The sequence below is a fragment of the Arachis stenosperma genome, chromosome 2, assembly GCF_014773155.1.
Source record: "Arachis stenosperma cultivar V10309 chromosome 2, arast.V10309.gnm1.PFL2, whole genome shotgun sequence".
Classification (NCBI taxonomy): domain Eukaryota; kingdom Viridiplantae; phylum Streptophyta; class Magnoliopsida; order Fabales; family Fabaceae; genus Arachis; species Arachis stenosperma.
In genome coordinates this window covers 96,971,977-97,044,065 of record NC_080378.1, presented here as the reverse complement: position 1 = coordinate 97,044,065, position 72,089 = coordinate 96,971,977, and the positions used below count along the sequence as shown (strand labels likewise).

General features: G+C 33.7%; 4 protein-coding genes and 1 non-coding gene across 6 annotated transcripts; 4 read left to right on the top strand and 1 right to left on the bottom strand.

The window, feature by feature from the left end:
* The first annotated feature begins 5,268 nt into the window (after window positions 1–5,268).
* Window positions 5,269–9,621, top strand: LOC130961231 (pentatricopeptide repeat-containing protein At3g18970). 2 transcript variants are annotated; one of them, XM_057886987.1, is made up of 4 exons: window positions 5,270–5,916; window positions 6,628–6,749; window positions 7,668–7,798; window positions 7,904–9,621. In XM_057886987.1, the coding sequence occupies exon 4, from the start codon at window positions 7,964–7,966 to the stop codon at window positions 9,410–9,412; it is 1,449 nt and encodes a 482-aa protein (XP_057742970.1). In that variant the 5' UTR covers window positions 5,270–5,916; window positions 6,628–6,749; window positions 7,668–7,798; window positions 7,904–7,963; the 3' UTR covers window positions 9,413–9,621. The 2 variants fall into 2 exon arrangements, with proteins under 2 accessions (XP_057742971.1, XP_057742970.1); XM_057886988.1 differs by lacking the exon at window positions 7,668–7,798 and having other exon boundaries at window positions 5,269–5,916.
* Window positions 9,622–19,640: 10,019 nt separating this feature from the next.
* Window positions 19,641–23,575, top strand: LOC130962003 (rop guanine nucleotide exchange factor 7-like). Its single transcript, XM_057888077.1, has 7 exons — window positions 19,641–20,178; window positions 20,442–20,564; window positions 20,667–20,821; window positions 21,030–21,104; window positions 21,198–21,491; window positions 21,777–22,133; window positions 22,998–23,575. The coding sequence occupies exons 1-7, from the start codon at window positions 19,782–19,784 to the stop codon at window positions 23,484–23,486; spliced, it is 1,890 nt and encodes a 629-aa protein (XP_057744060.1). The 5' UTR covers window positions 19,641–19,781; the 3' UTR covers window positions 23,487–23,575.
* A 7,562-nt stretch (window positions 23,576–31,137) lies between these two features.
* On the top strand, window positions 31,138–32,465 carry LOC130961605 (putative lipid-transfer protein DIR1). The gene is made up of 2 exons (XM_057887568.1): window positions 31,138–31,570; window positions 32,270–32,465. The coding sequence occupies exons 1-2, from the start codon at window positions 31,228–31,230 to the stop codon at window positions 32,284–32,286; spliced, it is 360 nt and encodes a 119-aa protein (XP_057743551.1). The 5' UTR covers window positions 31,138–31,227; the 3' UTR covers window positions 32,287–32,465.
* Window positions 32,466–33,472: 1,007 nt separating this feature from the next.
* LOC130960247 (uncharacterized) lies at window positions 33,473–36,622 on the bottom strand. Its single transcript, XM_057885604.1, has 6 exons — window positions 36,095–36,622; window positions 35,683–35,758; window positions 34,990–35,168; window positions 34,794–34,854; window positions 34,577–34,642; window positions 33,473–33,813 (listed from the first exon to the last, which is right to left on the bottom strand). The coding sequence occupies exons 1-5, from the start codon at window positions 36,218–36,220 to the stop codon at window positions 34,626–34,628; spliced, it is 459 nt and encodes a 152-aa protein (XP_057741587.1). The 5' UTR covers window positions 36,221–36,622; the 3' UTR covers window positions 33,473–33,813; window positions 34,577–34,625.
* A 31,391-nt stretch (window positions 36,623–68,013) lies between these two features.
* On the top strand, window positions 68,014–68,121 carry LOC130964379 (small nucleolar RNA R71). The gene has a single exon (XR_009080476.1). It is a non-coding gene; the product is annotated as a small nucleolar RNA R71 (small nucleolar RNA).
* The last annotated feature ends 3,968 nt before the right edge of the window (window positions 68,122–72,089 follow it).

The following is a 72,089-nucleotide window of genomic DNA, read 5'->3' as shown; positions in this document are numbered from 1 at the left end:
TCTTAACTAATAAAATTCAAAATTTTGTAATTTTATATAATAACTTGTTCATATTTTATCATTAAAAATTCACAAAATAATTTTTTTAAATAACTTCTAAATTCTAATAAAGTAATCACTAATCAAGTAATCAATAACAATACTCATCACACCAGCAACAAAAATTTAGAATAAAAATTTTTAACAATAATTTCTAATAATCAGCAATAATGAAAAACACAAACTTATATAGAAATTCAAACTATCAGCAATAGAATTCAGAATCACAACAAATTTAACAGACTTCTAATAAAGTATTTAACATCAAAAGTTCAAAATCCAAAATAAAAAAAAAAACTCAACATCCAAATCCAAGAGAATTCAAAAACAGAATAACTAAACAAAATAAAATCCAAACTAAATTTAGAATTATTTCAAGAACAAATCCTGCCTCAGAATACAAAATTAACAACAACATTCAAATCAATCATAAACCTCAACTCAGAACTCCATCAACAAAATTAACTCAAACAAATTAACTCAGAAAAAAATCAATAAAATCATTTAAATTAACTATCAACTATTATTTTAGAAAAATCACTTGTAATCTATAATGTGTTTATGGGTGTGGAACATTTGAAGCATCTTCTTCAGTTTCAAAGTTACAAGTTCCTATCTTCCTAAAATAATGGCTACACTTTCTCTCAGAAAATCAGCAACAACACAAATTGAAGCAATAGTGCTTACCGACAACCAGGGAGGAAGGAAAGTGACAGCGAGGGGGGAAGGATGTGACCCCGACAAAGAGAGATGGGACTCGAAGACAAAGGCTTTAGCGCATGTATATCGAACATGTTGTGGCATTAGCCGTGCATGTATGTCAAACATTACCTCATATGCTGATCCCCATTAATCCAAAACAACCTGTTGATAAATCTACCGTTCAGAAGCGCGTGTAGAAATCTATATACAATCCGCCCAACTTTCTTAGTACCTATTTCCCCCATATTACTCAGCATGACCGTCTTTAACGCATGTAGGGTATCAACCCGATTGGTGCGTAACATTATAGTCTTATCAGACTCAAAAATCACTCCTTCATCACTGTGTTTGACTATCCCATTGGAATAAATCACAACAACAAAAATTTATTATTCTCTATCAGAACAAAATGAAAAGAAGAGGAAGAAAAGATTGATTTGTGAATTGTGATGGATGGTTGTGAGATGGGCTCTATAAATAGAGTTATTCTCCAACATATCTTGGTTGCAGAAACACCTAAACCATAATACACATATCCCAGGTGTTGAGACCCAAATTACACCATTGGCTATATCTTGGATGCTGAGGTGAAAACTAGGGAATTATGTTTATCTCGGATGCTGAGACCCCTTTCTGAATTTTTACATATCTCAGGTGCTCAGTTCTCAATCTCTCCTGTAACACATATCCCGGGTGCACCGAAGATATGTCTCGACATCATCCGGTCACAACACGGAGTCTCAGACGCCGAGATATACTCAATTTTGATTATACTCTTCAACATCCGTGATGTGTACGCATACACATTTTTATAAATACCTTACAATTTATGTATTTCTGTAATTTATATATTTATTTAATTTAAATAAAAAATCTCTTAGCTACATTCCTTAGTGGAGCTCTTAAAAAAAGGAAAGCCCTAGTCTGAACTCCAAAGCCCACCCCATCCCACCTCTCTCAATCACTCTCTTCTCTCCGTTCCTAATGGCACACACACACCACAGAGCTGGTCGCTGGGAGCTCACCTCGACATCACCGCCACCGCATGTTGGCTGCCGTCGACGCGCCTCTCTCCTCTGTATGAGCTCGGCTACTCCCGCATCTCTTGCCTCCGTGTTTGCTCGAGTTGTGCTTCACTGCTTCTTGCTTGTTAGCCCGTGTCGTTGCCAGTCCTCGCTATCACTGCACCCACCACCCCCGCCTTTCTCCTCTGTCTCTGCTCGGCTTCTTGCGTCTCGCCGTGCGCCTCCCTCGCCTCTTTCCCTCGTCGCGTCTCTGCTCGAGCTGTGCTTCTGTAAGGGAAAAAAATTTAGGAATAAAGAAGAATTAATCAATTAAAGGAAAATTAAGAAGAATTAAGAGGGAGAGAATAATTCCATTGATGGAATTTCAAAGAAGAAAGACTACACATTACTCAATTCCTAGTTTTTCTCTATTACATTTCAACTATATCTATTTATAGTAAACCAATTACTAATGAAGCTATCCTAATTGAGGCTTGACCTATAATTTACTCATTATATTACATTCTCCTTAACGACAATTTTGTCTTCAAGGTTGTGAAAAAAATTATAAACCCTAATTACAATTAATAAGAGTAACAATTAATCCTAAAGTAATATTTTTTACCTATTTCTATTCTACTATCTAAAATAAAAAATTACCTCTAGAATTCTGGCTTTTTTATTGAAATAAATAAAGAAAAAAGATTATTTCTCTAAATACGCACGGTTGCAGATAATCTCCAAAATGCGCAGCTCCATCTCAAGTCCATCACGCACGAAATGGATATACACTCTAACTCAGCTTTAATGTCCACGAAATGGACTAGATTTCCATTTCCTAAATAGTGCCCACGAAATGGGTATTTCATGCCAGCATCCACAAATTGGCCATGACAATGGTAATACACGCGAAATGGAAGCAGAGAAATATTGACACCTAGTTTTTATTTTATAACAATAAAGATGTATCTGCGCATTAATTTCAATGATAATACAAAATTAAACAACATAATATAAAACATTACATAATAATTAATTAAGGTTAATAATTAATTTAATTGATTAAGTTGTTTGAACAGTAATTTTGACTAATTGATTAAGGTTAATAATAAACATAAGATTATTAAGAATACTTAAGAAGAGTATTAAAAATAAGAGTATTAAAAATACATAAAAAGTGTACTATGTTATTTTATATATTATTTTTAATTTAATAAATAAATATTAATTTTTACTACAAAAAAATACTTAAAAAATTGTTAATTTTATATGTTATTTTTAATTTCATAAATAAATATTAATTTTTATTATAATAATAAAAAATTATAATATACTAAAATAAAATACTATAAAAATATTAAAAAATAAATATACTTAAAAAAATAATATTATAATTTAATATTATATTTTTTAGTAATTAATTATTTATCTATAAGTGATTTTAACTAATATTATTCAAACAATATTTATTTTATCAAAATTAATTTTAATAAAAATTGCCAAAATTGTCTTATCTTTTTTATCTTTGTTCTTACGATGTTATAATTTATTTATCTTCTGAAACACAAAAACACAAGCTTTGACCTTAAATATTGATTGTATGAGTATATAAAATTATAAAAATTGTATAATATAATTTTTTTATTGTTAAAATAAATAAAAAATAAAATACATCTCTTTTTGCTGATGCCATTACTGAGACATTGTAAGGCCTGTTCCATTTATTGAGTTTAGAAAAAATATTAGTATTTAACAATATTTCATTTAAATTAGATTTTTACTTAAATGCGAATAGTAATTATTGAAAGTAAATTAGTATGTGTTAAATTTAAAATACCAATAATGTCCCATTTATTGAGTTTAGGAAAAATATTAGTATTTAACAATATTTCATTTAAATTGGATTTTTACTTAAATGCGAATAGTAATTATTGAAAGTAAATTAGTATGTGTTAAATTTAAAATACCAATAATGAAGTAGCGCTCATCAAATGATATTATATGCTTCTTTTTTAAATAGATGAAAAATGTGTTTCCTTCGTTAGATCCAACTTTACATGTCTTAAACTTTATATATATATATATATATATTATATATATATATATATATATATTCTAAAGTTTCATAGTTTATATATAATTTATATATAATTAGATTTTGTCATAAAATAAAATCTAGGTGCCAATATTTTTCTAGTTTTATTTCGTATGTATCACCATTGTCATAGTCCAATTCGTGGACGCCGGTCTTGAAAAGTCTATTTTGTGGGCGCTATTTAAGAAATGGAAATTTGACCCATTTTGTGGACATTAAAACTGAGTTGAAGTGTATATCCACTTTAGGGATGTCAATAGGGCGGGGCGGGGGCGGGGGATGCTTCCCTACTCCCCGTTTCTGCCCCCAGAATTAATCCCCGTCCCCGCCCCATTCCCCGTCATGGGGGGATAATTGTCCCCATCTCCGTTCCCCGCATTCCCCGCGTTCCCCGCGGGGCCCCATTCCCCATCTCCCTATGTTTAACATTCATATGAAAATTATAGTAAAAAATATCAAAAAAACAAAAAAACAAACTAAAAAAATTATTACAACACACAAACGTATCTTATCTAAGATTATAAGTCCAGAAATACAACATAGCAAATCATAGTCCATAAAATAAAATCTTAAAATGCAACTTCCATTATAAAGAAAGCAATAAAACAAAATCTTTAACATCAAATATTCTTTCATTGTCGGCATAAAACTTCCAACAAACATCTCCATGTTCTCTGTTAAACAATAGAGACAAATATGTTAACATACAGTGACGAGAATGGAAGCAAACACAGATGCAGAAGTGGAGAGGAGAAGGACGCCGTGCCTGAGAGAGAGAACGACGCGGTGAAGTGCTAGGGTGATGGCGCAAGAGTGGCCGGTGGCTAGCTGTGGGGGTTTTGAAGTTTGAACAAAGTAGAGAGTGAGTGAGTGACTGGAGTCTGGAGAGTTGGGGTTTGGATGGGAATAGAGAGTTAGAGAGGACGCATCAACAAAGGTGAGAAGGGAATATAGGGTTAAGGTTTTTTAATGGGTGAAATTACTAAAATACCCCCTATGTTAGAAATAAAGTAAGAGTATTTAAGTAAGTTTAACAATTCGGGGAATTATCAGGGATGGGGTGGAGATCCCCGCTCGGGTCCCCGCGCCTGTCTCGGGGGAATTTTGCTCCCCATCCCCATCCCCACGGGAAAAATTCCCCACCATCGGGGCCCCATTTGGGGCGGTCCCCGCGGGGATCCCCGCCTGCTGGGAATTTTTGACACCCCTAATCCACTTCGTGGGTAATGGATCTAAGATGGAGCTGCGCATTTTAAAAATTTTTTAGAGCCGTGCGTATTTAGAAAAATAATTTTTTTTATTTTTTTCAATAAAAAAGCCTTAGGATTCTAATGTTTAAAAAAATTTAGGCCTTCCATCTGTTTAAAATATTTTTTTGTAGGGCTAAATCTATTTGTTGATGTGATTTGACTCTTGTTGAGGTAAATTGGGCTTGGCAAATTGGAGAAAGGCCCAACCCTTGAGGAAGGAACAGGTCCTCATGCTCTGCTTTCTCAGTCTCGTGCTGCACTTGAGAAGAGAGGGCACCATCCCAAAACAGCCACCACTCATCTCCGCCGTCTGCTTTGCCTGGGTAGGCTCCTGTGCTGCTGCTTGGTCCATCGCCACCCACGGAGACAACACCTCGTCCCGCTTCTTCTCTGTGCCGCATCTACGCTCCCGGTCCCATGGAAAAACCGCCACCGTGAGTGGTGGTGGCTTGGCCACGATTGAGAGAGAACAACGGAACAGAACGCCTCTTCTAACCTTCGCCGCTTCGTCAACTCGGGTCGGCGCGAGCTTTCCCTTCGCGGAGGCGCCGCTTGCTACCACCGCGTCGTTCGTCTTCCGCGGTCTTGGTTCTGGTGCGGGCTTTCTTGTAGCTGCTCCGCCTCTGACCACCGCGTCCGTAAACCTGCAAGGCGGCTTTGGTGTCGGTTCCCGATCCAATAGATCTGTGTCATCCACCTTCCCCGGCGCCACTGTTGGCCTTGCTGAGCCTGCCGCCACTGCTCCGAGTGGTTCTGCCGTCGTGGATGTTGTCGTCCTCCTCAACTGGTTCTGTTCTCCACCCCGTACGACCGCCAGCGTTCAGAGGTTCTGTCGCTTGACCTTGATTTCTGCTTCTAATTTTGTGTTCTGTTGAAGGCTTTTCTGTTGTTCTACGATGGAGCCCTGGATTTGGATTTTTGCTGGAAATTCTGAATCTGAAATTTGAAATTGTGATTGATATGGAATTTCTGTTGAGAAACGTTTTTGGATCTGAATCTGGTGGTTGTGAGAGGGTAATTTTGGCTTTGAATTTTCTGCAAACGGATTTTTCCATCTTTCTTCATAAAATTTTGCTAAATAAAATGCATCCCAAAGGGTTTTAGGATCATCAAAGATAATTTCTCTATGGATGTAAGTTTCCAATCCATTAAGAAATGTCTTCAATGTTGCAGCATAATTCCAATTCACTCTTTGAGTATAAGACAAAAAAGTAGTAAAATACGCATCTACACTTCCAATTTGTACCCTTGGAGGTGAGATCGCTAAACCACTATAAAAAAAAAAGGAAAAATGGTGCCCAATGAAAGCACCATTGTAAGGGGAAGGATTTAGGAATAAGGAAGTCAATCAGAGGGAAATTAGGAAGAATTAAGAGGGAGAGAATAATTCCATTGATGGAATTTCAAAGAAGAAAGACTACACATTACTCAATTCCTGGTTTTTTTCTATTACATTTCTACTATATCTATTTATAGTAAATCAATCACTAATGAAACTATCCTAATTGGGCCTTGGCCTATATTTTACTCATTACAGCTTCCTCCTCGCCGCGCCTCCCTCCGTCTCTTGGGTGGTTGTTGCTGCTCGTTCCTCGTCATCGGTGGTTGTTGCTGCCTGCGCGCTGCCTTGCGTCTCTGCTTGTTGGAAGACCACCGAAGGTTACTTAATTTTTCTTGCTTACTTTTTTCGTTTTTAATCTGTTGTTCATAAAAAAAATTGTGATTTGGTTAATTTAGTTTTTAACGTGATCAAAATGATTTAGTTAGAAACAGTTAGTTAATTTTGTGTGTTTAGTCACCAAAAATTTTGTGTTTGTTTACTCTAATATTATATGGTGCTATGCATGTAATGTAATGGACTGATTGTTTGGTTATGAATTTATGATGAGACTTGAATTTGTTGAATGGGAAGTTTGCTAATTACTAATTTAGTTATCCTGCCGATTGCGGATGTGTTGGTTTGCTAATTTTGAATTTGGAAAGAAAATGTTTGGAGATTGATATTTAGTTATTTAGTTTTACTTTGTGGTTATGATATTATGATTCTGCTATTAAAAATAATAGGAATGCACCTTATTTTCAATTTTAGTTTTGAGGGCCCTGAAATTCCATTGTTAGAGTTGATTGTTGATTGCCTTTAATTTATTGTTAATTATTAATAGGCTTTGTTGCTACAATGTGATTGTTAATTGCCTAATTGGAATTGATTGCTAATTGCCTAATTGATTGTCAATGTGATAGTGTAATTAGAATTAGATAATAGGCTCTGTTAGAATTGATTGTTAGTTGATAATAGACTGTTAAAATTGATTGTTAATTGCCTAATTGATTAATTGTTAATTGTTAATAGGCTCCATTGCTGCAATGTGATTGTTAATTGCTTAGTTGGAATTGATTACTAATTGCCTAATTGATTGTCATTATTATTGTGTCAAATTAAGATATTATTGTAGTATTGACCAATAATATGTCTATTTTCGTAGTAGAAATTGAGACTTGATTGTTGTTAATGTTGGTGAAGATATATATTTCAAAATTTAATTTTAAGTTTTTGACTATTTTATATTTTTATTTAAGTACGACCGGATTAGCCAGTTCAACTAGTAACCCACCGGTTGAACTAGTGACCAGTAGTGTGACTGGTTCGGTTCTGACAACTATGATCACATCCTTGGAAATAACTTACCTATAAGCTTACTCCGCTCTAGGTATGAAATTGGTATATTTTGTTGATTGTTGGCATGAAATCAATAAATTAAAGTATAAATGCCAGCTTTAATAAAACTGAACAACTCAACCTGAATTTTTGGCAGATTGCATGGGTTTTAAGGTGAAAAACAATTTCTTCATCCAAGGACTCATAATCCTCCTTTATGGGTTGCAATTCCCTCATGTTGACTTTCCTTCCAAGGCATAGCTGTGTTCCTTTGTTGTATTCTTTACCCAAATTCACCAACCATGTGAAGGAACTTCATGCCCAGTTAATCACCAATGGCATCAAATCTCCTTCCTTATTGGCCAAGTTAATTGAACATTATTGCGAATCGCCATTCAAACATGTTGCTAATAATGCACATTTAGTGTTCCGGCATTTTGACAAGCCAGACTTGTTTCTCTTCAATACTTTGATTAGATGTGTTCAACCCGAGGAGTCCATTACTACTTTCCAAAATGAGTTTTCAAGGGGAGCCATGGTTTTCAATGATTATACTTACAATTTTGTTCTTGGAGCCTGCGCTCGCTCTCCCTTGGTTTCATCATTATGGTTAGGTAGACAATTACATGCCCTTATAGTAAAACATGGGATTGAATCAGATATTTTGGTTCAGACTACAAAGATACATTTTTATGCTAGCCACAAAGATATTAAATCTGCCAGAAGGATGTTCGATGAAATGCCAGAAAGAAGTGTTGTCACTTGGAATGCTATGATAACAGGTTATTGTTCCATGAAAGAAGGAAATGAGGATCATGCTGCTGCTGCGTTGTCTTTATTTTGCAACATGGTGGTGGATCCTAGTGGTGTTAAGCCAACAGATACTACCATAGTTTGTGTTCTTTCAGCAGCTTCTCAAATGGGAATTATAGACATTGGGGCCTGCATACATGGCTTTGTAGGAAAAACAGGGTATAGTCCTGAATATGATGTGTTTATAGGAACTGGTATGGTGGATATGTATGCGAAATGCGGATGTCTGAACAGTGCCTTATCCGTCTTCTGGCAAATGAATGTGAAGAATGTATTGACTTGGACAGCGATGACTACTGGCCTAGCCATACATGGGAAAGGAAGACAAGCCTTGGAGATTTTCTATAAAATGGGAGCTTATGGTGTTAAGCCGAATGAAGCAACTTTTGCAAGTTTGTTTTCAGCTTGTTGTCATGCTAGGCTTGTAGAAGAAGGCCTTCAATTGTTCCACGATATGAAGAGAGTGTTCGGAGTGACACCTCGGATACAACACTATGGTTGCATTGTTGACCTTCTTGGACGAGCCGGACAGTTAACAGAAGCTTATGATTTTGCCTTGGGGATGCCAATTAGTCCTGATTCTGTTATTTGGAGGAGTTTGCTTGCAGCTTGCAAGATTCATGGGGACATTGTGATGGGAGAGAAGGTGGGTAAGTTTCTTCTGCAGTTAAAAGAGGAGACTTGTCCAAATGTGACTTCGACAAGCGAGGATTATGTCGCTCTTTCAAACGTTTATGCTTCAGCCGAAAGGTGGAATGATGTTGAGACCATAAGGAAAGGCATGAAAGCCAGGAGTGTTTGGAACAGAAGTGGTTCTAGCTCTGTTCAAACCGTTAACATGGCTACCTTGTAATATAACATTGATACAACAACGTTGTTAGTAACAATGAGAACTTTTTGGTCAACCAATATGGAGTAGTTGGCATTAACCTAGAATGAAGATAAAGAAAAGAGGAACTCTTTCAATGTCTTTAACGATTAGTTTTGGTTCATGGTTCTACTTGTAAAGAGTACGATCATTAGTAACATTTTCTTACGTTTTATTGGTTAAGTATTACTATCTCCTATCAATGTAGCAGTGATAGTGCCAAATAAAAGCATAATTAGTTAATTATATGGTTATTTACATTTTTCAGAGGGGGATAGAATGAAAATGATAATATTGACAGGATCATCATAATTTTGAGATATTAGATAGTTAGGATAATAATGTGATCAACACATTTCAACACTTCTGATAGTGAAATTGTATTGAGCTCAAGATGAAACCATATAGCAAATAAAAAAAAAGGAGAAAACAAAATGAAAAAAAATATTAAAGTACAACTCAAATCTTAATTCATAAATATTGATAATCTTTAGCCACTTTTTAATTGTTCTGATAGCTGTTGTACATTGTCAACACTTATTAGTTATTACAACTTATTATTAATTCTGTTCTTTGCATATAACACAAAAAGTTCTCCACTTCTGTAATTTAAGTGGTCATTCTTTATTTGAAAATTTGGATTTCATGTATAACATTTATTTTCAATTTTTTGTGGTAGGTCTATTCTTTGTTCCGGTATATTAGTTTAACGTGACTACGTGAGTAATATTTCGAATTAGTCTCTAAATTTTTATATTGGATATATTAATTCTTAACAAAAATTTGACAACTTGGATTTTGATTTTTTAGAATACTAAATAAATAAAAAAATATTTTAAAAAACGATTAGGAAGATTTAATTATTAAAAAGGACTTCTAATACCAAAATTATTAAAAAAGATTAATGTTTATAATATTTAAAAAGAAGAATCAAACTTTTTTATAAAGAACTAAATATATCTTTATTTCTGAATTTTGGATCATCTTCATAATTATTTATTATTTTATTTTTTTTCATTTATGCGATTTTGAAGAACAAAAGAAGGTGGTTGTGATTCCACACTCTTGGCAACCTTGGAGAAGAAGAGCATTTAAGAAGGCACCATTCAACACAAGGTTGAGTTTAGAGTGACCTTGGAAGAACGCTACACGAATTCAAACGCTATACGAATTCAAATGCACTAAGTTCTTCTGCTTATATAGCCTTCAATTGTTGTTATTATTATTTATTTTTTCCAGTTAAATAATTAAGAGTGATACACACATTATGATTTTATCTATGTATGAAAGATTTATTTTTGTCCTGTCTGTACTATTGTGTATTTTCTTTTTCGATTAATAATGGTTATGACCATGGATTTAAATTAACAGGTTAACGCAAAAATTAATACAGAATTGGTTAAGTTTATTATCTTACAATTTGAGATTCGTGATACGTATTTTAAATTTAAAATTTAAGATAGTATCAGAGCTTTTTTAAGGTGATTTTAATTATCAATAAAGTTTTATATCTAACCAAAATATTTAATCAAGTCTAATCTTATAACATTTTTTTTAATCACGTGCTTCCTTCTCTTTTTCCTTCTCTTTCTGTGTTTTTTTTTCTTTCTTCTCCTCTTCTTTTTCTTTTCTAAATTCGCACACACAAGTTCTTCTTCTTCCAAATTTGCGCACACGAGTTCTTCTTCCATTCTTCTCCTCTTTTTTTTTCTTCCAAATTCACGTACGTAGGTTCTTCTCCAATGTTGCGGCTTCTTCTTCTTCTTTTTCTTTTTTGTTATCATCATCACCAATATTACCAACATTTTACAAATATTTTTATTAATTTTGATTTTTTCGGATGCCATCATTAAATAATTTTGGTTTATTTTTTAATTTATTTTGGTTCATTTGTGTGTTGATTGAGGTTCATTTAATGCTGTTGATAAGTATTGACCAAATTTTTTATTCCTTAACTAATTTCGGTTCATTTAAATCCAGAAATAAATTCGATATGTTTTTGTTGGTGATTGAGTCTTTTTGACTATTTGTTCAAATCTCTGAACTAATTTCGGTTCATTTGTGTGCTAATTGAGGTTCACTTGATGCTACTAATAAGTATTAACCAAATTTTTTATTCCTTTAATAATATTAGTTCATTTCTTAGTTTAATTGAAGTTCATTTGATTCCATAAATGAATTTGATGTATTTTTTTATAATTGAGTTTTTTTTACTACTTGTTTAAATTTGAACTAATTGAATGGAATAGAGTAGAATTTAATGCAATTGAATAAAGTGATAATAAATAATTTTTATTCTTCTTTGCTAAAATATTTGGTCAATACTTATCAGCAGTATCAAGTGAACTTCAATTAACACAAACACATCGAATTCATTTCTGAATCAAAATGAATCTCAAATAAACTAAGAAATGAACCAAAATTACTTAAGAAATAAAAAATTTGATCAATAGTTATCAGCAGCATTAGGTGAACTTCAATTAACACACAAGTAAACTGAAATTAATTCACAAATGAACCAAAATAAACTAAAAAATGAACCGAAGTTATTTAATGACGGCACCAGAAAAAGTTATAACTAATAAAGATGTTAGCAACATGTTGGTGTTGTTGGTGATGACGATAACGAAAGAGGAGAAGAAGAAGAATCTACGTGCGCAAATTTGAAAGAAGGAGGAGGAGGAGAAAGAGAAGGAGAAAGAGAAGACGAAGACAAAAAATGATATATTTTGCGTTATTGAAGCGCACATGTGTATACGCTGGTATGATAAAAATGACTTTTGTTGAATTTAGACTAATTTGATTAGATTTAGTTGCAAAAAATATTTAAATATGTGGTTAGTTATATACATCTATAATAAATTTAAAAAGTATTATTTTTGACGAGATAATACATTTAAAATTATTATTAAAATTTAAAATATTACAAAATTATATGTTATATATTTGATTGAAAATCTAAGTATCACATTTAATTAGTAATTCAGTATACCCTCGTGAGAAGAAGAAATGATGGAAGACTGTATAAATAAAAAATAAAAAATAAAAATAAATAAATCATTATAAAGATAGTCAAAATTTTAGGAGAAATAAAATTTATTACTATAAAAATTACGAAAAATAAATAAAAAATAATTAAGAATATATATATATATCTTTATAAAAAAATTTAATTTTTTTAAATATTATAAACATTGATTTTTTTAATAATTTTAATATTAAAAATTTTTTTAATAATTAATTCTTTCTAATGGTTGTTCAGAGTAATTTTTTTCATAAATACGAATCCCTAACCATTTAATCCAACCGTATTCTTTTTAAAAGATTGAGGATTAATTTTTTTAAAATGTTAGAAACTAGTTTATTGTTTTTATTTTTATTAGAGATTAATTTATCTAATATTTTAAAAAATAAAAATTAATTTATTAGAGTAATTTACCTAAAAATATAAAATGAAATCCATTATTACTTCAATGTTCAAGATCAAATAAGATTATTAAACATGAGTTATTTTATGTAAATCAAATTGAGCACATTCGACTTACATAAATATCTAGTAAATCGAATGAACAAACATCAAATTAGAACAAAATCTAAAAAATCTAAGTGACTAATTCAATTTACTAGTGGAACTAGTCACATTGGCCAGGAAAGTTTCAGCTCTTGATAAATCGAATGAAACTGCTTTAATTTACTTCGAATTACTAAGACCAAGTGAATTGAGTCTAATAGATTCTATTTACTAAATAAAATGAGTCAATGTATAAGTCTAAGGTATATAATATTAGACAGTTTGAGATATTAATATTATATTTTTATTTTTTTATTTTTTGAGTTCAATTAAAAAATTAATAATTTTTAATAAATACTAATTAATTTTTTTAATTATATTGTTATTGTAAAGTTTAAATATTAAACTTTAAATTCTAACTTCTTAGCATTTTAATTTAAATTCTAAATTCAATCTCCAAAATTAGAGGATGAAAAAGTAATTTTATCATCCAGTTCTTTATTGGTTTAATCGATATTTTTATTTATTAGTCCAATTCTTTTAGTTTAATAATTTAATAATATATTTTAAATCTACACTTTTAAATATTGTTAACTAATTAATAATAAAAAATAATAAATTTTATCTATCTTCTAGTATTCTCAATGTATGTAAACTACTAAAAATATAAAAATTCATTAAATCTTTTTAATTAACGAATACTCATTAGAAGATTTAATTAATGAGTATTCATTAAATCTTTTTAATTAATGAATACTCAATAAATCTTTTTAATTAATGAGTGTTTATATATAATCTGCCTGCTTAAAAAATGTAAGAATAAAAATTTTGAATTGATTTCTATTTTTTTATCATTTAGTAGTTCACATATATTGAGTAAAATTTATTATTTTTTATTATTAATTAACTAGTAATATTTAAAAGTATAAATTTAAAATATATTATTGAATTATTAAACTAAAAAAATTAAACTAATAGATAAAAGTACCGATTAAAAATAATAAAAAGTTATATTATAAAATTACTTTTTAATCCTCTAATTTTAGAGATTGAATTTAGAGTTTGAATTAAAATTCATAATTTAAATTAGAAATTAGAATTTAAAGTTTAATATTTAAACTTTATAATAACAATATAATTAAAAAATTGATTGATAATTACTAAAAATTATTAATTTTATAATTGAACTCAAAAAATAAAAATAAAAAATAATATTAATACCCCAAACGGTTAATATTATAACTTTAGACTCGTATTCTAAATCGAATTAAGAGAATTCGATTTAGGATGTTAACGGGGCAAGACGGGATTCTCCATTCTCGCCCCTAAATTTGCTTCCATTTCTGTTTTCTGCCATGGGAAAATATTGCTTCCCATCCCCATTTTCTACAGGATTCTATTTCTCGTAGGGACTCGTTTCCCTATTTTTCTGTTAGTTTTGACTAATTATTAATTTTCATAGAAATAAAGTTAAAAATATTCATCCTATACAAAAATAGCAAGATTTTATATAAAAAATTTAAACGGTGACTTCTTTCAAATGACGCAATGGGGGACGCCACGGCGAGCCACAATACAAAGCACTGGACGAGGTGAGGAAAGCGGTAGCAGAGAGGAGAATAAATACGACAACAGAGTTATGGAAAGAAACACCACGAATATAGAGAACTACGCAGTGAGGGTGATTGAACGGTGAGGGGTGACAATGCGGTGACACGGGAGAGTGGCGAGGGGATGCCGTAGAGAGGTTGGATGAAGTATGAACGAACGCTAGGGATCTATGAATTGAAGAAGAGTTATGAAAGTGAGGATTAGAAATTTTGGGTTTCTTTCTCTCTTTCTCTATATATGATATGTGAAATGACTAAAAAACATATATGAGAAAAACTATTAAGAACAATTAAGTAAATTTATGAATTTCGAAAATTAACGAAGACGGGGTGAGGATCTTTGCTTAGGTTTTTGTGCCTGTCTCAAGAAAATTTTGTCCCCGTCCCCATCCATGTGAAAAAATTTTTACAATTGGATCTTTATTCGAGGTAGTCTCCACAGGAATCTCCACGTCTCGAAAAATTTTGCCATTCTTAATTCGATTCGCATTGCTCGTCCTGCTTGGTAAATCGAATCTTTTAAACTCGATTTACTTGGTCTTAATAATTCGAAGTAAATCAAAAGCAGTTTCATTCGATTTATCATGGGTTGAAACTTTCCAATGTGACTCCACTAGTAAATCGAATATAGTTATTTTGATTTACTAGGTTTTATTCTAATTCAATACTCATTCATTCGATTTACTAAAAGTTTACGTCAATTCAATTTATATGGAATAATTTAAATCGAGTTTAATAACTTCGATTAATATAGAATAAGTACATCTATGTAATCTTATTTGATTTAAGACATTCAAATAATATTAGATTTCATTTTATTTCTTTAGGTGAATTACTCAATTTATCATTAAAGGCTATTTTGGAGTATCATTTGTTTTAATTAAAGTTCCTAATTGTGCGGTGAATATTTCTAGTATTTCACAAGCTTCCAACTTCCAAGAGCAGCTAATTTGGTAACAAGTAATTTTTTAATTTATTTTGTTTATTTCAATTAAATCTTCCACTAATTCTGTCAGACCTGAAAATGTTACATTTTTTGGTTTTTCAACCTTGGCGCATTCACTATCTTGTAATAAAGTTGTACTTGTTTTTTATAAGAACCTCTAGGTAGCGTTTGTTTTCAGGTATTGAGACAGAGACTGAGAGATTGAGATTCAGTATTATGTTTGTTAGTTCAGAGACTTGTACTAAAATTTCTGTCTCTGTCTCCAAAATTTCAGTATTTCAGTACCTCCAAAAAGTAGGGACACAAGAGACTGAAATTTTTAGAGATGGAGACTGAAACTTTAATAACATTTTATACCTAAAATACTTTCATTTCAATTAATTAATTCCAATTTTGCCCTTTATGCAAATTAAATTAGAGTTTCATTCTTATTTCAATTCCTGTCTCTCATTTTGCACCAAACAAAATACTGAGATTTGTTTCAATCCCTGTCTCTTAGTCTCTATCTCTCAGTCTCAGTCTTTCTGTCTCTGTCTCTCCACCAAACGCTACCCTAGTGTTGTGTGTAAATGTATAGTACAGATGAATGTTATAAGATTGTAATATTTAGAATTAGAGACTGTCCTTTCATAATTGTAATATTTGAATTATTCAAGCATCATATTTAGAGACTATTTAGATTAATTAAAATTTAAAGAATTAGATTGAGTTATTCCTGAAATTCGAGGGACCAAATTAAATCATTAGTCGAAAAATCATCTCTGCTAAGATAGGTGCATTACGAGTTATCATACTTTTATTTATTTATTTTTTAAATAAACGAAAAAAATATGAGTGCCTTGATCGTTCGAAAATTACATTTCCATACATAAAAATTAAAGTGAATATTCACATGTGTAAAGATAATAATTATAAACTATTAGGTGGTTCGATATTTAACTAAATTATTTAATATAATACGTGTTAATATTTTAATTATCACCTTCACGTAGAGATATTTTTAGGATCTTGTTAGGAAAACAATGGACTATTGAGTTAGCCATATTATCTAGAATAACCATTCGAGTATTAGGGATAATAAACATCTTCCAAAAGATTAAACTGACTTTGGGATTTACCAAAGATTAAACTTTTGAACTTTCGAATCTAGAGTTTTAATACTATGTGATGATACCATTCATTCCAAAAATTTCAGCTAATAACACTAATAGTTATATCTCTAATACTCTCTAAACCTCCATTGTATACATTGTACAAATATTTCATTGTCTCCTCATTTTTTTTCATATTTTTATGCAAGCTAAATAATCACTAAAATTAGTAATTACTTCAAATTTGAGTTGAGAGAACCCTCTATTTATTCCTTCCAGTTTGATATTCAAATTTCAGCAAAAAAAAAAAAAAAGTACAAGTTGGTCTCTCATTTATCAGCTTCACAGCCTTGTTGCAATTCGCGATATGTTGCTGTTCTTCGTGACCAAGATGCACATTTAATAGAAGCGAGAACAATCATCCATGTTCAATTCATTCAATAAATTAATGACCATAAACCACTAACTCTCTACATTCGAAACTTTTGAAATGGAGCCTTTTCTAATTAAAATGACTATGCTGAACTTGTGATGGTCACAAACGCAACATATAGAGAACCAAAGACATTAATACAATTCTTGAGGTTGAAGTTATCTTTTCTTTTCTTTGTTTTAGTCCTAACCGAACTAGTTGTTATGTTAGCCTTTGATAGGATCTCTTGTCTTTTTCACTACTCATCAATTTGTTGGAACAACCAGCATTGAGCTTTTTATAACAATAAAAAAGCTTTAATATTAGGGAAAACCTTGCAAGGAAAGTTACAAATTATGTTATTACTTACAAATTAAACAGGCTTCAATTGCAACTAACTCAAACTAACTATAATATCATTTTTTCATTATGATTTAATTTGCATAGTGATTTATCTCCATTATAAATTTATAACCGTGCACTTAATAATAAATTCTGATAGTTTTTTAGTATTTTTCTAAAATATTAGGTAAACTTCAAATTTTTCAAAAACAGAGCGCGCAAGATTTTATAGTTTTAACATGCCAAATTACATCATCTGTCATAGGTACAGGTCTTTGATACTGAATGTGTGATTACAAGAATTTACAAGGAAATAAGATTGTTCTCTTGTCAAGATAAACGACAAATACATTAGAAACACATTAAATATTTATTTCTTCATTATACGAAAATTAACCAATTTAATAATGTATTCTCTTAACAAATTCTTTTAAAATAATCAGTAAATAAGAAATCCTTGCATACTCCGACCTTAATAATAAATTACATATCACAACCACAAATTTTATAAGATTTGTAAGTGATAAACAAAAAAGAAATGAAAATAAATAGTTATAATTTCTCTTGAAAAAGCACACATGTTAAATAAGAGAGGGAAAAAAAATTGAGAACTAAGACATCTTTCTCTTCCTTTAAATACTTCTTTCTTTCTCTTTAATCTTTACTTATTTAGAACTTGTTGATTGGTAGTTAAAGAAAAGTTAATCTCCAGTAAAACCGATTAAATATACTTCAATTACGTGCAAGTAATTTCATTAATAAAGCACTAAATGTTAGTGAATAACATTAATAATTTCTTAAATTCTCCAACGAACAACTACATTATTCCACTGAAATGATTTTGGGACTTTTAAGTTTCTCCTTCAAACACATGTTATAGTAGTAAATGTGAGCATTACAAAGAATGAACCTATAAAAAAACGGAACCAAAGAAAATCAGTCAAAAACAGCCATAATTTTTTTTATTTAGCATTCATTAATTGTTACGATAATTAATGAATGCTAAATAAGACAAGCTCTGACTACTTTTTTTATCTCCTTAGTATTACCAAAAAAATGAGAGATCCATTAATCATGTGATATATTCTTATTTTATATTCTCTTATTTATTCTTTTTCAAAATCTCTCCCGTTTCTAAGGGTGATCCAACAACACAAAAAGCCTTTTATGTGGTTATTAAATGATAAAATATAAAATGTATATTAAAAATGAGTTAAACATGTAAAAATTTATATGTAATTGTTTTTATGTATGTGAAGTTGTTAATTAAAAACTGTTAGATAATTTGACAATTGTTATCTAACATATTTTAATTAACACCTTTACATAAAAACAAATATATATGTAAACAGTTTACAGTGAATTTTTATATATAATATACATAAATATATAATTACTAATTTGGTGATTATTTTTTATGTGTATGTATGATTTTTGTTACGACAATTAAGATAGATAATATATGGGAGCTACTCAGATAAAAACATTTAAAAAGTCTTTTTTTCAAAGATGTTTAATAATAATTAAAATTTAGAATATATAATCGATTAAACTGTGTTATTTTTGTTAAAATTAGGCTAGACAAATTAATTTGATCGAAAAGATGGTGAATCAAATCTTGAACCAGTTTAAATTTATTTTTTTATAAAAAATGATTATAATACCCTTATTATAGAAAATAACTAAAATAAATACATACATATATATATATATATATATATATATATATATATATATATATATATATATATATATATTGAAAACTCTAAATCCTAATCTTATGACGACAAGTAAATTACTAAAATTTAAGATTTTCAAAATTAATATATATAATAGTTTTCTATAATAAAGGTATTGTAATAATTTTTTATAAAAAAAATAATATTTAGACTAGTCAAAATTTGATTCACTATTTTTTTGGTCAAATTAATTTGTCTAACCTAATTTTGACAAAAATAACACGATTTAATCGATTATATGGATTAAATTTTAATTACTAAAAATATCTTTAGAAAAAAGATATTTTAGATCTCAAATATATAATTGTTTACAATATAATCTACCACTAATTTAAACACTTACTAGGATTAACCCAATATATATGTCCCTCCAAAACGGCATAAGAATTTCTGGTATGGAAATGAGTTGAAGAATGGAAGTTTCTGCGCCTCATCAGATCATATGTTATGAGAGCAATCCTTGAGTAATCATAATGAATCATGAAATTTGAGTTTCACTTCAATGATCCTTGACATATAAGTAATAATAAGCACTCACACAAAAAAATGGTCCACCAATCTTTCTTTCTATCTACCCTTCACTTTCAAAAACACCGCTAACGACTTATGGAAGGTGATAGTGCCTTCACCCAACAAAAAACAAAACCCATTTTCAGTTTTGAGGTTTTGTTTGTTGTCTCATTTTCTTGAGAGTTTGCATTTCATGAAGGGGAGGCCTACTATGTACTACAATGGCATGCTGATAAACAACAACGCCGTCTTCGATTCCGATCCGGGTTTTCTTGAAGAAGGGAAAGCTACAATGGAGATCAATAATAGTGAAGTTGTTGAAGGGAATGGAGAAGATAAGAAGAATGGAGTTACTGAAGTGAATGAAGAATGTGATGAGAATGGTTGCAAAAATGAGACTACTTTTGCTGCTGAATCCAGTTCTGGCTCTGAATTTGTGTCATCTGAGAAAGAACATAATGGTCAAAGTAGTGCTGAGGAGCATTCATGTTCACCACCTTCAATGGGGTCTCCGGTTCAAGAAATGGATGACTCAAATTGCACACAAAGTCCAAATGGAAGTAGTGAAGATGAAGAGAAAAAGGATTTTGGTAATGAGAAATTTTGTATTTATTTGCATAAACTAATCAAGTTTAACTTTTATGTATAGTGAGACATTCAGGTAACCCAAAAAATAAAGCGGCTATTTCGTTAAATATATCAAATTATCTAACTGTTATCAGCTATAATCCATTAACTATTTTTGTTTGTGTTTATGTATGTAATGGCAGATGAAGTAACGTCCTTGATAATTTATATTAAAATAGAATTTGTTGGATTATATTTCTTAAAAGAATTCAATTTTCATTGTCAGTGTTGGAAGTTGAGATGATGAAGGAGAGGTTTGCAAAATTATTACTCGGAGAAGACATGTCAGGTTGTGGAAATGGTGTCCCTACAGCCTTGGCTATATCCAATGCCATAACTAATCTTTGTGGTATGTATGAATTCGAAACAAGTTTTTTCCATGTTCCTGCTTCTAATTGTTATTTAACTTGCTAATTATTAAGGTATGAATTTCCTGAATAATCTGCTGCAGCCACCCTGTTTGGACAACTCTGGAGATTGGAACCCCTGACTTCTGAGAAGAAAGCAATGTGGAGAAGAGAGATAGAGTGGCTACTTTCCGTCGCCGATCATGTCGTAGAATTGAAACCTACATGGCAAACTTTTCCGGACGGAACCAAGCTTGAGGTCTACCACAACTTCACAAAAAATAATCATAATATGCTTTTCTTTTAGTTTACTCAGGATAAACTCTTAAATGAAGTTCTAATTCGCTTTGTTTTGGAAGATACCTAAAAAACCAAAAAAAAATGTTTTCCTTTTAGTATTCATTCTCTTAAAAATACTCTGCTTCGAAAAGTAAATTCCGTTTGATTAACTCTCAAATGTGAAACAGGTCATGACTTGCAGACCACGTTCAGATCTTTATGTCAATCTTCCTGCTCTGCGAAAATTAGATAACATGCTTCTTGTAAGATTTCTTTATTGCATTTCAATGAACACCAATCAATTTTATTTCAAAATAATCCATTCTAGTTTTCTTCTTCTTTTTGCATTTTCATAGGAAATACTAGATGGTTTCATCAATGCTGAGTTCAGGTATGTAGAGCAAGGTGTTCTTGCACCGGACACGGATGACGGTTCGGCTTCTTTTCGAAAAGTGGTGCAGCGACAAGAGGAGAAATGGTGGCTTCCTGTTCCTCAAGTTCCACCCTATGGCTTACACGAGAATTCAAGAAAGCAGTTGCAGCACAAGCGCGATTGCGCAAACCAAATACTCAAAGCTGCCATGGCTATTAACAGCACCACTCTTGCTGAAATGGAGGTTCCTCATGCATATTTGGACTCTCTTCCAAAGGTGTGATATGAATCATCCATCATAGTATCATCCACAAATACTAATTCTATACCTTAAACTTTATATCTTTGTGATTGATTTTTTCATATAAAATTGATAGTTGAAGATCGTGAGATGATTTGACAGATTTAATTAAATTGTCATCTAACAGTTTTCAACTTATGTTCTGTATTGTATTTGTATTCAACTTTCGTACTGTGTTTATACACTATCCTTCTATATTAACTCACACTTTGTGATTCAATGAGATTATTGTTCCAACCCACCCATATTTTTTGTTTTCAGACAGCAAGAGGCAGCTTGGGAGATGTAATTTATAGGTACATTACATCAGAGAACTTTTCTCCAGAGTGTTTGTTAGAGTGCCTTGATGTATGTTCTGAGCATCAAGCAATAGAGGTTGCCAACAGAGTTGAGGCTTCAGTTTATATCTGGCACAAGAAGACCAACTCGAAGCTTCCGAATCGCGCCACCAGATACAGTTCAAGATCTTCATGGGAGATGTTCAAGGATCTAATCCTTGAAGGTGACAAGAGAGAATTGCTTATAGAGAGAGCAGAAACTCTTATGCTCTCCTTGAAGCACCGTTTTCCTGCTCTCCCTCAAACTGCATTAGATACATGCAAAATCCAATGCAACAAGGTTCGTATTATCTATTAATAAAATCTTGATATAAATAGTTTTGTATTGAAGGTACTTTCTCTCTTTCAAATTCGGAATGATATTATAAATTTTAGAATAGTAATATTCACTCCTTTTTCATATAAAAATACTCTATGCTTATTAAAATTACACATCAAATTAGTCATTATGTTTTTTTTTTATATTTACACATTGATTTATATATTTTTTTAACTAAATAATTAAATTTATCATAGTAGAATAATCAAATCTTACACGAATAATAAAACTTGTTTATAGTAGTAAAATAAAAAAATTAAAAGATGCCAAATACATATTTCTATATACGATGTATGATGTATGATCGATGACTAATCTTTAATATACACACATAAGATTGATTGTTTTTAGTATTGTTCTAATCAATCTTATACATACAAAGCTACATGTTAACAATTGATTTTTGCAATAGTTTTATATTTATATATTTTAAATTAGAACAAAGTTTGGCAAAGTTTAATCTACCTCCTCTCTCTTCATAAAATCATAGTTTGCTTTTTTCTGAGATTTAAAAAATTATACACTTTCTACTTATATGATTTATAAACAATCCTATATGTCCAACAAATATTATTATATTTAGCTAATACTTGGTTAATAATAATTTGCTTCCATATTTATAGGAATTTTACACATATGAATTAATAAAATTTATTTGTTAAAAATAATTTAGTATTTATAATAGTCAAATAATGACAAAAAATACTAAAAATTGTTGTCGCCAAGAGTTTCTTATAATTTATTTTGTGGATTATACTTTTTAAATAGTGGATATGCTATATGTATTAAAATTTTGACCACACTTCAAATTGTTTTGTATTATAGGATGTTGGGAAATCAATTCTAGAGAGCTACTCTAGAGTACTAGAGAGTTTGGCTTCAAATATTGTTGCAAGAATTGATGATGTGCTCTACGTGGATGACTTGACCAAACATTCTTCAGATCAGTTCTCAATGCTCCCAAAACTTGGTTTGATCACTCACAACAATCATATTTCTTCAGTTCCATATGTCCCAACAACATCATATAATAATAAATCAGGTCTTGGAACACCAAAAGCAGGGGTTATTTGCCCTGCAAAGGGAGGAAACTCATCAATGACCAATAATAATAATAGTAACATTAATAGAGTAATTTTGACAGATTTTCTTAGCATTGATAGAAAAGGGAAGGACTATGGATGTGAAATTGAGAACTTAGTTCCAACATTAACAGAATTTGATGATGAGGTTCCACCTTGTGAAACAGAGGCAAGTGATTGCACAGATGACGATGTCAAGCATAAAGCATTGGAACAGGCTTGGATAGAGTGAAATGCTTTTGGTCTTATTGAACTTTGATGGTGCATTTCCACATTTTTTTTAATTTTAATTTTGGTGTTTCATATTTCCTCCATCATTGTAAGTAGATGAAATGAAAAACATGTCTTTGAATATAATCATTGTATGGTTATATATTGACATGTTATTTATCCATTGTTAAATATAGTATATAAGGAACTTATTTGTCCTGTCTAATTTTAATAAAAATAATACAATTTAATCAGTTATATGTGTTAAAATTTTAATTATTTAAAAATATTTAAAAAAAAAGACATTTTTGATATTTTTATCTAAATGATTCCCTCTTACATATCATTTTAATAGGGAATAAATAATATTTTGACATACAATATAACAATGATTATATTCAAAAAATATTATTTCTCATGAGAAGTGCGAAAAATTCACATATTTAGATTGAAAAAAGTCTTGATATTATTTACTCTTTATTAATCACTCTAAACATTTTTATATGCTTCTATTATAACTTTTTTTTAACAAAATAAGATGGAGCAAAAAATAAATAGATACATTAAAAAATATAAAATTTTAGTTATTTTTGTCATTATCATCATCAAATTAAAAGATCAACATCACTTCATTTTTTATAATATATAAATGATCTATCAATAATTTTTGTTATGGAAAATCGTTTCATTCTTTCTCGATTAAGTATTTTAAATGACAAAAAAATTAAATTAGCCATGTTTTCTAATTTTTTATAGAAACCGTTATTTAATTTTTAATTGCCCTACATTTATCAGATAAACTCAGCTAAAACACAAATGTTTCACATTTTTAATATATTTTTTATATAATACACAAATATTATTATTCTGATCAATAACACCTAATTTATTTAATCTGTTTTTCGTATTGATTCTGTCAACTAAAATAAATTAAGTAAACACTTCAACTTTTAATGGAACTAAGTCTTTCCATACAGCTTTAATAATGTTATAACTAGATATAGTCTCCAAAAGAATATCTGCTAGCAAGACCTGCATAAATAAGCTAATAACAAAAATATCTTTTTTGTCGAACTTCTACATAATTCTATCTTCTTTTTCTATTGTTAGTTTAGCTAATTACACGGTTTCTTTTCGCACTAGTACAGTTTTTTTTTCTATTGAAAATTTTATGTCTACTTTAATCTATTCTAAAATCCACACTTTTTTATTAGTGGAACACCCTAATATCCAAATCTTTATACTCGAGTCATAAGTCAATGATACTACGGTGGTATAACTCTCAGGTGAATTTTTAATATATAAATATAAGTAATTTTGAAAGGAGTATTAATCGAGAAGCCTGAAAAGAGTAGAAATAAAATCGCGAAAACGTATCACTCACGTTTCGACAACAAAAAGATAAATCGTAAAGCCGAAAGCGATATACGAACAAGGCATAAAGGAGATTAAGAGATAGATAACAGATAGATATATATAACATAAGTAAATAGCCATTAGTCGTGACCCGCGAAGTTTAGGCCAGCTAGGGTACAGTATGAAAGTAGTTGGCAACAGTATATCCTAATCTCTCCCAAAAGAAACATGAGAGCCTCTATAGGCAAGTTCAAAAGAGTTCAATACATAATATAATCTTTTCAAAACAAAAGTGGAGAGATTCTAAGCAAAACACAAAGTAGAGAAAATAAGGATCTTCGCCGTCTCTCAGACGACCCACAACTCACTCCTGAGCACTTGGACCTGTATCTGAAAAACAAGAGATATATACGGAATGAGAACCCCAGGCCCATGGGTTTCCAGTACGGTAAAAGTGCCAAATAAATACAATGCGCTGCAATAAAAACTCACTAAGCATCCTAAACTTCTTCACCAATTAGTCAATTACCCATCCTAGGTTCTCGCTAATCCATGAATAGGCAACTGTCATAAGGGAGTGCTAAATCTAATTCATGTTTCACATGTTTCCCAACTCACTGACTCTTCCACGAATCAGACTCAGAATCATAAGCAAAACCATCACCCGTTGTTCTACCTCAGTAATTCTATATCAGTACATCATACCCTCACCTGGAGCTAGTGAAACCACATCACTGCGTCTACCCAGGGAGCTCAAATTATCTCATTCAATTATCATCATCATCATGCAATCACATCATCAATTCATCTCATCAAGAACAACTTTCAACATCCACCGACACCAGCATGAGGGGCCTCTCAATTGTACAAACACAAGCAATACAGGCAAGTAATACACAAATAAGGTACAAGTAGAACAAGTAGCACATAATCAAGTAACATAGCATATATGATGTAGAAATCCAAAACAAATAGCCAAACCCAAACAATTCAAACATAAACAAATGATGTATGCATACCCTATGGCTGATGATATCATCTGTCGGTTATATAGCTAACCCGACATGTCCTGGTAGCTAACCATTGGACAGAAACACCCCTTGCGGAGCAAGTAGGTTTGAGTTACAACCCCCTTGCTACTACCCGCTTAACACAGAGCTAGTGAAATAACCACTATTGCAGCTACTACCCAGGCGGGTGTTTAAGAGCTCAACCTGGAGCGAGTGGATTCACCACTACTGCCGCTACTACTCAGGCGTCACAATCTCTGACCTGGAGCAAGTGGGACGAACCACAACCCTTGCTACTGTCCAGGATCTCAAAACATACATTCGTTCAGTTTAAAAGCAATCATCATTGTTATCAAATCTCAAACATTAACCTAGAGCAAGCGGGATGAACCACCACCCTTACTACTACCCAAGTATCACAAATACATTCATTCAAAACTCCATAATTAACTCATTTATCATAAACATCATTTCCCGTCTCATACCCGGAGCAAGTGGACAACGCCACTGCCTACTACCCGAGGTCACACATCACATTTCAACATTTTTCATTATTATCCATTTAACACATTCATTCATTAATCATATATGCATTTATACTCATCCATAATCAATAATGGCTTTGCCGTAACCCGACAATAACTCAGCCATCCGGCTCATGGTTCAATCAAGAACCAGCTATTTATCAATAAATATAGCCCTTCAGCTCATGGCATACACGGTGTACTTCCACCGTCATCCTCCATATCTCATATAATTATCTTTGATCATCATTGATCATAACTTTTCCCTTTACTTCATTCGCAAGTTACCACATCCCCTAACTCCTTTCTCATTGCTAGGCATATCATAATGATTTAATACATAAGGGGTGAGATCGGAGGCTTAGAAATATGAGATTTGGCTTTTAAAACTCAAAAATCAATTTTGGCATGAAAACAGAGCCACGCGTACGCGTCCTCCACGCGCACGCGTGGGTGGCCACAATGTTCATCGACACGTATGCGTCGCCCACGCGTACGCGTGGATTGAAAAATAGCCAAACGACGCGCACGCGTCAGCCACGCGTAGGCGTGGGTGCATTTTGCGCCCCAAGCACAAAATTGGCAGAATTCTGGCACAACTCTCGGGAAAATAGTTGGGTCTTTGGTGCAGCGCATTGACCCGCCCGCGCACACTACGCGCCCGCGTGGATGGTGCCTTCTCGAAGAACGACGCGTACGCACCAAGTGCGCCTATGCGCGGAGGGTCATTCTGCTAAAAATTTTCTAAGTTAAAAGCTGCAGAATTCACAGATTCAACCCCCAATCTTCCGACGGACATAACTTTCTCATTTTAAATCATTTTCCGCCCGTTCTTCAAACGGCATGGACATCCCGGATCCAATTTGATTTCTAAACGAGTTTGGCACAAAACGGGGATCCGGAGTCCAACTTAAGTTCCGTCAAAATATGTCCAAAAACTATATTTTCATACAAAACCACAAGGTGCCATTTACAAAACAAGCCATTTTCAACCCTTTTCAAAATCAACCAAAGCATGCCAAATTTCGACCCTTTTTGAAACCAATCAAAATATACCAAAATCAATATCAAGCCTCCTCAACTAATGCATTAACATCTTACCACAATTCACAAAATCGCCATATAACCATTTTTACCCATTTCAATACAAATGGCTAAATTACAAACACATTAACATGTCATACATCCTTCCTCATCCCAATTTTCAACAATACTATTTCCAATCAATTATCATTATACATAATCAATATCATACTCACTATCACATGGTTTCACCCACAAATCAACCTTAATCATTCCTTAAGTATATATCACAACATACATATCTCTCATGCATCGTCATACCATCAAGGCATCAATAATCATAATCACATATATGACCACATAATATATCTCAACCAAAACCAAACATACCTCATCTATATAATTTCACCGAAAATTTCTAAATTCCACACTTCAACTCCTCAAACCTTATTATTCAATAACCAACCCAATCATTCATATATTCATTATCTGAAATTCATCCAATCACTTGTGTCATCATACAATGCACACATCAACTTACCTTCCTTACCTCTTTCCGGCCTCCGGCCTAATTTCACAATTTAAATGCATAAACCACAAATCAATACTCATTACCCAATACATCAAATTATCAATACACCAAGCATACAAGGCCACACAATTCTCAACCCAATCATTAATTCACATTACATACCAACTATGCATATTAGCACCAACCATTTACACAATCCAAACTTAATCCTAGGGGCATCTAGCCTAGAAATTCTCATCCCACCATACGGTACTTAAATAAAACTTAAACCGTACCTCTTGTAGCCAAACCAATTGAGCCTCTTCTATGGAAGTCTCCACCAATCCTTAGTTTCAAGTCTCACCAAAGCTCCACAAGAAACACCAACCTCCCAATTGTGCATCAAAATCACCAAATACACTAATATAACTAATTTCACATACATACGTCAATCTAGGTCTCATAAAAATGAAAAATCACAAGGGTTTGAGTACTTCTTACCTCAGCCCATATGAAATAGGGATAGAACCCACTTAGAATCCATGTTGGAGTATCCCTAAACATCCAAAATCACAAGATTTTAACACTAATTACCTAAAAACGTGTAACAGTGGGAAATTTCGAAAACTTGGCAGAGATAAATGGAATACTTACTACAAAACTTAGATAAAATTGTAGAGGATAAGAAGAACGATGCGTGGCCGCAAACGGCTCGTCAATCGGAGCTCCGTAGCTCAAGTTATAGTGATTTGAAGATCAAAGAGAGTTAGGTTTTCTCTCTTCTCTTCTCTCTTCTCAATTCAGCGCCCAACCCTTTCTTTTAGGGTAAAATAAGCTGAAATGCTTATAATTAATGTTTATATATGTTGGGTCTTGGGCCCACTTAAACCCGGTTCACTTATTTTTGTCTGTTGGCCCAATTTTGGGCCAAAACCCTTTAAGATTAGCGCTTTAAATCGCACTTTAAATATTTCTACCTCCCCTAATTATAATTTCTCATTTCTTAATCTTATTTACTCATAATCAATTTTCTCAGCTATAGTACCAGACAGGTCTCAGCCGGTACTGCCGATCAAAATTTCACTGTGCGCTGCAAAAAACTATGTTTTCTGACTTAGAAAAATTCACTAAATCCAAATATCATATTTAAATTATCAAATTCCAATTACCAATCTCCCAACCATATTTGCTCCTATTTAACTTGTTATTTAATTAATTTCGATTAGATCGGATATTACAATTAGAATTTTTTTTTAAAACCAAAAAAAATATCTTTCAGTTATTGCACTGCAACCAGTTATTATCTCAAAAACGAATTCTCCTCTACTCTCTAACTCCAAAGTCAACCAATTAATCATCTTGTTTGTCACCTATTACTCCTTATTTGCAAATGAAAAAAATCTTTTCACAAACTCCTTCTTTTTTCCCTTCTTTTTGGTAATGTTTGAATTGAAAGCATCTCAACAAAATTTAAATTATTGCATAAATACACAATCTTTTTTAAAAAATGTCATCCTCCTTAAAAAAGTATCAGCATTATTTAAACAAAATAGTTATATTTTGAATTATTGCATCACTAATATTCAATCCTCTTAAATTTTTGGGTGTCTACACTACTTCTCACCTTAATTCACTAAATTATCTCGTCTTTTTCATTATCTTCATCCTAAAAAAAACTTCTTTGCAACGTAATGAACCTCTCTACCTTCTTTCCTCACAAATTTAGTCTTTAGTTTATCAATAATCGATTTTTATGTCTTCACAGGTCTCAAATTCACATCCAAGTATATCCCAAAGTACTCAACCGATAATATCATCTCCTTGTATTCCATCAACCTATGCATCTTCTGTACTTACTCTTGCTCGTAATTGACCGGTATTAGACTAGATAATAGAGGAAAAATGAGAGACAACACATGAGTATTTTAAAAGCATACGAATAATCAAATATTTGTCCTATCTAGAACTAAAATCTAAGTAACTTCGATAAAAAAAAAAATTCAAATACAAAGAATAGAATCTGTTATACATAAAAGTCATTTTATAATAATAATAAATCAAAATTAAGTACTTAAACAATTAATATACTTTTAAGGTTAAATTTTTCATTTGATTACGTTTGAATTATTGAAAAGATGACTCATTCTGGATTTCTTTAAGAAAAATAATTATAAATGATATATGTCTTAACTAAACTTTTTTTTTTTGGTAACCAACAAATAACACAGAATTACTTTGTTGTCTAGCACATAAGGATTTAATTTTATAAAAATAAGTTTGGTTCTTAGTACCCCAATAAGTTTTTCAGTTTGAACGCACTTGTGACTTACCTGATTGATTAGGGATTTAGCGAGTGCTTTCATTTTCCAATTAATAAAGAGGAAAGTAATAATTAGGTGGCAGAATAAAATGCTCTTCTGATTAACATAATATGAGTAATGCACTAATGGCAGCATCTAGAATGATCTCAACAACTTACAGAATTATTTTAGCAATCTCACCAACCTTGATTAGACAAGAGAATGAACCACATTGTTTTCACACCAGTTTTTTATAGCAAAAGTGGAGCAACTGAAAAAAGAAAATTTAGATATTAAAAAGAAAATTGAATTGATATGTAATTATGAATTGAGATAGGCCGTTCATGAAGTTTTAAACTAAATTTCTGAGATTATGATAATAAAATTTAGATATTAATAAAAAGAGAGTTATATGTTAAATTAGTCTTTTAATTATTTTGTATCAAGTAAATTAGTTTTTAATAAAAAAAATTGACAAATTGATCCTTAATTTTTTAGAATATTAAACAAATTAGTTTTTTGATAAAAAAAATAAAATACAAATTATTTTTAATATTCTTTAAAAAATGACAAATCATTCCTTTTTTTCCCTCAAAAGTAGTATCATTATTGGAGATTAAATAGTCTAAAATCTTAAAAAATAAGAGTAATTTTGTTCATTTGTTTTGTTAGGAACTAATTCATTGAATATTCTAAAAGATCAAGGATCAATTTATTAATCTTTTTGTTAAAGATAAATTTGTCCACTACAAAATTATTAGAGACTAATTTAAAATTTCACCCCATAAGAAAAATATTTAAAAGTGGTGCAATTGTTAACAAAAAGAAACTGATCCAACAATTTTCCTAGTGCAAGCTCCATTATTCTAAGGTGGGTGTGACTGGAATAAGCACTTTAGTATGTGCCTTTTTTGGGCTATAAAAACCTCATAATGTCCAAGGTAGTGTTGCACTTGCATGTGAAATATCTAATCCAAGTACTACTAACTACTAAGTACTTCACTTGATAGTAACTTAGAAAAAAGAAAGTTGTGAGAAAATGGAGGGTCACACTAAGATGATGTTCATTCTTGCCCTTGTGGCCATTGCTAGCATCTCACAGATTTATAGAGTGGAAGGTGCTGGGGAATGTGGGAAAAACACTACCCCAGACAATGAGGCTATTAAGCTAGCACCTTGCGCCACAGCGGCGCAAGATGAGAATGCGAGCGTGTCGCAGAGTTGCTGTGTTCAGGTCAAGAAATTTGGCCAGAATCCAGCTTGCCTCTGCGCTGTTCTGCTCTCTAACACGGCCAAGATGTCCGGCGTTGACCCTAAGATTGCCATCACCATCCCCAAGCGTTGCAACTTTGCCAACCGCCCCGTTGGTTACCAGTGTGGACGTAAGTATAAGAACTCTTTTTTTGGTGCAGTTGATTTCACGTGAAGTTGATACCTGAGAGTCGTTAGATGATTTGATTAATTTGACTAAATTTTTATCTAACGATTCTCAAATATCAATTTCACGTAAAGTCGACTTCACCCGAGTTTTCACATTTTCATTTATTAAAGTTTAAATAGTTTTAAGAAAAATTATAGGTGACCAATATTTTTTTTGTTTTTGTTTTACGTTTGAATCAACATTAACTAATTTTTTCATTTTTTTTACATTAACTCTAGTCAAGCTATCATGACGGAGAAATATCCATTTAAATATACTAATTAATATATATAGATCACAACTACATAAAAGTTAGGTAGTTCGTAGAATTGATATTTGGTTTAACTTTAGTTTAGATACAATCTTCCTAAGCATCAAATTTACACTTATATAATTAACCAAAAATCCATGCTCATTTGAATTTGATGTAAATATATATGACAAATAGAATATTTGCACACACTAACATATAGAAATGATATGTGTACTTATTTAATTTGCAAATCAACTATTTAACAAGAGAGTTTTTTAAAAATGTGTTCATGTATGTCACAATTTTTTTTTTTTGGCGATAGTGTGTAGAATAGTGACTTAGTGAGTCCCAATTTTGATCTAACAAGTAGATTTTATTGCTCACAAAAAAAATTGGTGACTTTTGCAGCTTACACTCTACCATAAATTTGTTGGTGAAAAAAAGGAGGACTGGATTTGAAGGCTCCATAGCTGTGATAGCTACTACTATATGTGATCACTACTTTGTTGTATTCTCCTTGTAACTTTGTAATGTTATTACTTTCTTATAATAATAGCTGGCAGCTTATAACTGTCCTTCATAAATCATGCCATTTCACTCTTAATTAATGTTTCTACACCTCTCTTCTACTTTACTTTAAATTCCATATTTAATTTCACGCTAGCTTTATCTAATAATATTGGAATCTTATAATTCCAATCACATGGCCACTAAGATATGCTAAATAGTGAAACTATGTCTCATATCTTTACCTTAACACTGTGCTTTGGAAAAGAAAAAAAAAATCTTCTTCAACAACCAAATATTATCATATGAACTCATTTTTTATATTAGACACCAGAAAACAGAGGAAAAATAAAGTTTGAGGAAAAAAAAAGTTCATGATGGTATTTAACAAAAGTAATAAATAGAGTTTAATATTGTTACAGACAATATTAATTATTTTATACAATCGTTTAATCACGTCTATTTATTTAAATAATTATTTTTATTAACATAATTATATATATATATATATATATATATAAAATTTTTTATACAGTATATTAAAATTAAATTTAAATTCATGCAAGTAACCAATATCATTTTTTCAATGGCCAAACAGAAGGGTTCTTAGGAGTTATTGTTCCGGGCTACCATTAATAATAGATAAGGATAAGGATAGGTGAATAGGACAAATCTATGTTTTCGATGAGGGAATAAACCAGGGACTAGAAACCCTTTTAAAAACAAATGGAATTGACTAGTTAGTTAACAAGCTTTTTGACATGTTTCTAGATCATTTCTGCTTTCATAGATGAGGCCACAACACACGTACCCACCCACCATCTTTGAAGGGTTTAAGCATTGTATTGGATGATATAGTTTGAAAATGATTCATGAACCTATGCCTTTTAGGTTTTAATACTTTGTTCATCAAATAATTCTCTTGCACAAAGATTATAGTACTAAAGATACTACTATCACATTGGAGTATCATTATTTGATCTTGGTCAATTCAGAGACTAAAGGAATAAATAAATGGATGTTGAAGATTTAGTTAATGTGAATAACCAACTATGTGAGTATCTTTAAAGAAAACAACTATAGTATTATCAATAAACTCAAATGTTGAAGAGAGTAATAACACCCACCTATTTTGTTCCAAAACCAGTCATCATTGGTGAAATACAAAGCAGGGCAAAATAATAACTTAAGTTTCAGCCACATATAATTGTAGCTAATGTTACATACAAAGCTATATATCATTTATAAGATTACCAAGCATAATGATAATAATAATCTTTACATACAAAGAAAGAAAGAAATGGAAATCAAAGGTTGAAAGCGAATAAATTAGCTAGTTGTCCACAACAACATTCTTCTGAGTTCTGACTACACTGTATAGTTTCTTCCATATAATAAAAGATGGGCTATAATGCTATGTTATACTTATACCCTCCTATGTATACCTGCAATAATATGAATAACAAAAAAAAAAAAAAACATCACAATCTGAACATGGAGGATGGTAATATAAGTATATAACTAGAATTCTTGTGTACACACACACATATATACATACAAGGCCGCTTTTCTTCTTCTTTATGAGTTTTTATTTTTTATTTTCGTTTTACAAGTTTTATTTAGAAAATACAACCATTAGTTATCTATCATCTTTTCCTCTGCCTCTTATTTTCCTCTCGATCAATCACTTTCAGTATTTTGAATCTTTTCATATTTAATGAAAGAAAAATTGAAAACAACAAAATCTCATATTCTATTATCATTATTTTTCACAAATAACTGAAAATAAAAACAGAAACCAAACAAGCTCCGGAGTATAAGTCTTAGCTTTTTTCCACTTTTGAGAGTTCTTACTTTTCAAACCAACTCAATCTAAAAGTCTAAAAGAAAAAAAAAAGAGCTAAGTAACACATAAATTTCTGAAAATTTATATTTTGGATAGATTAGTCCCTTAAAAAAAGTACTAATAAATTTTTTCAACATAGCGAATATAGACACATTACTTCTAACTTACCCCTATAACTAGGGTAGAACATCTTAATTTGAACTAACTTGTTTACGTTTATTATCGTGAAGGACTTCATTAATATTTTTTAAAAAAAATTAATTTGTCTGAAATTTAAATTTATTTGTGATTTTATTCAAGGAAAAAAAGAGTGACAGATATCTAATATTGCCATTTGAGCATAGTTTCACAGAATCATATACCTTGATTGAGGAGTATATATATATAATCTCTGTTGGGAAGAGTGACTTTTCAATAATACAGACCCCCTGGTTAGAAAGTCAACAAAAACAACATCAGAATAAAGGAAAATTGTGACACAACAATACAAACCATAATCAATTTTTCACATTGCAAATGCATGCTTTGATGATATAAACATATAAGTAACACATGCATATGTCACATAACATAACATACCTTGCCACCAATTTCCTCTTGAAGCACTTCCTGAATCATCTTCTATCCCCTCGTTCTTGAGCTGTTAAACACCAAAAAAATTAAAATAAATTGTTAGGCATTCTTAGTCCTGAAAACTTATGGACAAAATAAAATGCAGAAAATAAAATTGATATAGTGACAAAGTAAGAGTAAGTCTCAAATGGAATGGACTGACCGAGGAGGTGTATCCTGAATTGTGTGTACTCTGAGGCTGCGAATATATGTCCTGAGCGCCATACATGATCGATGAACTAAGGTGACATGGTTGAACCCTTTGATCCTCATACATCCAACTCATATCCTCATTTGCTTTATTCTCACTTTCCATTTCTTTATTTCCCTTCGAGTTTCCATCTGTATTATTCATTCATTCACACCATCAACAACATAAAACAAAAACAGAAATAACAAGATTCATGTATGTGAATTAAATGGGTCAAATTAACCATAAATAATTGCGAAAACTCACGTGCAAATTATATTATTGTAAAATTGATATTTAAAAATAATTAAATAATTTAATAAATTTGACTGAATTCTGATCTAATAATTCTTAATTATTAACTTAAAATTCTGCATGTGAGTGTCCATAAATAATTTATAGTACAGAAATAAGTTTTATTATGATCTTAATTATTATATTAAAAAATTATATTTATCTGGGTGAATTGAATCAAGACCACTATTAATGGATCAGATAACTGACACACGCAACTACATTAAGGAAAATTAGGAAAATTCGGAAAATAGAAGGAAAAATATAATATTATGTGATCTTGCCAAATATTTCATCTTAAAACATCACAAAAAATGCTATAACCAAAAGTTGTTAGAAAAAAAAAATGAGTCTACGCCTAGAGAATTTTACCTTGATTACGAATTTTCCATGATTCATTAGCAATTTTTCCATTCAACTCAGAACGCAGAGATTCTCTACCTAATACCTGAATCAACACAAATAAATAAATAAATAAATTAAAAAAAAACACTAAGAGATGCTTATTTGCAATGAAAACTTTGTTATGATGATTCAAAGAACTTGGAAAAGCTAACTAAATTCAATTCATCTTCACGTATAAATTAAATGCTTATCTTTGTTCTTTGGAATTATATGTTGCAGGAACAATAAAAACAAAATCAAAGAGCAAATGCAAAAGTAAAAGAAAATCTGTTACATAGGAGAAATCATCATCAACCTAAGCATGAAATGCAAAAAATAAAAACAAAATGAATTAAATAAATAAGAATGAAAAAGGAAAAATGAAAGAAAATTCATTGACCTTAGGTGACTGAGAAGAAAATATAGAGCCAAAAATTCCAGAAGAAGGTGATGGTTGAGACTCTTTGGAACCAAAAAGCTCAGAAGGAAATGAAGAAGAAGTACCCTTTTGCTTCTTTGCTTCCATTTTTCTTCTTTTGTTCTCTCTCTCTCACTTTGCAAGTTTTAAAAACTAAAACCACTGTATCAAAATCACTTCAGCACCCTTTAACTAAATTTAAGAGCCTTCTTCTCTTTATATATTTATATTAATTAATAATATTATTATTGAATAATAATAATGATGACAACAACAACCCCACAAAGATACATCAACCACCGCCTGAGAATGGCCTTAATATAAGGCAAGAATTAAAGAAAAAATCATTTATTATTATTATTATTATATTGGGTAATGGAAACGAGAAATGAAACAAGAGGAGGAAGAGGAGCAAGGAAAGGAAGAGAGACACGTGAATGGAGACTCTTTTCTCTCACAACACAAGTTAAGGGAGGGGGTGTTTTTTCTTTTATTATTATGAAGAAACGGTGCTCACACCAATTTATAAGGATGAAAAGATACACCGTGAAGTCTTAAAAAAATTGAGAGAGATTCATTCAGAATGTAAAAGTATTGACCATGGGTGATAGTTAAAGATAGTGTTACGTGTTTTGATTTGACTCTCTAATTAAATATGTTAAAATTGGATCAATGGTGTTAAATATACATTAAATAGTCTTCAATTAGCTATCATATATAATGTTTAATATTAAGAAAACATTTTTCTCAATTAATGAATATTATCGGTGAATTATTATTATTATTATTATTATTATTATTATTATTATTATTATTATGTTGGCACAAAATGGTGGGAGACAAGAGACAAGGGAATGAAACAGAGTGGCTCTGTTAATTTCTTTCTCTGTTTTTTCTGTTAGCCACGTCGGGTTAGTGAGTCATCGAGGTGGGACCCACAAGAAAAAATTCCAACCTTTTACCACCATCAATATATTCTTTTTTACTATAAAAATAAAAATAGTAATATATTTTAATATTATAATTTTTGTATTTTTTAAATTTATGAAATGTATATAAATTAGAGAGTTTAATTTTTATTTTTTAAATTTTTTTATTTTTTTAATATAAATTAAATAGTGTGATTTTTGTACTTTTATAAATTAGACATTTTAATTTTTATATTTTTGACAAATTCAATAGTCTAACTTATACTTTTTAATTAAACGATTCCATATTTAAAAATAATATTTCAATAATTCACATTTCAACAAAACACTATTACCATTCCAATAAATAAAAAAAGTTCACATATAAGTTACCATAAAATAAAGATATTTTTTGATATAGTATTATAATTGAAATTTAATTTTAATGCATCATCTAGAGTCATTTAATCATATTTATTATTTTAAATAATTATTTATGTAATTAATATAAAAAATAATATTTTATATAATTAAATATATATATATATAATTATGTTAATTGAATAAAAAACTGTTGAATTGAGAATTATTAAATTAACTTAATCAATCGATTTTTAAACTAAAATAAATAAATTAATATTTATTAAGAGTATTTTTGTTCTTATTAATTTTATTTCATATTTAAAAAATGGTTAATTTAATTGGTTCAATAATTTTCAGTTCAATATAAAAATCAAATTTTACCAACAATAAAAGTATTTTATTTTCACTTCATTTGAGAATTCCCCTACAGTCCTACAAGCTTTTTCTTAACTTTACCCCCGAATATTTTAATGAATATAAATTTCATAGGATCCCAATCCCCATTTGAGCTTCATTTTTGGTGGGGCAATATATTGATATTATAAAAAATGTTATATTATTCCAAATTAAATTAATTATTTTTATTAATAACAGGATATGTCTGCTTAAATATTTATGGTAAGAATTTTTTTACATAAATAAAACATATAAATTAAATACATTTTCATAGATCGATTTTTTTAAATTGATTTGACCTATTTATGAGTCTCATTTAACTGTATTCCAGTAGTATATGTCAATGAGTTAATGTGGATTTAACAAATTGTAACTCTTCTTGAATTCTTTTTATAAAAAGAAAAAAAATTGTTAACTTTTTCATTTGAAATTTTTTAATCTACTATGTATTAGAATTTCAAGTAATTTCGTCCAGTCTGAAGGCGGTTCTCATTTCACTCAAGACAATTATTTAAAAAAAAATAATTTTTATATTTATTGATTTATTAAGGGTTAAGTATGATTTTGGTCTTCAAGATATAGGTCAAAAAATTTTTCGTCTCCAACATTTTTTTGAATATAAAATTGTCTCTAAAATTTAAAATCAAATTTTAAAATTGTCTTTTTTACTTAAATATTAAAATTTTGGACTAAATTATCCATAACAAAAAAATTATAAAATTAAAAAATAGAGAAAAAAGTTTTTCTCGAAGAGAAAAGGAAAAAAGAAGAAAGGGGAAGGAAAAAAGAAGAAATTGTCTATAATCCACTTTTGCCTTTATTTTTGTCACCATTTTTGTATGATTTTGGTCCCTATGGTAACGACGATTTTAAAATCAAGTTAAATCTTAAAGACGATTTTGTATGAAAAAAAAAGTTGAATACGAAAATTTTTTTTGACTTATACTTTAAGGACTTAGGGCCCGTTTGGAAACTTTAGAAGTAACTTTTTTTAACTTTTGACTTATGAAAAGTAGTAGTATTAATGTCTGATGCAATTTTCAAAACCAAATTGCAATTTTCTAAGAAACTATTTAGGAGTTTATAGAGAAGTTAAAAAAATGACTTCTCTCATAATACTTTTACTTTTCATCACATTTTTATAAAATAAGCACTTCTAGAATTAAAAATCCAAATAAAAAATAACTTATTTATAAGTTACTTTTAATAGAATTATTTATCATTTAAATTATTTTATCAAAAAGAACTTAATTAAATTGGTTATCCAAACTGTGTCTAAAATCATACTTAACCCTATTATTAATATATGTGTCAAAACTTTAAAAGACAATTATACTTGCATGGAGAAAGCACTTTCTGTATCAAACTATAGTTAGTTGAATTTTGTTATTAATTTATTAATTTGTGTCAAAATTTCGAGAGATAATATATGCATCTAAAAATATTTACTCGTTTGTTTAAATAAATATTAGAAATTTGACATGTAGCAATTTGTTAACTAATAATAAAATTCTAAATAAAATTCTAATTCACAATAAATTAGTTATTGATTTGTTCAGTAAAAAAATTGTAAAAAACAAAAGAAAAAATATGCACAATCTAATTTACAAAAGAAGAATTTGGATGTTAAAATGAAAACACAATGATATATAATGATAATAAAATGAGTGTTGATACCATGTAAAAAAACTTGGATATCCAAAAAAGATTTTCCAATTTTTATGTTAACATTACATAATGAAAAACATAGTGCGTGCGTGCGTATTGAATAGAAAGAGGTAAAAAGAAATTTATGGACTTGTCCATTCTAAGATTGGCTTGTTTTGTCGGTTAAATTTAGCATTGGATTCATTATTGTAGGCACATATATATTACTTAGAAAGAAGGACAAGGGTGTATAGAATATAGAAAGCGAGAGGAGCAATGCGGTGAGACTCCTAACATGGCCTTATTATCTATCTTATTATCCTGTCGGACCCAAAACTTGGTGGGGCAAATTTTCCTGACGACCTAATTCACTCTCATATTTAAGATTTATATTGAATGCATACACTGGATTTGTTGAATGCATACACTCGATTTATATTTGATTCACATGAACATGTTTTGAGTTATTAATTATGAAAAATGCTAGAATTATTATAATTTATTATTTTTTGTCATTATTTAATTATTAATTTAATTTATTTAGTCTAATTCTATTTTGGATAATAACAAAAAACGAGAATCCGGCCATGCAAGATCACATGTTATCGACATCATACAAGAAATACGGATAACATAAATGAAATAATTCTGGATCAGGAAAACGAAAAATAAAATAAATGTAAATTCGAGATAATAATTGCTCAACAGATACCTAAGAAATGTATAAAACCGGGCCGCTAAAAGCAGGTAAGATAAGACACATTATCTCTAATAAATGCACTACTAACTTAAGTTTCGGAATGCCTTTGCAGATTGCCACTCGGCCTGGTCTGTAAACATCACACATCGGGATCTCGGATTCTTTTAAGTACGTATCACCAACTAGGTACGAACATTGGCGCCGTCTGTGAGAATCCCGAAATTGTTTCATACCATGGCTGAACACAAGATCTAATAAACCGTTAACCCAAACACTCCGCTCAAGAAAACACTTCATGAAGACGGTCATGAGACTGACCCCAATTCCACCGATGAACACCAAGTGCCCCTAGGGTTCAAACAGAACACTAGAGAGCGAAGTATCGTCGGCTAGGGCCCACAAGTTTATGACCATGCAATGCAAGAAATGAGTCACAAAATGCAAGAAATGCAGGAAATACAGAATAAGATGAACGAACTAGGGCGTAAGCTGGAAGAACGTTCACAGTTCTAGAGAACCCGATCTCGCACCCGTATGCGTAGAGATCAGTCGGATAGTCAGAAAAAAATGACTCCAAAAAGGTCTCAAGGTTATCGGCGTGATGATGATTATCGGCGAACCCGAAAAGGTTTTCCTCATCATGAGGAAGTGCATGGTGATCATGATAGACGAAGAAGATCTAACTCTCAATCTGCCCAAACCAAAAGGAAACGAACTCCTAACAGGATCCCAAGCCTTAGGCGGTATAAGGATTCTAGGGAGCATGTAATCATGGGGCATACCCTATTTGCCTCGTATGTTTTACAAGTCAGGTTGCCCAAACACGTTGATAAACCAACGGATCTAAAGTATGAAGAAAAGTTTGATCCCCAAAACACATAGACGCTTTCGAAGCGCAAATGGACCTAGAAGGTGTCGAAGATGCTATAAGATGTAAAGTATTTTCAGTCATGCTCTCTGGACAGGCAATGACATGGTTTAACATTTTGCCATCTGGTTTTATCTCCTCATTTCACGACATCAAGTTCTTTGCTCATTTCACAACCAGGTGAACCCAAGCTAAGCACCCGATTTCTTTGCTTGGCATAGAACAAAGGACCGGGAAAAGCATACGAGATTATCTGGATAAGTTCAACAAAGTACTTTTAAAAGTCAATACCCAAACTCCAAAGGTTGTTTGCCTGTGTCTCATAGCAGGATTGCTAGAGGGAGACTTCAGGAGGCACCTCACTTATAAGGATGTAAAGTCCATGGAAGAAATCCAACGAATTGCCCTAGAGTACATGAGAGATGAAGAAGTTTTAAAGGCGGTTTCAACAAAGCGGAAAAACCTAGTTTCCTCACCTAATAAGCCTGGGAATTGGGACAGAATACCCCAAGAACAGTAGTTTCTCATGTGGGAAAATTCTCAACGTATAGACTACTGGTGGCATCATTGACGGAAGTTTATCAACAAGTGTCACACCGAGGCATATTACCCAAAGTAAGTCAGATATGACTAAAGGCATTCTTGAACAATCAAAATATTGTGATTACCATAAATCCTACGGTCATAGGAAGGAAGATTGCATAGACTTAAAGGATGCTTTGGAGCAAGACATCTAAGATGGAAAGCTTTTGAAAATCGACCAAAATATTAGGCTGCCCCAACGGCAAAACAATGACGAGGACCGAGAAGCAAGGAACCCTAGAAGCACTAAAACCAGCGAAAACCAAGACGCCATTGCACAAGTTGTCGTGAATGTAGTAGTAGGGAGGAATGGTTCAGCAAAAACCAAAAATGTAGTCAAGAAGGATGCCAAGTCTTCAAGTTCTGAGGTCCTGAAGATATAGAGCTTTCCAACCATCCAGTTCACTGCCGAGGATTACCAATACACCATGTTGGAAGATGATGAGCCATTGGTAATCACGATTAGGCTAGAGAACAGGATCTTGAAGAAAATATTGATAGACACCGGGGCAGATTCAAATTTTTTGTTCAAGAATGCATTTAATGCCTTAGGGCTTAAGGATCAACATCTCAAGCCATACCTACCTGGGGTAGTGGGTTTGGGAGATCACTATATCAAGTCTGACAGAGCTATCGACCTTTTCTTCACAATAGGAGAGGGACTGGAAGCTCGGTCGTACAGGAAGAGTTTGTGGTTTTAAAAGATTCGATGGCTTATAACATTATCCTCGGACGAAAGATGCTCAATGATCTTTGTGCTTTTATTTGAACCAAGTTCTCTGTTATGAAGTATATAATGGCAGAAGGTCGTGTAGCAACAATTTGGGGAGATCAGGTAGCTGCAATCAAATGCAACACTGTAAGTTTGAATCTAAGAGATAAGGCCAAGGAATCTAAAGAGGTATTTTTGGTAGACATGGATTCCCGAGTTTAAGAGAAGCCGAAGCCAGAACCTGATGGTAACCTAGAGAAACTTCAAATTGGAAGTGAAGTTGAAAAATACACATTCTCAACAAAAATTTGCCTTACTCCTTGAAGTCGGAGCTTCAGGAATTCCTGAAAGGTAACATCGATTCATTTGCATGGAAACCATCTGATATGCCTGGGATTGATCCCGAGTTCATGTCCTATCAACTTGCTATCGATCCCTCATATAAGCCGATTGCACAATGACATCTGATAAGTTTAGAAAACTCTAATTTCATTTTGATGATGAACAAATATTATTAAAATAATTAATTACAAAATTATTAATTTAATTTTCATTTAACATATGTTAATTAATAATTTTGTGATGCAGGATTTTAATATGGGCCGAAAATGAAATAAAATGTTGCAAGCCCAAGTGTGAATTTATTTCTCAATTCAGCATTGATTCAAAAATATTCAAAGATGTATGGCTGAATTGTTGTGATGTTATTGGGCCAAAATTCAAACATTATCATAAGCCCAATTCATCTTGTATGCTTGGTCCGAAATCATAAGGAAATGGGCACAATGCATTTCTTTAACTAAAACCCATTCCTTTAAACATGTTACAAGCTTCCAACGGATTCCATTTCTCACTTTGGGATGGATTTCAAATTTAATATGCTAAGCATTGGAAACATAAGTGAGAGAGAGAAATTGATTTGATGGCTTTAATGATTCTACACGCCTCTCAGTAAAGGGAAGTAGGAAACTTGAGTGCACTTTTATTCCTTCTCTTTGCTACATTAATTATTTGATCAAATCCATTGAATATCTTCTTTCTTCTCTCTCTAATCTTTCTTTCTTCTTCCTTCGGTCATGTCACAGCAACCATGGAAGCTACATTAAGCTACCAAAAGGAAGGGAAAGCAAGTCTAAAGACCATCATGTTGATGGCAAGAAAATATAAAAAATGTAGTGGCTAAGATCATCAACCATGAATGGTAAGATATGGTGATGAGATCTTGGCTTCTTCATACCAAAAATGGATGATGAAGATTCGGCCAGCAAGGAAGATCTTTGGAGGATGGCTTGACTCTGATTCTGCTCAACCACCACAAGAAGTAGCTAGAGTGGCGAAGTGATGGAAGAGGCAGAGATTGGAGCAGATGAAGTCATCATCATCATGAAGTATCAAGGGCCAGGAATCCATCTTAGAGAGCAAGCCAAGGATGGAGCGCTCGGATTGATGAAGAGTGATGACCAAGGAAGAACTAGAGGTACTTGCATGTTGGGTTTTGCATGAGTTTTCTCTTCTCTCTCTGTGGCCGAACCGGTTTTGTTTTGAAGGAAAAGAAGCTAAGCTCGGTTTTGTGTTTCAACTGTGAAGGCTTCACTTCTCTATAAAAGGGGTGAACAGTCATGGCTTGATTCAAGGAAAGAAAGTGAGAGTGCAAGGCACAGAAGTCTCATAGCTACCTAAGCTTACAGATTTTCTTCTCCTTCAATGTATTCTATTTAGTATTTTTCTGTTTAATTTTGTCATGTCTTGAGTCTCATGGAAAAAGATAAACAGTGAGGTTTGTAAGAAAAAGCCATAGAGCGGAAAAAGGCAGAGAGTGCAAAATTAAAAGAAAAAGCCATAGATGTCCTAAGAGTTCCTTTGTTCATCTATGTTGTGTTTCATGATTCTGTGGGAATCCCCTTGTAAGTTGGGTTAGCACTTTACAATTTGTAATCTAGAAGATTATAGTGAAATTCCATTATGTTTGTGATGGAGACTGGATGTAGGTTACACTGCACTTAGCAGCCGAACCAGGATATATCTGGGTGTAATCTTTTCTCTCTCCTACTCCATTTCTGTTTCTACTGCACAGGAGCTAAAAATAAAAAATGTCTCGTGCCAAATGACGAGACAAAATGAAAAAGTCTCGTGGCTAGGGACGAGATAAAAACAGAAAAGTCTCCTCTAAGTTCAGCAAGTGTTAGCAAACAAAAAGGGGGCTAAGATTCAACCCCCCCATCTCTTAGCCACTGAAACCATCAACATCATAAGATGTCCCAAGACCGATCTGACGAGGTCAAAAGGCAAGTACAAGGTGTAACATTCTTTTCAGCAAAATACCTTCCTTAAGTCATGGTATTTCTATTAAAAAAAATATTACATAAACTTTACTAATATTAACTACTTAATACTGAGCCTTTATATCGGTAACTCGTTTCTGACTATAAGAAAAAGCCAATAATTTTTTTTATTCAAATAAAATCATTCGTCAAAGATCTCCAAATAATAATAATCACATAAATATTAATAATAGTAAATATTATTCAAGTAATTTAAAACAAAACTCAGATATAATACTTTCCCCTCTGTATAAAATAAAAATCTTAAGCAACACGAGTAAGACTGGAAATACATATCCTACTGCGGGTATCCAACTCGGTCTAATCCGTTCGAGTAGGGTAGGCTGCCCAACCCATCGCGGATAGGATAGAGATCAGTCCGGGTATGCTTGTGAGTACCCGTACCCTACCCGCACCCCATATATAACACATATTTTATAAAAATTAGGTATATAATGAAAGAGATGAGAGTTGAACCCATAGCCTTTCTCATGTAATGACTTGCAATAAGTGAGTCACCACTAAACTAATTTGTTAATTTAGTAATTTGAAGCATTATTTTTTTATTTTTTATTTTATTAATAAATATGAAATTTGGAATGATTGAATTTTATATTTGCTTTGAAAAAAATTGATATTTCTACGAGTATAGTAGGGTAGGGTTTAGAACTTTAGGGTGCGAGTAGGGTTAGGGTTGAGAGATTCTCAACCCGTGGGTAGGGTAGGATATAATTTTAATAAAATTTTCAACCCGCTGATAGGATTAGGGTAAATTCGAAACCCTACCATACCTTACCCATTGCTAGCCCTAAACAAGAGTGAGAGAACTCTATGAAAGCAACTTGATTCAGAAACAGAATTCACTATTCGTTCCAACTTCACATTGATTCTTCAAGCCTATAACACTGAAAGAGGTGAGAATTTTGGGGTGAGAACTAAACCACAAGTTCTCAGTAGAGGTCGAGAATGCCATAAAAGTAAAGTATAAATGCACATAACTCTCTTATCTTTTAAGAATAATTTCCTTTATTAAACCTTTAAAATTCTGAGTCTTACTTTAAATGATTTAGTAGTTTCCTTCAAATTATATTATTTTAAAACAATTTTCACTTACATCAATCAATCCTCAATCACCCCAGTTCATAGTCACATTTATAAACCAAGCACACATAAGGTACATAATACAAACATACAAGCAATTCATGCAAGTCAAATAGCAGAGAATTTCAATGATAGCATAACACAGCAATACAGCAATAGAAGACATACCCAAGCAATTTATACAAATGCATATGATGAATGTCTACTCCTATACAGGTCGTGAGCTCACGTATCAGTTCGTTGTCCAATACTCGATAGTGGTCCTGAGATAGGCGTTACATATCACCGTCCCTACCTCAGCTAACGTCCCTTTCATGAGCATTACGTATCATCGTCCTCATAAGGAACCTTCCTTCCAGTCTCAAGTGGGCGTTACGTATCGCTGTCTCCACTGAGCCTCATGCACAATATCTTAAGTAAGCGTTACATATCGCCATCCTCACGAGATTGTGCTCAATATCATATTCTTTAATTCAAATCATTCAATCTTTTCCTCAATTTTTATTCCTCAAACCTCAAACCTCATTTCCTTAAACATTAAACCTTAATTCCTTAAACTTTAATCCTTAAATCTTAATCTTCAAACCTTTCTTGAGCTTATCTTTACCCTTTTTCTTAAACTTTTTACTTTAACCTTTTTCTTAACTTTATCTTTTCTTAACTTATATATATATATAAAAGCACTTTAATCCTTAACTTCTATGTAATTGTTTTCTTACCCTTAAATTTTCACATAATTATCTTTTTACCATTCAAATCCGGTTTAACCTTTACTCTCACATATTTTCTTAAACTTTTTCTAATCTTTCTTAAGCATTCTTTTAATCCATACTCAAGTACTTTAAAAATTTAACCTTAACACCCTAAAACAATACACGCTTTTCAAACTTGTAATAACTAATAACCTGTGTCAACCCAGTATTTAAACATCATTTTCCAGCTATCAAATTCATTAATCAAGACACTATCGGCACAATTAATTTAACTAAATCCTTATTTTTTTTTTATAAAAATTCATACATAACCTCCCCTAAAAATGGACGTAACCACCCTTACGAATTTCTTCTATCTAAGACTTCTCAAGATTCTTAGCAATTATCAAAACAACAGGATTCTCAATAATCAACCTATCATAATTCAATTAAAATCAGAATTTTCAGCCAAATTATCATAATAATCGTCCAATCTAATACCATACAAAACTACACTCAAATCAATCAAAATTTTAGTCACAAAAATTGAAATGAAACTCATTAATGAATCATTCGAAATTATTATAAAATATTTACAATTATTCAATAGGCTTTATAGTCATTCTTAAATCAAAATCTTTAATTTTAAAATGAAATTTCCTACCTCAGAGTGTCAAATTTTACATAAATTAAATGCGACAAACCCCTTTTTATTTTTATTTCGTAGCAACAACAGCAACCTCGATGATTCCAAACAACCACAAGGATCACATCAACAACAACATATCTGGCATAATTTGAAATTAACACAGAATGGATATTAAGCGAAATTAGAATAGAATTAGTAATGGAGTATTACGGTAAATTTAAATAGAATCAAATAATCTCACCACGAGAAACAAAGCAGGATAACATAGCAACAGCTTCAATTGCCTCCTCCAACAACAGCGACGACGGAACAACACCACGAGGAAGCTAGAAAATGATAATCGCGGCGAATCAAATTACCTACCATGGTTTAAGGCAGGGGAAGAAGATAATGGAACCATTGTAGCTCCAGTGACCCTCACCGGCAAGGACAGAACTGGCAGAAGCAAGGTGGAGCTAGGGTAAACTGGCAGTGATTCTGGTGGTGGCTTCCAGTGACGTCGACACTGCTTCTCAGCAGCTAGAGGCTCAGCGATGAAGTCTCTAGCGACGAGGACAACCAGACTCCCCTTCAGCGCAGCGATAATGATATTTTCTCCATTTAGCATTTCTCTCTGTCACGTTCTCTCCCTTCAAAAGCTCAAACCCACAGCCACAACGATGACAACGGGGATTTAGATCGGCGATGGCGACGACGACATCCCAAGGCTATGGCAACAGAGCACGACACTGACGGCTTGGTGGCACCAGCGAAGTACGACAGCTTCTCGTGTCTCCCTCTCTGTGCCAGCATCGACGGCGATGTGTGATGACGGCAGAGGCCTAGCTGGCGACGCCGTTCTTTCTCTCCTCTATCGATCTCTCTCTTGCGTCTAGTTCTTTCTCTCTCCCTCTTTCTTGCAACAAGGATGGCAATAGTAGCAGTGACACCCACCAATGCCATTTCCATATCCTTCCTCCTCTCCCTTTTCTTTTTCTTTTCCCTCGGTTCCCCCTCTCCATTATCCCTTTCTATCTTTTCCTTTCTTTCTTTCTTTCTTTTATTTTCGTTGAGGAATGGCGGCTAGGGTTTAGTGAGGGTGAGGGTGAGTGTTGTGTAAGTGTGAGTGTGTTTTAGGGTTAGGTTAGAATTTTAGGTAGTATAAAAATTTTAATAAAATAAAAATATAGAATAGTAATTAAAAACCAAATATAATTATTTTTTAGAATATTAATTAATTATCAACTTACCAATTATTTTCAGAGAAATACTCTAATTTAAAAAATTAGAGATAATCAAATTAATCTTTCTTTATTCATAAAATAAATTCAATCTCAATATTCAAATTAAACCATATAAAATTCTCATTATTTTTTAATTACTGAAACTTTAAATTTTAAATAAAAAATACTCAATCATTATAAAAATTATATGAGTTTTAATTAATTTTAAACTCAAAGTTCCATAACTTTGATTTAATTTCTTTTGGTAAAATAATTTTTTGAAAATAAAATCATAATTAAATATAATAATTTACAAATAACTCATTATTTACTTTTTAAAAACTCGAGATGTTACACAGGGGTTGTTGAACGCTGGCTTTATTAGAGAGCTTACATTTTTAACTTAGTTATTCAATATCGTATTGGTAAAAAAGTCTAATGAAAAATGGCAAATATGTGTCAACTACAGTGATTTGAATTAAGCCTATCCAAAGGACTGTTTTGCTTTACCTAGCATTGATAATTTGATCGACTCTTCATCAGGTTATCAGATCCTAAGTTTTTTAGATGTATATAGTGGTTATAATCAGATCTCAATGCATCGGCCTGATGAAGACAAGACTACTTTTATTATTTTTGAAGAAATTTATTGTTATACGATAATGCCTTTTGGTTTAAAAAATTTAGGCACCACTTATCAAAGATTGATGGCCAAAATATTTAAAGAGCAGATTGGGAGAAACATGGAAGTCTACATTAACGACATGTAGATAAAAACCAAGATGGATGATGGCCTTATAGCTGATTTACGAGAGATTTTCCAAAACCTCCGACTTCACAACATGAGGTTAAATCTGGCAAAGTGTACATTTAGAATGTGGGGAGGAAAGATTCTCAAATTCATAGAGACTCAGAAAGGTATTGAAGCTAATCTTAAAAATTGTCAAGCCATATTAAATATGTCAAACCCTCAAAATCTTAAGGAGGTGCAGAGGTTGACAGGTCGGCTCACCGCCTTGTCAAGGTTTCTTGGGGCCTTAGCTGAAAAGGCTAAACCTTTCTTTAAGTTAATGAAGAAGGGTGTGACTTTTGAATGGACGAAGGAGTGTGAAAAAGCTTTCATGCACTTCAAAAATTTGTTGTCCTCTCCTCTCGTCCTCGCGAAGTCGGAACCTGGAAAACCATTATACCTGTATTTATCTGTCACTGACGAATATATAGCCTCAACTTTAGTTATTGAAAATGATAGTAAGCAGTAACGACCTGTGCATTTCATTAGTAGAGTCCTTCAAGGTCCAGAAATGAGATACTCAAAATTGAAAAACCTTGCTTTTATAGTACTAATGTCGGAATATTGTTTAAGACAATATTTTCAGTTATTTGATAATCATTTGAACTGACTATTCGATTAAAAAAGTTCTGTAAAAGTCGAATTTGGTAGGCCGAAAGATGAGTTGGTCAATAAAGTTGTCACAATTTAACGTAAAATATGAACCATGGTCAGCCATTAAGGCATAAATAATGGTGGACTTTTTGGCCGAATTAACCTATTCTTTTTCCGAGTCACCAGTTTGGGAACTTCATGTTGATGGAGCATCCCAAACAGGTACAGAAATTATCCTGACTAAGGAAGAAGAAATGGTCATCGAAGCATCTATTAAGTTTGATTTTTCAATCTCAAACAATCAGGCTGAATATTAGGCTTTAATTGCGGGTTCGGCATTGGCAGCCGAAGTCGGCGCAACTGAGCTAACTGTATATAGTGAGTCAGTGACTCTCAAATCGTAACCTCCCAAGTTAATGGCGAGTATCAAGCACAAGATCCTCTGCTGCAGTTATATTTGAAGAAGGTACGAAATAATATTTCAAATTTTAAAGCATTTTGTATTAAGAATGTGCCTTGGGAATAAAATACCCAAGCTAACATTTTGTCAAAATTAGCCATCACTAAGCCAGGTAATGAAAATCGAAGTTTAATTCAGTAAGTACTCTCAGAGCCATCCGTATGCTTCTCCGATGTCACGATGTTACCATCTGATGCCACCCCTTCTTGGATAGATCTATTATGCATGTACCTGGAACATGCAATCCTTCCCAATGATTCCAGAGAAGCTAGGAAGTTGCTTTTGAAATCAACAAAATATACCATAATTAATGGCCAACTATATAAAAAGATCATTTCGCAACCCCTGCTTAAATGCCTAAAACCTCAACAAATTGATTATGTGTTGCAGGAAGTACATGAAGGATGCTGCGGACACTATATGTGATGTAAGTCATTGGCTCAGAAATTCATAAGAGCTGGGTACTATTGGGCCACTATCATAAAAGATGCGATAGAATATGTGAAAAGATGCCAAAAATGCCAAGTTCATGGTAACCTCCATCAAGCTCCATTTCAAGAACTTGTTTTCGTGATACTAACGATACCTTTTGCGAAATGGAGAATAGATCTATTGGGGCCTTTAAGGACCTGGTGAGATGAAATTTTTTATAGTGGCGGTTGATTATTTCACAAAATGGATTGAAGTTGCGCCACCGTTGAAGATAACAACATCTCAATAATGTCAGAATTTCGTATGGAAAGATATCCTCACGATGTTTGGGATTTCCGAGGTAATAGTAACTAAAAATGGAACTCAATTTGTAGACTCTAAGCTCCAGCAATTTCTAACTGACCTAGGAATACGCCAAGTATTTATGTCGGTGGAACATCTCGAGGCAAACGGATAGGTTTAAGCTGTGAACAAAATAATCCTAAAGGGTTTGAAGAATAGATTGGACAACTTCTCGAGATCATGGTCTGATGAGTTATGGCTAGTGTTGTGGTCCTATCGTACTACCCTTCAATCCTCCACAGGTAAAACGCCCTTCTGACTTACCTACGAGGAAGAAGTAATGATACCAGTAGAGATCAGTGAGCCCAATCCAAGGCTACTCCTCAGCAACATTGAGAATCATACTGAGTTTGAACTTATTAATGAGATAAGATCCGCAGCCAACCTAAATGAACAGACATTAAAGCAACGTATTGCAAAACAATATAACATCAAGGTTATGCCTAGAAGTTTTCAAGCTGGAGATCTAGTGTTAAGACAAGCTAACGCTGGGGCATCAGAAACATAAGGGAAGTTAGCCCGGACATGGAAAGACCCTTTTAGAATCAAGAAAAGTTAGGGGAAAGGAGCTTATAAGTTGAAGTTTAGATGGTACCGAGACACCAAGGTCCTGGAACACGTTTCATCTGAAAAGAAATTATCCCTAAGAGGAAAAGGTATTTTTTGAGTAATCTTTTAAATATTATTAGAATAAAGGGTTCTCTTTTCCTATCAATATAAGTTTTTAATGAGGCTTCAATATGAACTCGTTGTATGAAAATGGTTTACAATAACATTTGAATTATTAGTAGTTTCTTAATTTCTTATCTCGCTCATCCGAAAGTAAGAATTGGCTTGGAAAGAAGCTGATAGGCAATAAAATCGGGAAAATGGTAAATAGTAAAAACACTTAAATAGTGGAGAAGCAAAAGCTTCAAAGTTTAAAAGTGACAAATATTAAAGTCTCTAAAAATAAACAAGCATAAGTAAAATGTCATCTAAGTAAGTTCCGAGCTAACTATGCAAATACACTTAGAAATTTTACAAAGAAAAATTACACTATTTTTTCATCCACCACTTTCTAAAAGACCCCAACTTTGGAGATGTCCAAGTCATGAGCTATAAGTTTGATCTGGTCTAACATATTCTTTTCAATATCAAAGACTCCATCCACAACTTCTTGTTTGGCCTTTCTAACCGAAAGGGAAAGGTCGTCAAGTCGCTACATAAGCTCTAAGCTCTGATACTTGCTTTTTATATTTCTCTTCCCTAGCGTCGGAAGTCACTTTCGTCTCTTCCATTGTCTTAACTTGGCTTGAAGTCTCTATTTTTCTTCCTTAAGAGCTTTCACAGATTCATTCAAGTTTTTGGCTTCTGACTTTGCCTCTTTCAAGTCTTTCTCCTATTCTGACACCTCAGATCGGAAGATAGCAATTTCTTTCTTGGCATCTCTAATATAAGTGGCCAAGGGAAGCAACATTCTCTGGACTCGGGAAAAGTTTCTTCTAATGAAAGTTTAGCCAAACCCGACTTTGTCCTCTTATAAGGGAGATACTCATAGACAAACTCAGGAGCCTAAAATTTCTTTTCCAAAATACAACTAAAAGAAGATGGACATGAAATTTCAGCTATTGGGCTATTACCTCTTTTTTGCTTTTTCTTGGTGGGAGAAGGGGGAGGAGAAAACTCATCAACATCGTGAACCTCGAGGCCAGCTCCTGAGTTGGATGTTGGCAGAGGGAAAACATTGCTGCTCAGTATAGCAAAAGAAGAGACCTGGTCACCACCGCTATCTGGGTTAAAAGCAACATTAGCATTAGAGGAAGTCAACCTTATCCTCATCGCTATGATAGCGTCCAACCCACCGGCCATAACAACTACAAAGAAAAAGGGAAAAAGAAAAGGGTAAGATCGTCAAATTAACAAAAGAAAGGGGGTAAGATAGTTAGATCAACAAATAGTAAAATAAAAAAAATGTAGGGCAAAGTATTTACCAACGGTATTCCGAGCTACATGCTTATTGGCCAACATAATCCGAAGATTCAAAGGATTTTCATTCCAAAGTTCTAAAAGCATTTGGATGCTCGCGAACTAGAATGCGTTAACACTTTGCAGTTGGACCTTAGGAGATGGCACATTAAAATTCCAATATAAGTTAAACATTTTCTTATCTTCTAAAGTTAGAAAAAAAGGTGTAGTTTCCTCTATTCTCTTAATCTTAAAAAACTTTTCTTTAAAATGATAAGACTCCTCAAAGAGAATAAAAATCCTCCTATTCAGGATACATCAAAAGGAGACTAGTCCACATCCTTGGAAACTAAAGGGCATGATTAAGATGAAAAAATAGAAAAAGGCTCTATAAGAAGCATTCAACCCTAAGAAAGAGCACAAAAGCTCAAAACCTCGGATGATAGCCCAAGAGTTTGGATGCAGTTACAAAGGTACACAACCAGTATAACCTAAAATATATTGTTGGAAGCTAGAAAATGGAAAATGGACTCTAAGATGTGTGAATAACGTCTCGTACATCCATAGCCAATTAGGTTGGGAACCCGCATGGTGGTTAAAGTGGCAGAGGCGATCATTCCGATGAAGAACAGAAAGTACGTATAGATTTTCTAGGCCGGAATAAAAAATAAGTCCCGCCACTCGCAAAGCCTCAAGCTCGTCTTTTGTGATGGTAGAAGGGGTAGATTTCACATTCTCGGAGACCCAAGAGTAAGGATCTACACGTTCATCCTCGCGACGGGGTGGGCACGAGGCTGGCCTAGAAGAAGACGTCCCAATTCATTCACGAGAAGCTACCACCTTCTTCCTCGGCATCTCAATATACCTATAGGGACACCACCACTTTTCTCTTCTTTCCTACGAAGAAAGAGGTTTTTTTATCCCTAAAACTACCACAAAAATCTACAAATAAGAGCCTTACAAATTACCCACACCTCAAAAAGGGAAAACTAAATAGTGGTACCCCACTAAAATGACTCAATTACTAAATCGTCTAAGAGTAAAGCAATAAAAGGAATACCAAATAGCAAAAAGAATACCCCATCCTAAGAACGATTACATGTATGAAGAAAATTTCACCATTTTTGCAAAACATACAGGAACAAAGCAAGAATGAGGGAGCGAAGGGAACAAAATTTTTACCTAGATAAAGTAGCAAATACGAGACAGGAGAAATGAAGAAGAAAGTTGCGAACGACCAAAGATCCCCTGACACGTGAAGGAGAAAACAGAAAACTCCTCCTTTTCTCCAGAAGATGAAGGGAAGTTTCAGAGGCGACTAACTCTTTTTATGAAAAAAATTTAAAGCTCCATTAATTGATTGACTGATGGAAAGAGAGAAGAGTGATGGTGACGATAAAACAATCAAGGAGGAGTAAAATTGTACGGAGAAATTGCACAGTTTCTTTTCAAAGGGGTTTTTGGCGCTTAAAAAGCCCAGAAAGAAAAACTCCTCAAAAACCCAAAAAATGGGCCTGGTCCATTAAACTTTGGCATACTTGATAAGTTGCAACTCAAGAAGCCTAATTTGGAATGCTGTTTTGGACAATAACAGATAACGGAAATTCAGCTACACAGGATCACACATTACCGATATCATGCAAGGAACACGAATAACATAAATGAAATAATTCCGAATAAGAAAAATAGAAAGTAAGACAAACGTAAATCGGAGGCAATAAATACTCAACAGATACCAAAAAAATGTATAAAACGGGGGCCCAAAAGTAGGTAAGATGGGACACATTATCTCTGTAAATGTATTTGTGACTTAAGTTTTAGAGTATTTTTGCAAGTTGTCCACCAGGCCTGGTCTGTAAACATCACATATCAGAATCTTGGATTCTCTTAAATACGTATCATTAGCTAGATACGAACAAATTTCTTTAGTCTAGTAATCTAATAACATACTTTATCACATATTTTTAAACATTAATAACTAACTAATAATAAAAAATAATAAATTTGGATGAGTTTCTAACCTTCTTCGTTAATAATTCCCGGTTGAGTTTAGAGTTATTGGTTTTTTATTATTTCTCGTTTTGTTAATAGTGTCTTATGATAAATTGATAATCAATTATAGGGATAAGTACTTTTTTCGTCCCCAAGGTCTGGGGTCAAAATCAAAATCGTCCCCGACTTTTTTTTCTTATTAAAATCATCCTCAACATTACAAAATATTATAAAATCGTCTTTTTCTACTTCAATTTTATTTTTTTTACCAAATTACCCTTCATTATTAAAAAATTACAAAATAAAATAAATATAAAATAAATAAAAAAACAGAAGAAAAGGGGGTGGGGAGAGAAAGAAAGGGGGTGCGAGAAAAAAAGGGGGGAGGAGGGGGGAGGAGGGGAGAGAGAAGGGGGACCGCCGCCCTGCTCTGCCCCTTTGCCGTCCTGTCGCACCGCACCGCACCACTGCACGACCTTCTTCTTCTTCTTCTTCTTCTTCTTCTTCTTCTTCTTCTTCTTCTTCATACAGCCGCACCACTGCACCGCCGCCTTGCCGCCTTGCCGCCCTGCTGCACCGCACCACCGCTTCTTCTTCTTCTGTGAACTGGATTTTTTTGTGAAATTTCTGGATTTTTGATGAAATTTGTTGTTGCTGAAATTTGAATTTCTGAATTTTTGATGAAATTTGTTATTGTTGATGAAATCTGTTGATGATGATAATGATGACCATGAAGAGAGGGGCATGAGGAAGGGGGTGGGGTTACAGTGAGGGAGTGGGGTGAGGGGGTGGGGGGTTACGGTGAGGGAGTGAGGGGTGGGGGGTTATTGCTTTCTAGATTTCTGTTTCTGCTTCTTGGTTTGACGTTGCTGTTGTTTAGTGGTGGTGGTGGTGGTGGTGGTGTTGGTGTTGGTGGCAGTGGAGGTGGTGGGGTGAGGAAGGTGAAGAGGAGAATGATGATGATGAGGGTATTTTGGTCCAAGAATTCGAAAAAGGACGATTTTATAATGTTTTATAACGTTGAGGATGATTTTAATAAGAAAAAAAAGGTCGGGGACGATTTTGATTTCGACCCCAGACCTTGGAGACGAAAAAAATACTTATCCCTCAATGATACTAAAGCTTAGGATAGGAGGTCGTATGGTGTTTTCACCAGCCAAATAAAATCTAAAAATCATACCAAACTACTTTCTTACGTGTCAAACTGGTTTAAACTATTTTTGAAAAATGTAATTTAATTTAAAAATTAATTCATATTAAAACGATTTTTATCATATAAAAAATAAGTTTTAATCAATTTATATAGAAATAATTCATTTAAACCAATAAATTTGATCAATGACTCAATTCTATTCTTTAAATTTTAATTGATAGAAAATGATGCTCTAAATTTAATTTTTGGTTTAATTTGGTCTTCCAATTTAATGTCACAACTCAATTTGATCTACTAAGCACTATTTCGCAAACATTATGCTAGCAAAGTGAGAGTATTTGAGAAATTAAATTAGTTACATCATCAAATTTAAGGGCATAACTGGATCACTAAATTAAATTTGGAGGCAATTTTTTGGTTGATTGAAATGGACAAATCAAATTTGATAATAGAATTAACTTTGGGAGAGATCACCAAAATTTAAGGGGTCAAGTTGACTCAGATTAAAAATTTAGTCTATACTCTACCGAATCAACACATATATTCTATACAAAAGGTAAAGAAGAAAAATAGATTTATTACCATTCAGTATTTCTAACTAGATCTAAGACACTTTATTTGTCTAAACGCATTTTTTTAAAGGCATAATTAGACCATAAGATATTCAAATCAGATTGTATCTCATTCAGTTTGGCAAAAAATTGATATAAATTCCTCTCAAATCTATAACGGTCATGTTATAAATATTAGGTATAATTGTATAATATCCATGCAAAGATATAGTATTTTTTCTTAAACCTTATATTTTTTGAACAACTACTAATTAGTTGTTAGAATCTCTTACAGTTACCACCTAACTATTTGTGGATTACAACTTATTAAAAATATCCCCTCAATAGTCAAACCAAATAATTACTCCTGAACAAATTTCAACTCATCAAATCAATTGACTAACTAAAAAACTGCAAAACCCTTCTTGGCTTTCTCTTTAAATTATAGAATTGTGAATAAAATTAAATTCTGATAAAACTAATAATTTCCTCTTCTTTTTTCATCTTTTTCTTTTTAAAATCATAATCCACATTGCATCATGATGGTGCTTTAGGATGATTTACAATCATGAAAGAAAACCCATTATATGAGATAAGACCTGAACATTTTGTGGACATACACCATAATTAATTATTAATAGGTGTACTAATTAAGCCAATCGTTATTAACTTTCATTGTTTGAATTGACGGATACTACTGTTTCAAATTCTTATCCTTTCGTGAAGATTTTTATTTGCATCAGATTATTATTTGGATACTTTTCACGGAAAAAATAAAGTTCAAAACGCGACAACTTCCTCGTCTAGATGCTACCTTGATTGAGCTTTTATTTCATTTTTTTATACAAATCCTTCATGTTGACATACTCTACCTAGGACATCAAACTTTGAAAATGATCAAACTTGCTTTTTTTTTCTTTTTTTTTTCTTTTCCTTTTTGAAATTATTAACCCGAAATTTGTCCATTTTTAGTAGTTAAGAAGAAACACTGGTGTATTTTATGGAAGATAGAACTTGAAAGTTCCCTGCTCACTTGAAAACATTAGCGAATGACACGCATTAAAGCATGTAAATATTCTGGATAATAAAGTAAGTAGTAGGATCTACATTGTGTTCACTTAAGAGTGGACCATGATTGGGATTTTATGAAGTTTTGGATAAGAAGAGAAATGCTTCAAGTATGCTAAATTGCTAATATATAAAGTGGGACCAATTATTGGCTAATTCTCAGATCACCAAAGCATAGTGTTCTGGTCTAGAATTGGACTCCGAGGTTATAAGTCCTCTGTAACAAGAAGAGAACTGGCGACGTTCTCCTCATATATGCTACACCACGTATTCCTCTTTCATTCGAGCAATGTAAAGAAGAATCTGCAAAAAGAATTTCGATACTCAAGTCAGTTTATAATTTCTAAAATATTAAACCTGAGATTAGAGAATTCTTTCATTTTTGTTGTTTCTTTTTTCATCTGTCTATAGATTGTCTGCAAGAGTATTTATTGTGGAATTTATCAACTGTTCCTTATTGTGCTTCCGAGACTCGCGTGGCGAGTATAGTGGTGTTTCCAAGATTCACGCAGCGAGTATAATGGCTTATAACGGATCACCTTTTTTGGATTAGTTGCGTCGACTTTGATCTAGTAGTTCTAAGGTATAATGTCGCATCCGAGTTGTTTAGATACGGATCACAGCCCCTAAACTCGACTTGCTGGTGTTGGTAGCAAGTTAAGCTTTTGTCTGAATTTTTTGACGTTATGCTTTAAAAATGCTTGTATCCAAGCCCCAAAGCTTAACATGCTGCCGACTTTGTCACTAGCCGAGCTTGTAACTGTCTTCTTCAATAATATATTATTTTTATTATTTTGGAAGACACAATCGCGTGGTTGTATCTATCGACAATAAACATTAGTGGTTATTGGCTCGAGGTAATCATGGCCATTTAAAATTTTACTGGGGAAGTTAACAGTTACGCTATCTAACAGTTAGGGTTGATTTGAAATGTGAATCGTATGATAGTGGCTGTTGTATTTCAGATTACTTCAGTTTAGTTGTGTGTTGGAAAGGGCATTAGTTGTACCAAGTCAAAAAGAAAAGAGGGATGGCTTCGAAAGGTTAGTTGTTCATTTGTGTTTATCTTTTTTTACTCTATATTAGTCATGAAGAAAGATAAAGTAGTAGAGGTTAAAGATGATTTGTATGAATGGGTGCATGCGGACGTGAAGTGTCGCGCATCCCTTTTCCAAAATCCTAAAGCTTTGCATGAGCTCAATGCCATGAGTTAGGTCCATGGTGACTCTGTTACTGGTGTTGAACTTCTTCCCTGTAATGGGGAAGAAAGGGTTTGTGAAAGAAGAGGTGATTGGGCCTATTTCTATATGTATACATGTCTACTAATACAGCTAAATGTGAGGTTTTCCTTTTCAATGTTTGAGTGTAAGGTATTGACACAGTTAAACTGTGCTCCTTCACAACTTCACCCAAATTCTTGGGCTTTCCTTCATGCTTTTAAGTGCTTGATGAGTTTTCTGGAAATTGAACCTTCTCTGAATATGTTTTTCTCACTATTTCCATCAAAAGGGGTTTGTAAGGGTCTTTGGATAAACTTGAGTAGTTATCCTGCCCGTTCCATTTTCATTTGATACAAATCATCTTTTAAAAACTTCAAAGAAATGTTCGTAAAAGTTCGTTCATGCGAGACAGAGTATCCCCTCTTTCTAGATAATGAGTTAGGAGAACAATTTTCTTTCTATTGGTGTCCTGAACTAATGCAAGTTTTGGATGCGGTAGTTAGGTCTGAAGAAGAGAATTTGTTGTTGGAGTATCTGATTGAGTGTTTTTCTGCCAAGAAACTATTGTCGATTGTGGAGGTTTTAAAGTTTGAAAATGATGTAGATGGTTTAAGAAATTATATTGGTAAGAAATTGACATGGGTTTTGTTTGTGTTCTGATCTATTGCACATCGTGACAGTATTTTGTGCTTGCCTTTGTGTAGGCGGGAGCATTCTGAGCTTATCCTCGGCCCGGATGAGGTTGTTCCTTGATCAGAAGAAAAAGGAAAGTAAAGAAGTGTCGGCTAGTAGGGCCGAGAAAGATGTTGTTGCCAATGCTGCATAATCTAGCGCGCATCCTTATGGTGAGAAGAGAAAGAAGGCTAAATCTGAGCAATCGCTGGAGATTCTCTCTGCTGTAGATTTGGTTGTTGATTCTGGAGTTAGAAACAAAGTGAAAAAACAAATGCATCTACATGGTCTCGTGACTGGTGCGAAAAGAGGTGACTGGGCAATTTTTGCTGGTGAGTTAGTCCTATTTATGGTGTTTTGTATTTTGTGTCTAGCTTTTTAATGTTAACTTATTTTGTTTTAGGTCATTGGCACGAGATTACTTTGTGTTGGTCGAAGTACAAAGTTATTGGGGGTTGAGGAAAGGGATGAGTTATGATGCTTGAAAAATCGCTTGCTAAAAGGGATGAGGTAATTATTGATTTGACTAAAAAAATGAAGGACAAAAGGCAGAAGTGAGAATCTACAGGATCAAATCCAAACACTTCAAAGTCAGGTGAAGGAAGCTGATGATGAAAAGGAGTGAATGACCTCTCGAGTTCATGAGCTTGAAGAATAAGGATTAGAGATGTTTGTTGCGGGTTTTGATCGCGCCGTCAACTAGGTTTCTATCTTTGCATTCGACTTTGAAGTCAATTAATTCAATGTTACCAGAATAATAGTAAATGGCAAGTTGGTGGATAATGAGCCTGCTGGAGAGGACTAGGGTTAAAACGCAGATGTTGTTGATAAGGAAAACTAAGTTTGGAATTTTTTGTTTTATACAAGTTTGATGATACTAAATTTAGTATTTGGTAGTTTATTTGAACTTTATGGATTTGTAAAGCTATGTTGCTTTTATTGACATTGCAACTTCAGGTTGCAATTTTGCTTAGTTTTTTGTGAAAATTATATCATTTGCTGCATGTTGGTTTGTTACTTGTATTGATTGATAGATCTTAAAAAAGAGTAGATGAATATATATTAAAGGATGTTGTATGTCCGAAGTGGCCAGCCTCATTAAAACCTCCACAAGTAAAATCCTGTTGGGGATAAAACCTCTGTGGTAGAAAAAAGAGTACCCTTTTTGGTAAGTTGGCTCCTTCTAAAGTCTGCAAAGAGTTTGCTCCTCGGCCATGTTCGTACCTTTGAAACTCGGAAAGGACCCTCCCAATTTGAGGTGAGCTTGCCTTGGCCTGGGGGTTTCCTAACATCCTCTAGGCATCTTAGGACGAGGTCTCCTCGTTGTAGTGGTCGGGGGTGACCCTTTTGTTGTACTTGCATTGCATTGTGAGTTGCATTTCTTCTTGTCATATTCTTGCGGCTTGACGTTCTTCTACTGTCTCAAGTTCGGCGCTCCCAGCTTCGTCATTCGCATTGTCATTGAAATGTTCAGTTCGTATAGATTCTTGAGATATCTCAACTGGGATCATTGCGTCGGCTCCAAAGACTAACGTGAAAGGTGTTTCCTTGGTTGTGGTTTGTGGTGTGGTATTGTAACCCCAAAGTATTTCTGGTATTAGTTCGGTCCACTAGCTCTTAGCCGCAGTAAGCTTCTTTCTTAATGCCTACAAGATGATCTTGTTAGCTGCTTCGGCGAGCCTGTTAATTTGCGGGTGCTCAACTGATGAAAAATGGTGTTTTATTTTTAAATTTTGTAAAAAAGATGATGTCTTTCTATCAGTAAATTGTCTACCATTGTCAGTAACGATGTCTATTGGTAATCCATATCGGCTTATAATAAATTTTCAAATGAAAGATTATACCTTATCTAACACTATTTTGGCAAGTGGCTGAGCTTCTATCCACTTTGTAAAGTAATCAATTGCCACGTGTAGGAATTTTACTTGTCCTTGTGATACTGGAAAGAGACCGAAGATATTGAGCCCCCATCTATGAAAAGGCCATTTGACTTCTGAAGTGTGTAACAGTTCAGTTGTGTTATGTATTACAAGTGTGCACTTCTGACAATTGTCACAGCGTTGGACCTTGCTCATGAAATCTCTTTTGAGAGTTGGCCAGTAATATCTTGCTCTCAGGATTTTCGCTGCTAAGCTTTGGCCTTTTACATGCGTGCCACAAATGCTTTCATGCGCCTCTGACATTGCTAAAATGCAATCCTTGGCTCCTAGAAATTTTAACAGTGGTCAGAAGAAATCCCTTCTGTATAATTCATTTCCTATTAGAGTGAAAAAATTTGTCTTTTTCCTAAAAAAGTTTTAGGTTGTTGGCCGGCGAAATTGTGAACTATACTTTTTCACAACTCTCATAATCCCTGGTAATGGCTCCAAAAACTTGGTGCGCTCAATACCATGGCATTACACAACTTCGCACAACTAACCAGCAAGTGTACTGGGTCGTCCAAGTAATAAAACCTTACGTGAGTAAGGGTCGATCCCACGGAGATTGTTAGTATTGAAGCAAGCTATGGTCATCTTGTAAATCTTAGTCAGGCAAACTCAAATGTATATGATGATGATGAACGAAAATAACATAAAAGATAAAGATAGTGATACTTATGTATATCATTGGTGTAAGAGCTTCAGACAAGTGTATGAAGATGCCTTCCCTTTCGTCTCTCTGCTTTCCTACAGCCTTCATCCAATCCTTCTTACTCCTTTCCATGGCAAGCTCGTGTAGGGTCTCACTGTTGTCAGCAGCTACCTCCCATCCGCGCAGTGAAAGCTAATGCAAAGCACTCTGTCACAGTGCCGCCAATCACCGGTTTGGTTCCCTCCCCTACCGGAATAGAATAACTCTTTTGCGTCTGTCACTAACGCCCAGTAGGTTACAGGTTTGAAGCACATCACAGTCATTCAATCATTGAATCCTACTCAGAACACCACAGACAAGGTTAGACCTTCCGGATTCTCTTGAATGCTGCCATCAGGTCCTGCCTATACCACGAAGACTCCGAAGAATCCAAGAGATATTCACTAAGCCTTGAATGCTTGTAGAACAAGAATGGTTGTCAGTCACCTTGTTCATAGGTGAAGAACAAGTGATATCTTGGTAAAAGAATAAGCGGAATTGAATGGAAGAACAATAGTAATTGCATTAATACTCGAGGTACAGCAGAGCTCCACACCCTTAATCTATGGTGTGTAGAAACTCCACCGTTGAAAATACATAAGAACAGGGTCTAGGCATGGCCGAATGGCCAGCCTCCCAAAGATCTAAGATAGCATAAAAGTCTTGATAGCTACCAAAGTCTTGATGGCTACCAAAGTCTTGACACCTACCAAAGTCTTGATAAAAGCTACCTAATACAATAGTAAAAGGTCCTACTTATAGAAAACTAGTACATAGATGAGTAAATGACATAAAAATCCACTTCCGGGCCCACTTGGTGTGTGCTTGGGCTGAGCAATCAAGGAAATTCGTGTAGAGACCTTTTCTGGAGTTAAACGCCAGCTCCCATGCCAGTTTGGGCGTTTAACTCCAACTTTTATTCCTGTTCCGGCGTTTAACGCTGGAATTCCTGAGGCCGGTTTGCTTTGCGGGTTTGGGCCATCAAATCTTGGACAAAGTATGGACTATTATATATTGCTGGAAAGCCCTGGATGTCTACTTTCCAACGCCGTTGAGAGCGCGCCAATTGGGCTTCTGTAGCTCCAGAAAATCCACTTCGAGTGCAGGGAGGTCAGAATCCAACAGCATCTGCAGTCCTTTTTGGTCTCTGAATCAGATTTTTGCTCAGGTCCCTCAATTTCAGCCAGAAAATACCTGAAATCACAGAAAAACACACAAACTCATAGTAAAGTCCAGAAAAGTGAATTTTAAATAAAAACTAATAAAAATGTACTAAAATCTAACTAAAAGATATCAAAAACATACTAAAAACAATGCCAAAAAGTATACAAATTATCCGCTCATCACAACACCAAACTTAAATTGTTGCTTGTCCTCAAGCAACTGAAAATCAAATAAGATCAAAAGAAGAGAATATGCAATGAATTCCAAAAACATCTGTGAAGATCAGTATTAACTAGATGAGCGGGGCTTTTAACCTTCTGTCTCTGAACAGTTTTGGCATCTCAATCTATCCCTTGAAATTCAGAATGGTTGGCTTCTTTAGGAACTCAGAGTCCAGATAGTGTTAATGATTCTCCTAGTAAAGTATGATGATTCTTGAACATAGCTATTTATTGAGTCTTGGCTGTGGCCCAAAGCACTCTGTCTTCCAGTATTACCACCGGATACATACATGCCACAGACACATAATTGGGTGAACCTTTTCAGATTGTGACTCAGCTTTGCTAAAGTCCCCAATTAGAGGTGTCCAGGGTTCTTAAGCACACTCTTATTTGCCTTGGATCACAACTTTATTTCTTTTCTTTTTCTTTCTTTTCTTTTTTTTTTTTTTCGAATTTTTTTTTTTTTTTTTTTGAATAGCTTTTTCTTGCTTCAAGAATCTTTTTATTGATTTTTCAGATCCTCAGTAACATGTCTCCTTTTTCATCATTCTTTCAAGAGCCAACATTCATGAACCACAAATTCAAGATATATATGCACTGTTTACACATACATTCAGAGAACAAAAATATTGCCACCACATCAAAATAATTAAACTATTATAAAATTCAAAATTCATGCAATTCTTCCTTTTTCAATTAAGCACATTTTTATTCAAGAAAGGTGATGGATTCATAGGACATTCATAACTTTAAGGCATAGACACTAAGACACTAATGATCATAAGACACAAACATGGATAACATAAAGCATAAAATTCGAAAATCAAAGGAATAAAGAACAAGGAAATCAAGGAATGGGTCCACCTTAGTGATGGCGGCTCTTCCTTGCTTTTGAAGGTCCTATGGAGTGCTTGAGCTCCTCAATGTCTCTTCCTTGTCTTTGTTGCTCCTCCCTCATGATTCTTTGATCTTCTCTAATTTCATGGAGGAGAATGGAGTGTTCTTGATGCTCCACCCTTAATTGTCCCATGTTGGAACTTAATTCTCCTAGGGAGGTGTTTAGTTGCTCCCAATAGTTTTGTGGAGGAAAGTTCATCCCTTGAGGAATCTCAGGGATTTCTTGATGAGAGGGGTCTCTTGTGTATTCCATCCTTTTCTTGGTGATGGGCTTGTCCTCATCAATGGGGATATCTCCTTCTATGTCAACTCCAACTGAATAACAGAGGTGACAAATGAGGTGAGGAAAGGCTAATCTTGCCAAAGTGGAGGTCTTGTCCGCCACCTTATAGAGTTCTTGGGCTATAACCTCATGAACTTCTATTTCTTCTTCAATCATGATGCTATGGATCATGATGGCCCGGTCTATGGTAACTTCGGACCGGTTGCTAGTGGGAATGATTGAGCGTTGTATGAACTCTAACCATCCTCTAGCCACGGGTTTGAGGTCATGCCTTCTCAATTGAACCGGCTTTCCTCTTGAGTCTTGCCTCCATTGTGCGCCCTCTTCACATATGACTGTGAGGACTTGGTCCAACCTTTGATCAAAGTTGACCCTTCTAGTGAAAGGATGCTCATCTCCTTGCATCATAGGCAAGTTGAACGCCACCCTCACACTCTCCGGACTAAAATCCAAGTATTTCCCCCGAACCATAGTAGGATAATTCTTTGGATTCGGGTTCACACTTTGGTCATGGTTCTTTGTGATCCATGCATTGGCATAGAACTCTTGAACCATCAAGATTCCGACTTATTGAATGGGGTTGGTAAGTACTTCCCAACCTCTTCTTCGGATCTCATGGCGGATCTCCGGATATTCACCCTTTTTGAGTGAAAAGGGGACCTCGGGGATCACCTTCTTCAAGGCCACAACTTCATAGAAGTGGTCTTGATGCACCTTTGAGAGGAATCTATCCATCTCCCATGACTCGGAGGCGGAAGCTTTTGCTTTCCCTTTCCTCTTTTTAGAGGTTTCTCCGGCCTTTGGTGCCATAATGGTTATGAAAAAGCAACGCTTTTACCACACCAAACTTAAAATGTTTGCTCGTCCTCGAGCAAAAGAAGAAAGAAGAGAGTAGAAGAAGAAGAAATGAAGAAGAGGGAGATGGTGGTGTATACGGCCAAAGAGGGAGAAGAAAGGGTGTTTAGGTTGTGTGAAAATGAAGAGTTGAAGAAGGGTATTTATAGGAGAGAGGGGTGTAAAAGGTTCGGCCATTTGAGGGTGGGTTTGGGAGGGAAAGTGGTTTGAATTTGAAGGGTGAGGTTGGTGGGGTTTTATGAAGGATGGATGTGAGTGGTGAAGAGAAAGATGGGATTTGATAGGTGAGGGGTTTTTGGGGAAAAGGTGTTGAGGTGATTGGTGAATGGGGGAAGAAGAGAGAGAGTGATGGTAGGGTCCTGTGGGGTCCACAGATCCTGTAGTGTCAAGGAAAAGTCATCCCTGCACCAAAAGTTGCTCAAAATCACGTTTTGAGCCATTTCTGGCGTTAAACGCCGGGCTAGTGCCCATTCCTGGCGTTTAACGCCAGGTTGTTGCCCTTTACTGGCGTTTAACGCCAGTCTGGTGCCCTTTTCTGGCGTTAAACGCCCAGAAAGGTGCCAGACTGGGCGTTAAACGCCCAACTGCTAGGCTTACTGGCGTTTAAACGCCAGCAGCTTCTTCCTCCAGGGTGTGCTGTTTTTCTTCCTGTTTTTCATTCTGTTTTTGCTTTTTCAATGGATTTTGTGACTTCTTATGATCATCAACCTACAAAAAAGATAAAATAACAAAAGAAAATAGTTAACTATAAAACATTGGGTTGCCTCCCAACAAGCGCTTCTTTAGTGTCATTAGCTTGACAGAGGACTCCCATGGAGCCTCAGAAACACTCAGAACCGTGTTGAAACCTCCCAACACCAAACTTAGAGTTTGAATGTGGGGTTTCAACACCAAACTTAGAGTTTGGTTGTGGCCTCCCAACACCAAACTTAGAGTTTGACTGTGGGGGCTCTGTTTGGCTCTGTTTTGAGAGAAGCTCTTCATGCTTCTTCTCCGTGATGATAGAGGGATATCCTTGGGCCTTAAACACCATGGATTCTTCATTCACTTGAATGATCAACTCTCCTCTATCAACATCAATCACAGCCTTTGCTGTGGCTAGGAATGGTCTGCCAAGGATGATGGATTCATCCATGCACTTCCCAGTCTCTAGGACTATGAAGTCAGTAGGAATGTAATGGTCTTCAATCTTCACCAAAACATTCTCTACAAGTCCATGAGCTTGTTTTCTTGAATTGTCTGCCATCTCTAATGAGATTCTTGCAGCTTGCACCTCAAGGGTCCCTAATTTCTCCTTTACAGAGAGGGGCATGAGGTTTACACTTGACCCTAAGTCACACAAGGCCTTCTTGAAGGTCATGGTGCCTATGGTACAAGGTATAGAAAACTTCCCAGGATCCTGCCTCTTTTGAGGCAGTTTCTGCCTAGACAAGTCATCCAGTTCTTTGGTGAGCAAGGGAGGTTCATCCTCCCAAGTCTCATTTCCAAATAACTTGTCATTTAGTTTCATGATTGCTCCAAGGTATTTAGCAACTTGCTCTTCAGTGACATACTCATCCTCTTCTGAGGAAGAATACTCATCAGAGCTCATGAATGGCAGAAGTAAGTCCAATGGAATCTCTATGGTCTCATTTTGAGCCTCAGATTCCCATGGTTCCTCATTGGGGAACTCACTGGAGGCCAGTGCACGCCCATTGAGGTCTTCCTCAGTGGCGTTCACTGCCTCTCCTTCCTCCCAGAATTCGGCCATGTCTATGGCTTTGCACTCTCCTTTTGGATTTTCTTCTGTATTACTTGGGAGAGTGCTAGGAGGGAGTTCAGTAACTTTCTTGCTCAGCTGACCCACTTGTCCTTCCAAATTTCTGATGGAGGACCTTGTTTCATTCATGAAACTTTGAGTGGTCTTTATTAGATCAGAGACCATTGTTGCCAAGTCAGAAGTATTCTGCTTAGAACTCTCTGTCTGTTGCTGAGAAGATGATGGAAAAGGCTTGCCATTGCTAAACCTGTTTCTTCCACCATTATTGTTATTGAAACCTTGTTGAGGTCTCTCTTGATTCTTCCATGAGAGATTTGGGTGATTTCTCCATGAAGAATTATAGGTGTTTCCATAGGGTTCTCCTAGGTAATTCACCTCTTCCATGGAAGGGTTCTCAGGATCATAAGCTTCTTCCTTAGATGAAGCATCCTTAGTACTGTTTGGTGCATTTTGCATTCCAGACAGACTTTGAGAAATCAAATTGACTTGTTGAGTCAATATCTTATTCTGAGCCAGTATGGCATTCAGAGCATCAATCTCAAGAACTCCTTTCTTCTGACTAGTCCCATTGTTCACAGGATTTCTTTCAGAAGTGTACATGAATTGGTTATTTGCAACCATTTCAATCAGTTCTTGAGCTTCAGTAGGCGTCTTCTTCAGATGAAGAGATCCTCCTGCAGAGCTATCCAAGGACATCTTAGATAGTTCAGAGAGACCATCATAGAAAATACCTATGATGCTCCATTCAGAAAGCATGTCTGAGGGACATCTTCTGATTAATTGTTTGTATCTTTCCCAAGCTTCATAGAGGGATTCTCCATCCTTTTGTCTAAAGGTTTGGACTTCCACTCTAAGCTTGCTCCATCTTTGTGGTGGAAAGAATTTTGCCAAGAAGGCATTGACTAGCTTTTCCCATGAGTCCAGGCTTTCTTTAGGTTGAGAGTCCAACCATATTCTAGCTCTGTCTCTTACAGCAAAAGGGAATAGCATCAGTCTATAGACCTCAGGGTTAACCCCATTAGTCTTGACTGTGTCACAGATTTGCAAGAATTCAGCTAAAAACTGATGAGGATCTTCCATTGGAAGTCCATGGAACTTGCAATTCTGTTGCATTAGAGAAACTAATTGAGGCTTAAGCTCAAAGTTGTTTGCTCCAATGGCAGGGATAGAGATGCTTCTCCCATAAAAATCAGGAGTAGGTGCAGTAAAGTCACCCAGCACCTTCCTTGCATTGTTTGCATTGTTGTTGTTTTCTGCTGCCATGTTTTCTTCCTTGAAGAATTCGGTCAGGTCCTCTAAAGAGAGTTGTGCTTTGGCTTCTCTTAGCTTTCTCTTCAAAGTCCTTTCGGGTTCAGGATCAGCTTCAACAAGAATGCCTTTGTCCTTGCTCCTGCTCATATGAAAGAGAAGGGAACAAGAAAATGTGGAATCCTCTATGTCACAGTATAGAGATTCCTTTAAGTGTCAGAGGAAAAGAGAAATAGAAAGAAGAAGGAGAAGATAAATTCGAACTTTAGTTAGATAAGGTTCGGATTGTGCATTGAGAAGGAGTGGCACTCCATAAATAGAAGGATGTGGGAAGGAGGGAAGTTTATTTTCGAAAATCAAGTGAAAAATTTTGAAATTATTTTGAAAAACATTAATTAATTTTCGAAAATCAAAGTGGAAAGGAAACCAAGTGATTTTTGAAAAAGATTTTGAAATTAGAAATTAAAAAGATTTGATTGAAAACTGTTTTGAAAAAGATGTGGTTAAAAAGATTTAATAAAAAATGTGATTGAGAAGATATGATTTGAAAACATTTTTAAAAGATATGATTTGAAAACTATTTGAAAAGATATGATTTTAAAAATGAATGACTTGCCTAACAAGAAAAGATATGATTTGAAACATTCAAACCTTTCTCAACAGAAAAGGTAACAATCTTGTGATGTTCAATCAAATCATTAATTGTTAGTAAGTATCTTTTAAAAAGGAAAGAAATTGATTTTGAAAACATTTGATTGAAAAGATTTGATTTGAAAAAGATTTGATTTTGAAAAACTAAAAAAAATTTGATTTTGAAAACAAAATCTTCCCCCTGCACCATCCTGGCGTTAAACGCCCAGAATGGTATACATTCTGGCGTTTAACGCCCAAAATGCACCCTTTTTGGGCGTTAAACGCCCAACCAGGTACCCTGGCTGGCGTTTAAACGCCAGTCTGCCTTCTTCACTGGGCATTTTTGAATGCTCAGCTTTTTCTGTATAATTCCTCTGCAGCATGTTTTGAATCTTCAATTCTTTGTATCATTGACTTGAAAGGACACAAATTAAAAATATTTTTGGATTTTTGATAATCAAAATGCAAAAGGAATCAATTAACAATGCATGCAAGACACCAAACTTAGCAGTTTGTGTACTACTGACACTAACAACATGAAAATGCATATGAGACACACAAAATACTTCAAGTCAATAGAATTCAAAGATCAAAACAAAGAAATATATGCATGGATTCGAAAAATATAACAAAAACATGCATTTGACACCAAACTTAAGATGAGACTCTAGACTCAAACAAGAAATATTTTTTTTGGGATTTTATGGTTTTGCAAATTTTTTGTATTTTTCGAAAATTAAGTGAAAAAAAGTATCAAAATTCTTAATGAGAATTCCAGGAATCAGTGCAATGCTAGTCTAAGGCTCCGGTCCAGGAATTAGACATGGCTTCACAGCCAGCCAAGCTTTCAAAGAAAGCTTCGGTCCAAAACACTAGACATGACCAAGGTCAGCCAAGCCTTAGCAAATCACTGCTCCAACAGCAAGATTGATACGAAATCAACAAGCTCTTGTGGTGATAAGTTGAAACCTCGGTCCAATCAGATTAGACATGGCTTCTCAGCCAGCCAGATTTCAACAAATCATCATGAAACTCTAGATTTCACCTTCAAGAATTTCGAAAAAAAAATACCTAATCTAAGCAACAAGATGAACCGTCAGTTGTCCAGCCTAAACAATCCCGGGCAATAACACCAAAAATTTGATGTTGTTGCCGGATCTTGGCTCTGATGTTACCAAAAGCTTGCTCAAAACATGAACAATCCCCGGCAACGGCGCCAAAAACTTGGCCGGCGAAATTGTGAACTATACTTTTTCACAACTCTCATAATCCCTGGTAATGGCTCCAAAAACTTGGTGCGCTCAATACCATGGCATTACACAACTTCGCACAACTAACCAGCAAGTGTACTGGGTCGTCCAAGTAATAAAACCTTACGTGAGTAAGGGTCGATCCCACGGAGATTGTTAGTATTGAAGCAAGCTATGGTCATCTTGTAAATCTTAGTCAGGCAAACTCAAATGTATATGATGATGATGAACGAAAATAACATAAAAGATAAAGATAGTGATACTTATGTATATCATTGGTGTAAGAGCTTCAGACAAGTGTATGAAGATGCCTTCCCTTTCGTCTCTCTGCTTTCCTACAGCCTTCATCCAATCCTTCTTACTCCTTTCCATGGCAAGCTCGTGTAGGGTCTCACTGTTGTCAGCAGCTACCTCCCATCCGCGCAGTGAAAGCTAATGCAAAGCACTCTGTCACAGTGCCGCCAATCACCGGTTTGGTTCCCTCCCCTACCGGAATAGAATAACTCTTTTGCGTCTGTCACTAACGCCCAGTAGGTTACAGGTTTGAAGCACATCACAGTCATTCAATCATTGAATCCTACTCAGAACACCACAGACAAGGTTAGACCTTCCGGATTCTCTTGAATGCTGCCATCAGGTCCTGCCTATACCACGAAGACTCCGAAGAATCCAAGAGATATTCACTAAGCCTTGAATGCTTGTAGAACAAGAATGGTTGTCAGTCACCTTGTTCATAGGTGAAGAACAAGTGATATCTTGGTAAAAGAATAAGCGGAATTGAATGGAAGAACAATAGTAATTGCATTAATACTCGAGGTACAGCAGAGCTCCACACCCTTAATCTATGGTGTGTAGAAACTCCACCGTTGAAAATACATAAGAACAGGGTCTAGGCATGGCCGAATGGCCAGCCTCCCAAAGATCTAAGATAGCATAAAAGTCTTGATAGCTACCAAAGTCTTGATGGCTACCAAAGTCTTGACACCTACCAAAGTCTTGATAAAAGCTACCTAATACAATAGTAAAAGGTCCTACTTATAGAAAACTAGTACATAGATGAGTAAATGACATAAAAATCCACTTCCGGGCCCACTTGGTGTGTGCTTGGGCTGAGCAATCAAGGAAATTCGTGTAGAGACCTTTTCTGGAGTTAAACGCCAGCTCCCATGCCAGTTTGGGCGTTTAACTCCAACTTTTATTCCTGTTCCGGCGTTTAACGCTGGAATTCCTGAGGCCGGTTTGCTTTGCGGGTTTGGGCCATCAAATCTTGGACAAAGTATGGACTATTATATATTGCTGGAAAGCCCTGGATGTCTACTTTCCAACGCCGTTGAGAGCGCGCCAATTGGGCTTCTGTAGCTCCAGAAAATCCACTTCGAGTGCAGGGAGGTCAGAATCCAACAGCATCTGCAGTCCTTTTTGGTCTCTGAATCAGATTTTTGCTCAGGTCCCTCAATTTCAGCCAGAAAATACCTGAAATCACAGAAAAACACACAAACTCATAGTAAAGTCCAGAAAAGTGAATTTTAAATAAAAACTAATAAAAATGTACTAAAATCTAACTAAAAGATATCAAAAACATACTAAAAACAATGCCAAAAAGTATACAAATTATCCGCTCATCAGTTGTCCTCCGATGTTGGCAATGACCCATTTTTCAAATAATTGATATATGGTGTTCTCCAGTCTTCGTCC

Excerpts from the sequence above, each read along its gene's own strand:
- LOC130961231 (XM_057886988.1), top strand. The coding sequence starts at position 7,964 with ATGGGTTGCAATTCCCTCATGTTGACTTTCCTTCCAAGGCATAGCTGT.
- LOC130962003 (XM_057888077.1), top strand. The coding sequence starts at position 19,782 with ATGAAGGGGAGGCCTACTATGTACTACAATGGCATGCTGATAAACAAC. Across the intron at positions 20,179-20,441 it reads TGAAGAGAAAAAGGATTTTG|TGTTGGAAGTTGAGATGATG; the intron begins GTAATGAGAAAT and ends TTTCATTGTCAG. Across the intron at positions 20,565-20,666 it reads TGCCATAACTAATCTTTGTG|CCACCCTGTTTGGACAACTC; the intron begins GTATGTATGAAT and ends AATCTGCTGCAG.
- LOC130961605 (XM_057887568.1), top strand. The coding sequence starts at position 31,228 with ATGGAGGGTCACACTAAGATGATGTTCATTCTTGCCCTTGTGGCCATT.
- LOC130960247 (XM_057885604.1), bottom strand. The coding sequence starts at position 36,220 with ATGGAAGCAAAGAAGCAAAAGGGTACTTCTTCTTCATTTCCTTCTGAG. Across the intron at positions 35,759-36,094 it reads TTTCTTCTCAGTCACCTAAG|GTATTAGGTAGAGAATCTCT; the intron begins GTCAATGAATTT and ends GTGTTGATTCAG. Across the intron at positions 34,855-34,989 it reads ATTCAGGATACACCTCCTCG|CTCAAGAACGAGGGGATAGA; the intron begins GTCAGTCCATTC and ends GGTGTTTAACAG.